The sequence below is a fragment of the Coregonus lavaretus genome (genome assembly GCF_964263955.1).
Source record: "Coregonus lavaretus genome assembly, chromosome: 15".
Lineage (NCBI taxonomy): Eukaryota > Metazoa > Chordata > Actinopteri > Salmoniformes > Salmonidae > Coregonus > Coregonus lavaretus.
Window position 1 is genome coordinate 14,794,605 of NC_140002.1, and position 72,089 is coordinate 14,866,693.

A 72,089-nucleotide genomic window follows, 5' to 3' on the forward strand; every position below is an offset into this window, starting at 1 on the left:
TCATTACTTTTTTACAAATTATATAATTTTTCATCCACTTTGACATTACAGAGTATTTTGTGTAGATCATTGACCAAAAAATGACAATTATATCAATTTTAATACCCAAAATGTGGAAAAAGTAAAGGGGTGTGAATACTTTCTGAAAGAACTGTATGGGGAAAACATGGCTGAAAAGGTAACTTTGACTTTTTTCATTAAATGAATGATTGTAATTAAACATGTGACTTGAAGGGCTTATACCATGAAACATAATAGCTGCCTGTAGTGCCAATTTGTACGTGCCATTATTCATGGTTATACTGTATACATTTAATTTACAATCTGATTACATCTGCATTTAAAAAGTATGGCCTTCTGTGCATTTTCATCGCTCTGCCCTACCTGGTTATGCAGTGTAACTGTACATGTCATGAACATTATGAAGACGTTATATTAATTTTGCTGTCTCAGAACAATACACAGCTGTAATGGTTGATTCCGGCTGTCGCTCAAACTATCGTCCAATCACGACCAGCCGTACATGATAAGGATATTTTCACTCTGCATGTACGGTACTGTATGTAGCAAAAACTGTTCTGATCAGTGAAGCACACTAAGAGAGGGTGAATGAGGTGGACAACGGCTCAGTTGTAGCACCACCATTTACTTACTTACCTTTCTTTACATTCTGGGTGGCCTGTTGCGGGTGAGTGCTGGCATACTTTTACTGTTCCACTTTATTTTCCAAACACTCCGATCCCTCACAGTAACGCAACATCCAGGAAGCTAATATTAAGTAGTCACACACGACTGAGACACAGGCATGGCTTTCTGCTTAAACAGTCATCAGTTTTTCTCTCTAGTCACATTTTCAGTGACCTGTTTCAAAAACGTCGCAAGAACAAAGTGTGTTTAAAATATGCGCTGTAATGCCAAAATCTGAATGGTTGATGATGACATGGCTAGGCCAGTCAGTGCTGGCTATGAATGTCATAGCCCACTGCACAAAGCTTCGCAAGACATAGCCCTAGAACACTTTGCGAACGTGGGAGGGTAGATTAGACAAGATGATACATTTGTTCGAGGAAAACGAAAGTACTGCGACCTAATGTAAATGATCATTTATCTTATTTCGATAGAATTCCAGAATTGTCATTATTAGTTTGGTGATTTCGGATCGTAGTGTTGCGCCTCGCGCTGACTGTAGCGTTCATCCGGTGAAGTGTGTTCCTAGTTGTGTTATTGTACAGCCAGTGCCGAACTGTTATGCTGTGTCAATAAGTTTTAAGAAGGACGCTGCTGGGGATGAGAGGGCCCTTGCATTCGAGCTGGGTATCAGAGGTATGTTTTAATATGTATATGCCGTCATGACAGAGAACTTGTTTGTATTTTATCCCTTATAAAAATCCCGGTGTCGTTTCCCCCAAAATCACTCAGTCATCCAGTGTGAGATCTGTGCCGTTTATCACTGCTCTGGAAGTGGTCAGCGTGGTGCTTTTTAGTTTTTCGTGAATTATTGTATGACTACAAGGGGCTTTCATTTATAAACGTGTTGTTATAATCGTGAATTCCATCCATCAAAGGCGTTTGGTGTACATTTTAAGTCACTGCTCTGTAAAAAAACGACTACGCAAAAGCCTGAGACAACATGTACGACATGGCTAAGCGGGAGCACTTCCCCCATGAAATGCACGGCTACATTGTTACTAAGCGAAGGATGGCAGCGTTCGAATGCGTGAAAACCATCAAATGAGTGAAGTTTGCTTACAATGCCATGGCTCGTGGGCTTTTGGACGCATTGCATGTTTTGCATAATGACATGTTCAGCGGGCGGACTGGAGCAATTCGCGTTTGAGAGCTAGCAAGCTAAAGCTACTTTTATTCTTAGTAACTGGTAGGAAATGGAGACCATGCACATCAAACGGGTTGGCGCAAATTTCTGGACTGAAAATCCTTAGTTTAAGTAATGGATGGTGCCAATTTGTCCATGTGGAATATCTTTTTCAATGAATGCATACGAGTTTGGCAGGAGTGATATTTTCATTTTCACCAAAGCAAGATGGACTCTCATTCGCTTGTCTATCATGTCAGACCCTAGAACGACATTTTGCACGAATATGCACATTGGAGCTTAATATTAAAAACGTTGGGCAAGCTCAACAAAATATTATTAATAAATTAGTATAAACTGATGTTGTTCCTCATGGAATGTTTACCGTGAATACACTTTATTGATTCCGTGACAGCCTAATCGGGTTTGCAGGCAGCACCGGTTTTACCTGAAAACAATCGCTGCAATACTGTAGGATATCATCTTGACTGAACTGTATCTACCTGATATTGCGTATTTTATTGTGTACTGAATGTTCATTGCTCCGTAGTTGTCTACGTTCCTGGGTTGCTGCAAGTGCCTATATGTCCGATGGGCTGCACGAATTTAGAATCGACACTGGTTCATCAACAACAAATAATGTTCCACAATAGTTTGAAGCTTTATCACATATCGAAGACTTGACTATACACACGTTTTAAGTTATTTTCACAGTGATGATTAATAAGCATGTTTACTATGCCTGCTGAAGAATACAACCAGAACAATAGCCTCTGGTTGTTTGGTGCATTAACCAAGCATTGCAAATGAATCGATTGACTGAGAGCAATGTCTTGTATTTTATAGGTCATCATCATCGCATGACAAAGCCTGACAGACAGATTCATCTTCATCTTTCAGATACAGCATTTCCATAGTCTGTGCCTAAGTAAGTATGCCTGCAATCCATCCCATATTTTCCAAGTCAAGGATTATTCTCCTTTGTTGACCTGTTTTTGTTAATGGCCCATTGTATCCACTCATTGATATGCCATGAAGCCTCATGTTATTATATCCTCAAATTAACAAGCTTAGCTCTCATGATACATACATTACATAATTGATTGCCATACCCGATTTGATAGCAACTAGCAAAAGCACAATAACCATTTCTATGGTTGTATGTAGATATTTGTATCAGTGACAGTGAGATATAGCCTTTTAATTAAGATGATTAGGCTACGTTTCAAAATGAGTTAATGACTTTATTTGAGTGATAACTACAATCTTGTAGTTGCATAACCTGTGCACACTAGCTAGCTGCTTCACCAACGGTGAAACTGTGACTCGGTGTCAGGTGTGTATGCACGCTATGCATGCCTTCCCCATAGCACAACCCTCATAGAGATGTCACATTTACACCTGCAAGTAGAGACAAATGTCAATTACAGTAGTAATGAGGGATAATATTGCACATGAAGACAATTTTGGCTGTCTGACTTAATAGTGCTCTATAAATCATTGTTGTTAAAGGCAAATATGATTTGTTTGTTTATTTTATCACCTCGTTACACCATTCGCATCACAGTTCATGATATCTGAGAAATTAATCAAGGAAATGAATCAAGGTGCTATCAAAGTCCTGAGGGGTATACTACGATGCTAGCTAGATCTATTCAGGATTTTCTAAAGCTAGCCAGCTTTAGTTAGCTTCACATTCCAACTCAGGCTTCATCCATTTTAGGGAGGTGAATATTGATCCTGTACCTGGCGCTAACTCAAGCCAGGTTTGTAACTGTGTGCATGTCACACGTGGATAGCCCAAAGAGTCGAACACCGAACGATTCATTGAGTCAATGCTGAAACAGCAATCCTTTTAATTTTTTGTCAAAATCAATGTGAAAGAAAAGTTATATTGCAATTTCAGACTATGGTGGGAAATAGGTTATTAGAAGTGCTGTCTTTTTCATTACTAGTATTGTTAGACGTTTTTGGTGTGATTGTCAATAAACAAACACCCTTTTTTTTCCACTCCTATCGATAAAATAATTTGATTAAGTCATACGAAAGTTTTACTGCACGTGAAGTTTCAAATGTATCCTGTCATTACTAAATGTATAGTGTGATAGGTATTTGAACATTACTATGTTTAACACAATAACATTTTATTAATAAAATATAAAGGCAGTGAGAAAATACAGTATTAAAAAAAAGGAGTTGCCTGGTAACTCCAGTGCATTTGGAAAGTATTCAGACCACTTCACCTTTTCCACATTTTGTTACGTTACAGCCTTATTCTAAAATTGATAAGTATTTTTTTCTTCATCAGTCTACACACAATACCCCATAACGGCAAAGCGAAAACAGGTTTTTAGAAATTTGTGCAAATGTATTAAAAACATTAATACCTTATTTACAGAAGTATTCAGACCCTTTGCAAAGATTCGAAATTGAGCTCAGGTGCATCCTGTTTCCATTGATCATCCTTGAGATGTTTCTACAACTTGATTGGAGTCCACCTGTGGTAAATTCAATTGATTGGACATGATTTGGAAAGGCACACACCTGTCTATATAAGGTCCCACAGTTGACAGTGCATGTCAGAGCAGAAACCAAGCGATGAGGTTGAAGGAATTGTCCGTAGAGCTCCGAGACAGGATTGTGTCGAGGCACAGATCTGGGGAAGGGTACCAAAAAATTTCTGCAGCATTGAAGGTCCCCAAGAACACAGTGGCCTCCATCATTCTTAAATTGAAGAAGTTTGGAACCACCAAGACTTTTACTAGAGCTGGCCGCCCGGCCAAACAGCAATCGGGGGAGAAGGGCTTTGGTCAGGGAGGTGACCAAGAATCCGATGGTCACTCTGACAGAGCTCCAGATTTCCTCTGTGGAGATGGGAGAACCTTCCAGAAGGACAACCATCTCTGCAGCACTCCACCAATCAGGCCTTTATGGTAGAGTGGCCAGACGGAAGCCACTCCTCAGTAAAAGGCACATGACAGCGCGCTTGGAGTTTGCAAAAGGCACCTAAAGGACTCTCAGACCATGAGAAACAAGATTCTCTGGTCTGATGAAACCAATATTGAACTCTTTGGCCTGAATGCCAAGCATCACATCTGGAGGAAACCGGGCACCATCCCTACGGTGAAGCATGGTGATGGCAGCATCATGCTGTGGGGATGTTTTTCAGCGGCAGGGACTGGGAGACTAGTCAGGATTTGAAGGAAAGATTAACTGAGAAATGTACTGAGAGATCCTTGATTAAAGACCTGCTCCAGAGCGCTCAGGACTTCAGACTGGGGCGAAGGTTCACCTTCCAACAGGGCAACGACCCTAAGCACACAGCTAAGACAACGCAGGAGTGGCTTCGGGAAAAGTCTCTGAATGTCCTTGAGTGGCCCAGCCAGAGCCCGGACTTGAACCCGATCGAACATCTCTGGAGAGACCTGAAAATAGCTGTGCAGCGACGCTCCCCATCCAACCTGACAGAGCTTGAGAGGATCTGCAGAGAAGAATGGGAGAAACTCCCCAAATACAGGTGTGCCAAGTTTGTAGCGTCATACTCAAGAAGACTCGAGGCTGTAATCGCTGCCAAAGGTGCTTCGACAAGGTACAGAGTAAAGGGTCTGAATACTTATGTAAATATAATATTTCTGTGGGTTTTTTTCCAATACATTTGCAAAATTGTTAAAAAAAAAACAGTTTTTGCTTTGTCGTTATGGGGTATTGTTTGTAGATTTAATCCATTTTAGAATAAGGCTTTAACATCAAATGTGGAAAAAGTCAAGGTGTCTGAATACATTCCGAATGCAATGTATCTTTCAAATCTTGGAATTTTCTCAAACATTATTGTCCATGATATTGTCAATGGTACGGATTCCACATTTGGACAATTGGGGGGATGCAAAGGCATTATTGTGAAATATTGGGAGTATTGACATGCCATTTTGATTCCCAGTTACATTGTTTTTCAATTCTGTGCCAAATAGAAATTGTGTGAGCAATAATAGGACCAAAGCGTAGTTTACATTGTTTAAGGAATATAGTGAAGACCTAGTCTTGCTAACACCAGCCTCTCTACGTCCTTGACTTGAGAGTCTGGAATGGCTGCTTTGATGTGTTGCACGAAGTGACGATAATAACGGGGCTGTGCCCTCAGACTTCAAGGCGGCACCCTACGTGGGTTGAATATCCCCATTTCGAATTGAACAAGTCATGATCTATTGTTATGATCAAAAATATAAACACAACATGCAACAATTTCAAAGATTTCACAGAGTGACAGTTCATATAAGGAAATCAGTCAATTGAAATAAATAAATTAGGCCCTAATCTATGGATTTCACATGACTGGGAATACAGATATGCATCTGTTGGTCACAGATACCTTAGGAAAAAAGGTAGGGGCGGGATCAGAAAACCAGTCAGTATTTAGTGTGACCACGATTTGCCTCATGCAGCGCGACACATCTCCTTTGCATAGAATTGATCAAGCTGTTGATTGTGGCCTGTGGAATGTTGTCCCACTCCTTTTCAATGGCTGTGCGAAGTTTTGGGAACTGGAACACGCTGTTGTATACGTCAATCCAGAGCAACCCAAACATGCTCAATGGGTGACATGTCTAGTGAGTATGCAGGCCATGGAAGAACTGGGACATTTTCAGCTTCCAGGAATTATGTCCAGATCCTTACGACAAGGGGCATGCATTATCATGCTGAAACATGAGGTGATGGCGTCGGATGAATGGCACGACAATGGGCCTCAGCATCTCGTCACAGTATCTCTGTGCATTCAAATTGCCATTGATAAAATGCAATTGTGTTCGTTGTCCGTAGCTTATGCCTGCCCATACAATAACCTTGCCGCCACCATGGCGCACTCTGTTCACAACATTGATATCAGCAAACCGCTTGCCCACACGAAGCCATACACACTGTCTGCCATCTGCCCGGGACAGTTGAAACCGGGATTCATCCGTGACGAGCACACTTCTCCAGTGTGCCAGTGGCCATCGAAAGTGAGCATTTGCCCACTGAAGTTGGTTACGACGCCAAACTGCAGTCAGGTCAAGACCCTGGTGAGGATGACGAGCACGCAGATGAGCTTCCCTGAGACTGTGTCTGACAGTTTGTGCAGAAATTGGTAACAGCTCTGGTGGACATTCCTGCAGTCAGCATGCCAATTGCATACTCCCTCAAAACTTGAGACATCTGTGGCATTGTGTTGTGTGACAAAACTGCACATTTGAGTGGCCTTTTATTGTCCCCAGCACAAGGTGCGCCTGTGTAATGATCATGCGGTTAATAAAGAACATTCAAAACAAAAATGAAAATACTTTAGACAACAATATAACAAAATGACATTAACCTTACAAGACAACAGACAAATTAAAATGAAATAAAAAAATATATGGTCACCTGCAGTAGGCTACATATTATACATTTTAAGTGTGAAACATTACATGAAGATTATACAGAGATGCAATCAATATGATGTGAGGGGAGATTCTCCATATAATCAATAAAGGGTTGCGAAATTCTGTAAAATGTCTTCCTAAGCAGTAAGTAATTTTCTCCAGTGGGATACGACTATTAACTTCAGATACCTCCCTGCCAATTGATTTCCATTTCAAGGCAATACTTTTCTTGGCTATCGCTAGTAAGATTTATGTTAGCTTTATAGCGAGACTTTGCCTAAGATTGGAATTAGACAAGTTACTCAGTAGACAGACCTCCAGGTCTACAGGGAATGGAGCCCCATGAATTGAAGATATGGTATCGGATACCTCTTCCCAGAATGTGTAGCTTTGAACACTGCCAAGTGGAAAGGAGGAATGTTCCTTCATCTGAGCCACGTCTAAAACATAGGGAGGAGATACCAGGGTTGAACTTGTGTCAGGGCATGTTCTAATGGCCTCAGCCAACGGTTCGATGGCGAGGGCGAAGAGGTGGGGGCTAGCAGGGCAACCCTGTCTGTTCCCCCTGTAGCGAGGGAAAGAGGAGGAAGTAATCCCATTGGAAGCAATCCTAGTTTAAGGAGATTTGTAGAGTGATTTTATCATGTTTACAAACACTGTTCCTTAAACCGAACATTCAAAACACGAAAGAAATATGGCCAATCGACCCTATCAAAGGCCTTTTCGGCGTCGAGGGAGATGGCGACACTAGGTGTTTTTGTTAGCAAGATTAATTATATCAAAGAACCTTCTGAGATTATTTGAGGACAATCTATTAATTATGAAGCCAGTCTGATCTGGGTTGACCAGCAGGGGGAGGCATGACCCCAGTCTCTTAGATAGCATCTTGGTAACCAGTTTACAATCTGTATTAAGGAGAGAGACTGGTCTATAGGAGGCACACTTTACCTGGTTTTTCCCTTTCTTATGAATTACTGTAATCACAGCTTGAGAGAGACTCTGGAAAGCAGTTGTCCTCCCCGGCTTTTTGAAGTACCTCCGTAAGGTAGGGTATCAACAGCTCCTTAAATTCTTTATAGAACTCTGGAGGGAATCCAGATTATTAAAAGATTGAATGGCCTCCAACAGTTCAGGGACTGAGAACTGTTCACTCAGGCGCTCTCTGTCCTCCTCTGACAGGCATGGGAGGTTGAGAGAGGAGAGAAAAGAGTTGATCTCTGATAGATCATCGCTTGATTGGGAAGTATAGAGGTCCTCATAGTATTTCTTAAAAGTATCATTAATTTCAGTACGGTCTAAAGATATCTCTAAAGATATCTCATTAGTAAGGGTTTTTATAGCATTAATTGTCCTTTTACTTATCTCTGCTTTCAGTTGCCATGCCAATACTTTGTGTGCTTTCTCTCCAAGTTCGTAGTAACGCTGTTTTGATTTAGTAATTGCCCTCTCAGCTTGATACGTGTTCAGAGTATTATATTTCCAAAAAAACTTACCAAGAGCCTGTATAAAAAATTAAAATGTAAGATTCAAGGACATTTTAGTTTGGCTCCATGTTTTATCTTCAACCCTTTAGTATAGGCAATGATTTATCCCCTCAGATTGGCTTTCAATGCATCACAAAGAATGAAACTGTCAGGAGCAGAGGGTTTGTTTGTCAAAGTACAAATATTGATCTGCTCTTTGATGAATATACAAAATTCAGGTTGCTTAAGGAGAGTAGAATGTAGTCTCCATCTATACGCTCCATTTACCTTGGTAGGGATGGAGATTACCAGAGGAGAATGGTTACTAAGCAGTTTATTTAATTTTTATTTCACCTTTATTTAACCAGGTAAGCCAGTTGAGAACAAGTTCTCATTTACAACGGCGACCTGGCCAAGATAAAGCAAAGCGGTGCAATTAAAAACAACAACAGAGTTACATATGGGGTAAACAAAACAAAGTCAAAAATAGAACAGAAAATATATATACAGTCTGTGCGAATGTAGTAAGTTATGGAGGTAAGGCAATAAATAGGCCATAGTGCAAAATAGTTACAATTTCGTATTAACACTGGAAATTAGCAAAATAAATAACAATATGGGGATGAGGTAGTTGGGTGGGCTAATTTCAGAATGGCTGTGTACAGGTGCAGTGATCGGTAAGCTGCTCTGACAACTGATGCTTAAAGATAGTGAGGGAGATAAGAGTCTCCAGCTTCAGAGATTTTTGCAGTTTGTTCCAGTCATTGGCAGCAGAGAACTGGAAGGAATGGTGGCCAAAGGAGGTGTTGGCTTTGGGGATGACCAGTGAGATATACCTGCTGGAGCGCAGACTACGGGTGGGTGTTGCTATGGTGACCAGTGAGCTAAGATAAGACTGGGATTTGCCTAGCAGTGATTTATAGATGACCTGGAGCCAGTGGGTTTGGTGACGAATATGTAGTGAGGGCCAGCCAACAAGAGCGTACAGGTCACAATGGTGGGTAGTATATGGGGCTTTGGTGACAAAACGGATGGCACTGTGATAGACTACATCCAATTTGCTGAGTAGAGTGTTGGAAGCTATTTTGTAAATGACATCGCCGAAGTCAAGGATCGGTAGGATAGTCAGTTTTACGAGGGCATGTTTGGCAGCATGAGTGAAGGAGGCTTTGTTGCGAAATAGGAAGCCGATTCTAGATCTAACTTTTGATTGGAGATGCTTAATGTGAGTCTGGAAGGAGAGTTTACAGTCTAACCAGACACCTAGGTATTTGTAGTTGTCCACATACTCTAGGTCAGACCCGCCGAGAGTAGTGATTCTAGTCGGGTGAGCGGGTGCAAGCAGCGTTCGGTTGAAGAGCATGCATTTAGTTTTACTAGTGCTTAAGAACAGTTGGAGGCTACGGGAGGAGTGTTGTATGGCGTTGAAGCTCGTTTGGAGGTTTGTTAACACAGTGTCCAATGTAGGGCCAGATGTATACAAAATGCTGTCATCCGCATAGAGGTGGATCCGAGCGTCACCAGCAGCAAGAGCGACATCATTGATATACACAGAGAATAGAGTCGGCCCGAGAATTGAACCCTGTTGCACCCCCATAGAGACTGCCAGAGGTCCAGACAACAGACCCTCCGATTTGACACATTGAACTCTACCTGAGAAGTAGTTGGTGAACCAGGCGAGGCAGTCATTTGAGAAACCAAGGCTATTTAGTCTGCCAATAAGAATGCGGTGGTTGACAGAGTCGAAAACCGTGGCCAGGTCGATGCAGACGGCTGCGCAGTACTGTCTTTTATCGATCGCGGTTATAATATCGTTTAGGACCTTGAGCGTGGCTGAGGTGCACCCATGACCAGCTCGGAAACCGGATTGCATAGCGGAGAAGGTACGGTGGGATTCGAAATGGTCGGTGATCTGTTTTGTTAACTTGGCTTTCAAATACTTTCGAAAGGCAGGGCAGGATGGATATACAGTGGGGGAGAAAAGTATTTAGTCAGCCACCAATTGTGCAAGTTCTCCCACTTAAAAAGATGAGAGGGGCCTGTAATTTTCATCATAGGTACACGTCAACTATGACAGACAAATTGATGAAAAAAAATCCAGAAAATTACATTGTAGGATTTTTTATGAATTTATTTGCAAATTATGGTGGAAAATAAGTATTTGGTCACCTACAAACAAGCAAGATTTCTGGCTCTCACAGACCTGTAACTTCTTATTTAAGAGGCTCCTCTGTCCTCCACTCGTTACCTGTATTAATGGCACCTGTTTGAACTTGTTATCAGTATAAAAGACACCTGTCCACAACCTCAAACAGTCACACTCCAAACTCCACTATGGCCAAGACCAAAGAGCTGTCAAAGGACACCAGAAACACAATTGTAGACCTGCACCAGGCTGGGAAGACTGAATGTGCAATAGGTAAGCAGCTTGGTTTGAAGAAATTATTATTAGGAAATGGAAGACATACAAGACCACTGATAATCTCCCTTGATCTGGGGCTCCACGCAAGATCTCACCCTGTGGGGTCAAAATGATCACAAGAACGGTGAGCAAAAATCCCAGAACCACACGGGGGGACCTAGTGAATGACCTGCAGAGAGCTGGGACCAAAGTAACAAAGCCTACCATCAGTAACACACTACGCCGCCAGGGACTCAAATCCTGCAGTGCAAGACGTGTCCCCCTGCTGAAGCCAGTACATGTCCAGGCCCGTCTGAAGTTTGCTAGAGTGCATTTGGATGATCCAGAAGAGGATTGGGAGAATGTCATATGGTCAGATAAAACCAAACTATAACTTTTTGGTAAAAACTCAACTCGTCGTGTTTGGAGGACAAAGAATGCTGAGTTGCATCCAAAGAACACCATACCTACTGTGAAGCATGGGGGTGGAAACATCATGCTTTGGGGCTGTTTTTCTGCAAAGGGACCAGGACGACTGATCCGTGTAAAATAAATAATGAATGGGGCCATGTATCGTGAGATTTTGAGTGAAAACCTCCTTCCATCAGCAAGGGCGTTGAAGATGAAACGTGGCTGGGTCTTTCAGCATGACAATGATCCCAAACACACCGCCCGGGCAACGAAGGAGTGGCTTCGTAAGAAACATTTCAAGGTCCTGGAGTGGCCTAGCCAGTCTCCATATCTCAACCCCATAGAAAATCTTTGGAGGGAGTTGAAAGTCCGTGTTGCCCAGCAACAGCCCCAAAACATCACTGCTCTAGAGGAGATCTGCATGGAGGAATGGGCCAAAATACCAGCAACAGTGTGTGAAAACCTTGTGAAGACTTACAGAAAACGTTTGACCTGTGTCATTGCCAACAAAGGGTATATAACAAAGTATTGAGAAACTTTTGTTATTGACCAAATACTTATTTTCCACCATAATTTGCAAATAAAATCATTAAAAATCCTACAATGTGATTTTCTGGAAAAAAAAATCTCATTTTGTCTGTCATAGTTGACGTGTACCTATGATGAAAATTACAGGCCTCTCTCATCTTTTTAAGTGGGAGAACTTGCACAATTGGTGGCTGACTAAATACTTTTTTCCCCACTGTAAGTCTGTAACAGTTTGGATCTAGAGTGTCACCCCCTTTGAAGAGGGGGATGACCGCGGCAGCTTTCCAATCTCTGGGGATCTCAGACGTTATGAAAGAGAGGTTGAACAGGCTAGTAATAGGGGTTGTGACAATTTCGGCGGCTACTTTTAGAAATAAAGGGTCCAGATTGTCTAGCCCAGCTGATTTGTAGGGGTCCAGATTTTTCAGCTCTTTCAGAACATCAGCTGTCTGAATTTGTGTAAAGGAGAAGCGGGGAGGGCATGGGCAAGTTGCAGCGGAGGGTGCAGAGCTGGTGGCCGGGGTAGTGGTAGCCAGGTGGAAAACATGGCCAGCCGAAGCAAAATGCTTGTTGAAATTCTCGATTATTGTAGATTTATCGGTGGTGACAGTGTTTCCTAGCCTCAGTGCAGTGGGCAGTTGGGAGGAGGTGCTCTTATTCTCCATGGACTTTACAGTGTCCCAAAACTTTTTGGAGTTAGTGCTACAGGATGCACATTTCTGTTTGAAAAAGCTAGCCTTTGCTTTCCTAACTGATTGTGTATATTGGTTCCTGACTTCCCTGAAAAGTTGCATATCGCGGGGGCTGTTCAATGCTAATGCAGTACGCCACAGGATGTTTTTGTGCTGGTCAAGGGCAGTCAAGTCTGAGGAAAACCAGGGGCTATATCTGTTCTTAGTTCTGCATTTTTTGAATGGGGCATGCTTATTTAAGATTGAGAGGAAAGCACTTTTAAAGAACAACCAGGCATCCTCTACTGACTACTAGGTCAATATCCATCCAGGATACCCGGGCCAGGTCAATTAGAAAGGCCTGCTCGCTAAAGTGTTTTAGGGAGCGTTTGACAGTGATGAGGGGTGGTTGTTTGACCACGGACGCAGGCAATAAGGCAGTGATCGCTGAGATCCTGGTTGAAGACAGCGGAGGTGTATTTAGAGGGTACATTTGTCAGGATGATATCTATGAGGGTGCCCATGTTTACAGATTTAGGGTTGTACCTGGTAGGTTTGTTGATCATTTGTGTGAGATTGAGGGCATCTAGTTTAGATTGTAGGTTGGCCGGGTTGTTACGCATATCCCAGTTTAGGTCACCAAGCAGTACGAACTCTGAGGATAGATGGGGGGGCAATCAGTTCACATATGGTGTCCAGGGCACAGCTCGGGGCTGAGGGGGGTCTGTAGCAAGCGACAACAGTGAGAGACTTATTTCTGGAAAGGTGGATTTTTAGAAGTAGAAGCTCAAACTGTTTGGGCACAGACCTGGATAGTATGATAGAGCTCTGCAGGCTATCTCTTAAGTAGATTGCAACCCAACCCCCTTTGGCAGTTCTATCGAGACGGAACATTTTGTAGTTGGGGATGGACATTTCTGAATTTTAGGTGGCCTTCCTAAGCCAGGATTCAGACACTGCTAGAACATCAGGGTTGGCGGAGTGTGCTAACGCAGTGAATAACTCAAACTTAGGGAGGAGGCTTCGGATGTTAACTTGCAAGAAACCAAGGCTTTTACAGTTACAGAAGTCAACAAATGATAACGCCTGGGGAGTAGGAGCGATACTGGGGGCTACAGGGGTTAACCTCTACATCACCAGAGGAACAGAGGAGGAGTAGAATAAGGATACGACTAAAGGCTTTAAGAACTGGTCTTCTAGTGCGTTGGGTACAGAGAAAAAAGGGGCAGATTTCCGGGCATTGTAGAATAGATTCGGGGCATTATGTACAGACAAGGATATGGAAAGATATGAGTACAGTGGAGGTAAACCTAAGCGTTGGGTAACGATGAAAGAGATTGCATCACTGGAGGCACCGATTTGAGTCAGTCTCCGCATGTATGGGGGGTGGGACAAAGGAGCTATCTAAATAATAATAATATTAATAATATGCCATTTAGCAGACACTTTTATCCAAAGCGACTTACAGTCATGTGCGCATACATCTTTACGTATGGGTGGTCCCCGGGATCGAACCCACTACCCTGGCATTACAAGCGCCATGCTCTACCAATTGAACTACAGAGGACCAGCTCAACCTAAGGCAGGTTGAGCTGGGCTGGGGGATCTACAGTGAAATTGTACAATAATAAATAAACAAAACAGCAATAAGCAAGGCATATTGACATGGGAGAGAGGCATAAAGCAATCACAGGTGTTATTCGAGAGAGCTAAGACAACAGCTGGTAATGGCGACAAAATTTGGGCTGAGGCTTAACATAAACAGGATGAGGTACCCTATAAAGGAACAGTCCAGCAGGCATCAGCTGTATAGCTGAGTTATCATAAGGTCCGGTGAACAGCAATAGGAGAGTTCGGAGGTAGTTCGGGGGCTGCTACAGCACTGGCGAGCAAGAGGCCATGGCTTGCGTGTGCTAGCGGGCCGGGGCTAGCAGATGGATCTTTGTGGTCGACGTCGTAACGGGAAGCCTGTTGAAACCACATCAGACGATTTCGTCGGCAGACCAGTCGTGTTGGATCGGCGGGGCTCCGTGTCAACACTAGGAGGTCCCGTCCGGTTGACAGAGAGGTAGATAGCCGGGAGATGGGCCTGGCTCGAGGCTAGCTCAAGGCTAACTGGTGCTTGCTAAGGGGCAATGGTAATTAGCCAACGACAACAGCCATTCGGTTGCAGCTAGCTAGTTGCGATGATCCGGCGCTAGGGTCCAGTGATTCCGGCAGAAAATCCGATATGCTCTGGGTCGATAGCATGCTGTGCAGACTGGCCGACAAATTGTCCAGGCTAGAGCTAGAGCTGGCTGGTGGGTAGTGCATTCCACGGACAATGTTTTAGACCGCTAACGGTGGCTAATAGCAAGTAGCTAGCTAGCTGGCTACAACAGCCATTCGGTTGCAGCTAGCTAGTTGCGATGATCTGGCGCTAGGGTCTAGTGATTCCAGCAGAAAATCCGATATGCTCTGGGTCGATAGCACGCTGTGCAGACTGGCCGACAAATTGTCCAGGCTAGAGCTAGTGCTGGCTGGTGGGTAGTGCATTCCACGGACAATGTTTTAGACCCGTGGCTAATAGCAAGTAGCTAGCTAGCTGGCTACCACAGCCATTCGGTTGCAGCTAGACTCGTTTCAGCTTAAGGTTCTTGATAAAAGTTATAAAGAAATAATAGAATCCTTTCCACGATGAGTGAGGCGGGTTGCTGGAAAGTATATTTAGTTAAAGAGTGAAAAGTAAAATTGAGAAATACATTTTAAAAAATAGACCCCCCCTCCAAAAAAACGGCCTATTTACACAAGGACACTACAGAAAACACGACCGCACTGCTACGCCATCTTGGATTGAATCTGGGGAGATAATCAGTATCTAACACTCTGAAACAGTTGGGTTGATAGCAAAAAGTTATCTATGCGTGTGTGTGTTGTGTGGGTTATGAATAAAAAGAATAGTCCCTATTCTGTGCGTGCATCTGTCTCCATACATCTAGTAAATTGAGATCCTTCTTGAATGACATGGTGAACTTTGGCGGCTTTGGTAAGAGGAGAGGATTTATCAAAGGACCTATAAAGAACCATATCTAAACAGAAATGTAAATCTCCTCCAGCCAGTAGCCATCCTGGTGGTGCTTGAGCAATCTGAAGGAATACATTCTGAATAAACATATGGTCATCGAAGTTAGGAGCATAAATATTCAATAGGGTCCACGACTCCGAATACATATGCCCCTGCACCAAAACAAACCTGCCTGAGGGATCAGATATGGTGTTGCTGATACAAAAGGGATGTCTATTTATCAACATTGCAGTTTCTCTTGCTTTGGAGTTAGAAACCCTAGACCCACTCCAATTTGCATACCGCCCCAACAGATCCACAGATGATGCAATCTCTATTGCACTCCACACTGCCCTTTCCCACCTGGACAAGAGGAACACCTATGTGAGAATGCTATTCATTGACTGCAGCTCAGCGTTCAACACCATAGTGCCCTCAAAGCTAATCACTAAGCTAAGGACCCTGGGACTAAACACCTCCCTCTGCAACTGGATCCTGGACTTCCTGACGGGCCACTCCCAGGTGGTAAGGGTAGGTAACAACACATCTGCCACGCTGATCCTCAACACGGGGGCCCCTCAGGGGTGCGTGCTCTGTCCCCTCCTGTACTCCCTGTTCACCCATGACTGCATGGCCAGGCACGACTCCAACACCATCATTAAGTTTGCAGACATTTACATTTTACATTTTAGTCATTTATCAGACGCTCTTATCCAGAGCGACTTACAGTTAGTGAGTGCATACATTTTCAACGAACCCACAACCCTGGCGTTGCAAGCGCCATGCTCTACCAACTGAGCTACAGGGGACTACACAACAGACGACACAACAGTGGTAGTCCTGATCACCGACAACAATAAGACAGGATAACAACCTCTCCCTCAACGTGATCAAGACAAAGGAGATGATTGTGGACTACAGCCCCCATTCTTATCGACGGGGCTGTAGTGGAACAGTTTGAGAGCTTCAAGTTCCTTGGTGTCCATATCACCAACAAACTATCATGGTCCAAACACACCAAGACAGTCGTGAAGAGGGCACGACAAAGCCTATTCCCCCTCAGGAGACTGAAACGATTTGGCATGGGTCCTCAGATCCTCAAAAGTTCTACAGCTGCACCATCGAGAGCATCCATCCACCGCCTGGTATGGCAACTGCTCGGCCTCCGACTGCAAGGCACTACAGAGGGTAGTGCGTACAGACCAGTACATCACTGGGGCCAAGCTTCCTGCCATCCAGGACCTCCATACCAGGCGGTGTCAGAGGAAGGCCCTAAAAATTGTCAAAGACTCCAGCCACCCTAGTCATAGACTGTTCTCTCTGCTACCGCATGGCAAGCGGTACCGGAGCGCCAAGTCTAGGTCCAAAAGGCTTCTCAACAGCTTCTACCCCTAAGCCATAAGACTCCTGAACAGCTAATCATGGCTACCCTGACTATTTGCACTGCTCCCCCACCCCACCCCATCCTCCTCTTTTACGCTGCTGCTACTCTGTTTATTATCTATGCATAGTCACTTTAACTCTACCCACATGACATATTACCTCAATTACCTCGACTAGCTGGTGCCCCCGCAAATTGACTCTGTACCGGTACCCCCCTGTATAAAGCCTCCCTACTGTTATTTTATTTTACTGCTGCTCTTTAGCTTTAAATTTTTTTACTTAACACTTGTTTTATTTTACTTTTTCTTAAACTGCATTGTTGGTTAAGGGCTTGTAAGTAAGTATTTCACTGTAATGTCTACACCTGTTATATTCGGCACATGTGGCAAATTAAATTTGATTTGAAAAGAGGATGCAAAAAGTAGTCCCACCCATTCCCTCTTTAATTTCTTATTTTAACTGGCTGTAAGATGTGTTTCTTGTAAGAACACAATGTCAGCCTTTAATTTCTTAAGGTATGTAATAGACTATTTTCCTCTTAACCGGGCTGTTAAGACCTTTTACGTTGAATGGGTTAAGCATGGGTTGGGTTTCAAATACAGTGGCTTGCGAAAGTATTCATACCCCCTTGGCATTTTTCCTATTTTGTTGCCTTACAACTAGGAATTAAAATTGATTTTGGGGGGGTTTGTATCATTTGATTTACACAACATGCCTACCACTTTGAAGATGCAAAATATATTTTCTTGTGAAACAAACAAGAAATAAGACAAAAAAAACAGAACTTGAGTGTGCATAACTATTCACCTCCCCAAAGTCAATACTTTGTAGAGCCACATTTTGCAGGAATTACAGCTGCAAGTCTCTTGGTGTGTCTCTATAAGCTTGGCACATCTAGCCACTGGGATTTTTACCCATTCTTCAAGGCAAAACTGCTCCAGCTCCTTCAAGTTGGATGGGTTCCGCTGGTGTACAGCAATCTTTAAGTCATACCACAGATTCTCAATTGGATTGAGGTCTGGGCTTTGACTAGGCCATTCCCCTTAAAGCACTCGAGTGTTGCTTTAGCAGTATGCTTAGGGTCATTGTCCTGCTGGAAGGTGAACCTCCGTCCCAGTCTCAAATCTCTGGAAGACTGACACAGGTTTCCCTCAAGAATTTCCCTGTATTTAGCGCCATCCATCATTCCTTCAATTCTGAACAGTTTCCCAGTCCCTGCCGATGGAAAAACATCCCCACTGCATGATGCTGCCACCACCATGCTTCACTGTAGGGATGGGGTTCTCGAGGGTGATGAGAGGTGTTGGGTTTGCGCCAGACATAGCGTTTTCCTTGATGGCCGAAAAGCTCAATTTTAGTCTCATCTGACCAGAGTACCTTCTTCCATATGTTTGGGGAGTTTCCCACATGGCTTTTGGCGAACACCAAACGTGTTTGCTTATTCTTTTCTTTAAGCAATGGCTTTTTTCTGGCCACTCTTCCGTAAAGCCCAGCTCTGTGGAGTGTACGGCTTAAAGTGGTCCTATGGACAGATACTCCAATCTCTGCTGTGGCGCTTTGCAGCTCCTTCAGGGTTATCTTTGGTCTCTTTGTTGCCTCTCTGATTAATGCCCTCCTTGCCTTGTCTGTGAGTTTTGGTGGGCGGCCCTCTCGTGGCAGGTTTGTTGTGGTGCCATATTCTTTCCATTTTTTAATAATGGATTTAATGGTGCTCCATGGGATGTTCAAAGTTTCTGATATTTTTTTATAACCCAACCTTGATCTGTACTTTTCCACAACTTTGTCCCTGACCTGTTTGGAGAGCTCCTTGGTCTTCATGGTGCCGCTTGCTTGGTGGTGCCCCTTGCTTAGTGGTGTTGCAGACTCTGGGGCCTTTCAGAACAGGTGTGTGTATATATACTGAGATCATGTGACAGATCATGTGACACTTAGATTGCACACACGTGGACTTTATTTAACTAATTATGTGACTTCTGAAGGTAATTGGTTGCACCAGATCTTATTTAGGGGCTTCATAGCAAAGGGGGTGAATACATATGCACGCACCTCTTTTCCGTTACTTTTCTGAAATAAGTAATTTTTTTTCACTTCACCAATTTTGACTATTTTATGTATGTCCATTACATGAAATCTTAATAAAAATCAATTTAAATTACAGGTTGTAATGCAACAAAATAGAAAAAACGCCAAGGGGGATGAATACTTTTGCAAGGCACTGTATATAACCGAATGGTAACCACTCATTTGTAAATAATCAGGTAATGTTTCAACTTTAGCTTGAACACTGAAGTGACCTATGTGTCTCTTTAGGAAGGAAACGACATATAACATTGAAAAAATAACATAAACCCCTTCCACCCCGATTGTCGGACTAAAACAACAATCCCAACAATCAAACATGAAAACAATTGTAGAGCTACGTTGATGCTAGCTTTCCATCTTGCTCTTACTAGCTAAACTTTGGATTCAACTAAAACCAAAACCTACGAGCTCTCTATGTTGAAATCAAACGTTGTGAATAGACATTTATGGCTGGAATTTGGGTACATTAAAATCACCTTTGGCAGTGATGATTATAGCCTCCCGAGTGGCGCAGTGGTCTAAGGCACTGCATCGCAGTGCTAGCTGTGCCACTAGAGATCCTGGTTTGAATCCAGGCTCTGTCGTAGCCGGCCGCGACCGGGAGACCCATGGGGCGGCGCACAATTGGCCCAGCGTCGTCCAGGGTAGGGGAGGGAATGGCTGGGAGGGATGTAGCTGAGTTGGTAGAGCATGGCGTTTGCAACGCCAGGGTTGTGGGTTCGTTTCCCACGGGGGGTATGAAAAAATAATAAATAAAATAATGTATGCACTAACTGTAAGTCGCTCTGGATAAGAGCGTCTGCTAAATGCCTAAAATGTAAATGTAAGTCTTTCTGGGTAAGTCTCTAAGAGCTTTGCACAACTGGATTGTACAATATTTGCACATTATTCTTTAAAAAAATATTCAAGCTCTGTCAAGTTGGTTGTTGATCATTGCTAGACAGCCATTTTCAAGTCTTGCCATCGATTTTCATGCAGATTTAAGTCAAAACTGTAACTAGGCCACTCAGGAACATTCAATGTCATCTTGGTAAGCAACAGTGTATATTTGGCCTTACATTTTAGGTTATTGTCCTGCTGAAAGGTGAATTTGTCTCCCAGTGTCTGTTGGAAAGCAGACTGAACCAGGTTTTCCTCTAGGATTTTGCCTGTGCTTAGCTCTATTCCATTTATTTGTATCCTAAATAAACTCCCAAGTCTTTGCCGATGACAAGCATACCCATCATTGCATGATGTGTTGGATTTGCCCCAAACATAACGCTTTGTACGCTTTTTGGAATATTTGTGATTCTGTATAGGCTTCCTTCTTTTCACTCTGTCATTTAGGTTAGTATTGTGGAGTAACTACAATGTTGTTGATCCATCCTCAGTTATCTCCTATCACAGCCATTCAACTCTGTAACTGTTTTAAAGACACCATTGGCCTCATGGTGAAATCCATGAGCGGTTTCCTTCCTCTCCAGCAACTGAGTTAGGAAGGAGGCCAGTATTTTTGTAGTGAATGGGTGTAAAATGTCCTAATAACTTCACCATGCTCAAAAGGATATTCAACGTCTGCTTCTTTATTTTAAAATTTTTTCATCTACCAATAGGTGCCTTTCTTTGCGAGGCATTGGAAAACCTCCCTGATTGTCACGCCCTGGCTCTGGGGACTCTTAAATGTTGAGCCAGGGTGTGGACTTGTTATGTTTAGTTTTCTATGGGTTTTGTTCTAGATCGTTTATTTCTATGTTGGCCAGGGTGGTTCCCAATCAGAGACAGCTGTAGCTCGTTGTCTCTGATTGGGGACCATACTTAGACAGCCTGTTTTCACCAGTTTATTGTGGGATCTTGTTCCGTTTGGTGTGTATAACCTAGGACTTCACGTATCGTTTGGTTTGTTGTTTTGTTTCGTGTGCAGTACGGTTAATAAAATGTACGCTTATCACGCTGCGCCTTGGTCCGCTTCATCTGTCAACGATCGTGACACTGATCTTTGTGGTTGGATCTGTGTTTGAAATTCACTGCTCAACTGCGGGACCTGACAGATAATTGAATGTGTGGGGTACAGAGATTAATGAGGTAGTCATTCAAAAATCATGTTAAACACTATTGTTGCACACAGAGTGAGACCATGCAACTTATGTCACTTGTTAAGCACATTCTTACTCCTGAACTTATTTAGGCTTGTCATAACAAAGGGGTTGAATACTTATTGACATTTCGGCTTTTCATTTTTAATTAATAAAAAAAATAATCTAAAAACATAATTCCACTTTGACATAAGGGGTATTGTGTGTAGGCCAGTGACAACAAAATCTCAACTTAATCAAGTTTAAGTTCAGGCTGTAACACAACAAAATGTGGAAAAAGTCAAGGGGTGTGAATACTTTCTGAAGTCACTGCACATGTAACAATTTAATCAACATTTTGATTTCCTCTTGGTTTTTTAAGATTACGACCTGAAATAGTTTAGTAAGCTACTTTATCTTACTGTATCATAATCCCCCCCCCCCCCAAAAAAAAAATCATTGCAGGAACATGAAGTAGCATTATATAATTATGTTTTCAACCTCTGAGAATGTAAACCAATCATTCAAAAACTATACTTTTTTACTCATGAAAATACAGATCTGCAGGAGGAATTGTTAAATCTAGCACCTTTAAGTGAATACATTTTCATGCTTAGGTGAAGTATTTTTGTCACAGAATGTGAACCAAAATTAGATTCCCATGAGTTTACATATGGTAGCATTCTTTCATATTTGTTGTCATTGGATTGTTGTCTGAAATGGGTGTTTTCAGGTAATTGGTTGCCTTCAACCAAGCAGATATACTAACTGGTGTCTTAGTTCTCACAGTGCCACTTGGCAATAAAGTGTGTGTGTGTTAGTGGTGCGCGGGTCAGCTGTTTGTTCACCCGGTACACAATTGCTATTAACCCATCCGCAACCACCTGACTAGAAGTGAAAATCTGAGGCCCGCACCTGCCCTAACCTGCTATAGACAATGCACTGTAGGCTACAGTCAGAGATTGGGGAACGATATTTTGACAGGGGTGCAGGATACTTTTTGCCTAATTTAGATATGTTTCTGCTTATAATTTCAGACATTTTGGTAGGCTATTTGTTAGTCAATTTCTCTCTAGTTTGATACATGCAGATTCTCTTCTGTCATGTTGCCCTAGAAGAAGTCCTGTGTAGCTCAGTTGGTAGAGCATGGCGCTTGCAGCGCCAGGGTTGTGGGTTCGATTCCCACGGGGGACCAGTATGAAAAAAGTAATAAAATGTATGCACTCTCTACTGTAAGTCGCTCTGGATAAGAGCGTCTGCTAAATGACTAAAATGTCAATGTAAAGACTAAATAAACCCTTGCTCACCAGAATAATGTCGTAAATGATAGATAGAATGCTTCAGTCTAGTTGACATTGGTAAAGTTTTCTCTGTCATCTCTGCTTCTTTCGCAGAGAAAATACATTTGGGAACTGGGGAGAAAATGCAATAACTCAACCCAAAAACAATTGCAAAGATTTTCTGTCAAATTTCCAAATGACATCAGTTTGACCGGTTGTAAGGAAATAGAAATCTGTGAAAACGACCCAACATGTTTCTGATAAGATTTCAGTTCAGCTTGGATGCATTGATGATGTGGTTGAAATAGGCTACTATCAGCTTTTATGATGCTGATAAAGATCGCTCCTCTCCTCGAGTCAAAATGTACATTTGGTGTATAATTTTACTGCAAGAAATGCTTAATTCTGCAGGAGTTAATATTAAGGCTATGTGAGAGGTTATTGACCTACAATCTGTCCAGATTTCAGTTTCTATTTAACCCATATGAACAGTAGGCTACAGTTCCCTTGACGTGCCATAGGCCTATTTGAAGTCCTCGTCTGGTGACTGTCAAATTTGTATAGGCACTACCATTATCCTCTTTTACCACTTCACCAAATATTTCCCAAACATTTAAAAGAAAGCTTTCGCACTAATGCCAGATAGGCTACATTTTAGGTTTTTCTTTCATTACTTTTAGGCTATCAATATAAATTGCATAAGAATGATACATTTATGGACTTTTATTTATTTAACCTGCCCAACCCGCGTATATAACCAAGGGGTCTGCGGGTTATGGGTGTGCATCACTAGTGTGTGTGTAACAACTAGTAATTCATAAGTTATTGCTGAAAAAATATTTTCTTAGTCATTTAAAATAGTGCTACTGAGTTTTCAGTGCTACTAGGTATGCAACACTTCAGTAAGTCATCTGCTTCTGTAGAAGTACTTGAGGTCAGCTTCTATCTTATATACTCTAATCACTTTTTCATGACCTTTAACCTTTACTCTGCTACCACTATCCCTACCACCAGCAGTTGCTCAATAGACTAAATAATTCAGTCAGTAATCAATCCAATGTATTTGTATAGGGCTACTTACAAAGTCGTTGATCATAGCGCTCAACAAAACCCGAGAAGTTTCCCTTAAGTAAAGATCAGCATTTATAGACAACTTCACCCTACACCACCCTAAATTCTGAGTGAACTCTTTCTCCCCCCTCTAGGCTCAGCAGCGCCATGAAAGGTGGAGGAAGGGGTAAGGAGCCTGTGGTGGAGGTGAGCTGCAAGCGGCCCAAGCGCAAGTGTCTACAATGGCACCCGCTACTCTCCAAGAAGGCCCTGGACTTCTCAGAGGAGGAAGAGGAGGAGGAGGAAGAAGAACTAGAGAAGGTGACAGTCCTCTTTTGCAGACCGGGGTCGCGTTCAGTGTGCACGTTTTGAAAGGAATGAGCATTTCTTATTGGGCAAGTTCAGATTGATCGTTTCGGACCTACTGAACATGACCCTGGACTTTGTCTTTCATCTCTTGCCGAATTCCCACTTGACTATTGCTCCATGATACATTTATAACAGTCTATTGTTAGTTCACTGTATATGATGAAGTGACCTCTCACTCCAGTTTAGAGTGAAGTGTCGCTCCCTGGCTGGCTGTGGGGGTAGAAATACCATGTCTAAAATATGATTGAAACATTTAATTTCTAAAACCCATATCATTTTGATAACCTAGTATGTAATCTAGAAGTATTCACTTTCATTTTCTATGATATAAAAAAAAATACAAAATATAAACGCAACATGTAAAGTGTTGGTCCCATGTTTCATGAGCTGAAATTAAAAATCAAAGAAATGTTACATACGCACAAAAAGCTTATTTCTCTCAAATGTTGTGCACAAATGTGTTTACAATCCCTGTTAGTGAGCATTTCTCCTTTGCCAAGATAATCCATCCACTTTACGGGTGTGGCATATCAAGAAGCTGATTAAACAGCTTTACACAGGTGCACCTTGTGCTGGGGACAATGCACTTTGTGGCATTGTGTTGTGTGACAAAACTGCACATTTTAGATGTCAAGTTTTGAGGGATCGCGCAATTGGCATGCTGACTGCAGGAACGTCCACCAGAGCTGTTGCCAGAGAATTTAATGTTAATTTATCTACCATAAACTGGCTCCAATGTCGTTTTAGAGTATTTGGCAGTACACCCAACTGGCCTCACAACCGCAGACCATGTGTAACCATGCCAGCCTAGGACCTCCACATCCGGCTTGTTCACCTGCGGGATCGTCTGAGGGGGGGTTGGGGGGGTGATGAGTATTTCTGTCTGTAATAATGCCCTTTTGTGGGGAAAAAACTCATTCTGTTTGGCTGGGCCTGGCACCCCAGTGGGTGATGCCCACCCATGGCTGCACCCCTGCCCAATCATGTGAAATCCATAGATTAAGTCCTAATTAATTTATTTAAATTGACTGATTTCCTTTATATGAATTGTAACTCAGTCAAATGAAAATTGTTGCGTTTTAATTTTTATTCAGTATAAAAACAATTTCTGAATTATTTTCAAAGATATATATATATATATATCAACTGAATCAGCACTATAAAATAGAGCCTTACCATTGTTATGATGATAATAGTGGTACTGGGGTTAGTGATGATGAAGATTAAAACATCTATCACTGATGCGTCTGTCCACAGGAACCATTGCTGGTCAGGGAGACCCAGGGGCCGAAGGTGCCATGCGGGGGGCCCATGGAGGGGGAGGAGGACTCTTCAGAGCAGCGGGCCCGCCGGCCCATGAATGCCTTCCTGCTTTTCTGCAAGCGCCACCGTTCGCTGGTGAGGCAGCAACACCCTCGGCTGGACAACCGCGGTGCCACCAAGATCCTGGCTGACTGGTGGGCCGTGCTGGAGCCCAAAGAGAAACAGAAGTATACAGACATGGCCAAGGAGGTGAGCGCGACCAAAACCCTGTTCTGGAATTGTCAAACGTCTCTTATTCTCTTAGGGGTATAATTCTAACATCCAATGAAGCAGACAAGTTCATTTGATTTAGTCATTTGAGGAGATTAATTGAAATTCAGATCCATTTTTCCTCATGGATTGTCAGAATTCAGATAGAATGAACCCTGATTTGTGCAGAGTGACAGGCAAAGAAGCTGATCAAGAGTTCCAACACAGGATCACAAGCAAACTCATTTGAAAGACACAAAATTACATCAAACTGAAGTGTCTTAGCCATACTAAGACTTGTAAGACATGCATTATCTATCTTCCTAGTCCCTTTTATAATCCATGAAACTATCTAAAGTGACAATATATGCACACTACTGTAGCTTGTTTTGGATAGTCTCTATGCAAATGATGTCCAGAAAAATATGAAAGTTCTCTTATGTAACACCTCTTCAGCAGTGGCAGTCGGTGCCGTTTAAGATTAGGGAGGACGATTGTTTTTTCATATTCCATTCACCCAGCTCAATGTAACATCGATAGGTTTAGGCTACTACATGATATTCAAATTTGCCCTACCCATCATGAGGTTGCTACAACCTAGCCTACAAATTAAAGTTTATAACATAGGTATAACACAGGTCGAGAGACAAATTGGAGTAATTAAGGTGACAGACTGACACATTTAATACCGCCTTTCGCACTCTTGCCTGCATCTGGCTGGTGTAATCATTAGTCCAACCAGTTCCGTTTTTGAACTAAAACGAGAGTTTCTATTGGACAATTTCAGGTAGGTCCCTCCCAGTTTCATTGCATTTGCTTCCGTATAAAAAATATTTTGCAACAGAATCGTTGGAATGAATACACCCATGATCACCTGCACACACAGTTAACTTTCATAGCAGCCACATACAGCATCATCACTTAGCTCATTGTATAATTCCTTCTCACATCTATGCGCTCTCCTCCTCTCACCTTTTCCCGTTTGCTTATGGACTTCAGTGCACAACACAACCGCTGTCTGTGACCAGTCGCAAAAACCTCTCCAAGCCAAACCCTCATAACATAACCGCTACACAGCCTACATCTTTGTCACCATAACTTTATAGTCAACAAACTTGAACTATCGTGTTAGTAAACCCACAATCCAGTACAGTGAGTACAGCAAGCAGTTTAGCAGTTACACCGGTGAGCCAAGGTGGCAATAGATTAATAAAACCAAAGCTTACCTTGACATGGAAGAGTTGCTGTGTTGGATAGCCTTAGCCAGCTAGCTAACATAAATAGCATTCCTCTCTGTGTGAGTCAGGATGTTGAGTAACATTACGCTAAATTAGCTAAGTAAATGAAAGGTAAACGATTTTACTGAGTTACAGTTCATATAAGGAAATCAGTCAATTGTAATACATTCCTTTTCACAAGACTGGGAATACAGATATGCATCTGTTGGTCACAGATACTGTACTGTAAAAAAAAGGTAGGGGCTTGGATCAGAAAACCAGTCATTTTCAGGTGTAACCATCATTTGCCTCATGCAGCGCGACACATCGCCTTTGCATAGAGTTGATCAGGCCGTTGATGGTGGCCTGTGGAATGTTTTCCCACTCCTCTTCAATTGCTGTGCGAAGTTGCTGGATATTGGCGGGAACTGGTTTCAGAGCATCCCAAACATGCTCAATGGGTGACATGTCTGAGTATGCAGGCCTTGGAAGAACTGGGACATTTTCAGCTTCCAGGAATTGTGTACAGACCCTTACGACACCCTTACAACATGAGGTGATGGCGGCGGATGAATGGCATGACAATGGGCCTCAGGATATCGTCAAATTCTCTAAAATGACGTTGGAGGCGGCTTACGGTAGAGATATGAACATTCAATTCTCTGGCAACAGCTCTGGTGGACAATCCTGCAGTCAGCATGCTAATTGCACGCTCCCTCAAAACTTCAGACATCTGTGAAATTGTGTTGTGTGACAAAACTGCACATTTTAGTGGCCTTTTATTGTCCCCAGCACAAGGTGCACCTGTGTAATCATCATGCTGTTTAATCCGCTTCTTGATATGCCACACTTGTCAGGTGGATGGATTATCTTGGCAAAGGAAAAATGCTCACTAACAGGGATGTAAACACATTTGTGCACACAATTTGAAAGAAATAAGCTTTTCATGCATATGGAACATTTCAGGGATCTTTTACTTCAGCTCATGAAACCACTACATGTTGCATTTATATTTTTGTTCAGTATAAATGACTATCGCCCGTAGTACTCACTTCTGTCATCATGAAGTTCTTTGAGAGGCTAGTTAAGAACCATATCACCACCACCTTACCCAACACACTAGACCCAGAACAATGTACATACCGCCCCAACAGATCCACGGACAACGCAATCGCCATTTCACTGCACACTGCCCTATCCCACCTGCATAAGAGAATTACCTATGTAAGAATGCTGTTCATCGACTACAGCTCAGCCTTTAACACCATAGTGCCCTGCAAGCTGATCATTAAGCTCAGGGACCTGGGTCTGAATCCCACCCTGTGCAATTGGGTCTTAGACTTCCTGATGGGCCGACCCAGGTGGTAAAGTTAGGCAACAACTCCTCAGCCACGCTGATCCTCAACACCGGGGCCCCACAGGGGTGCGTGCTCAGCCCCCTCCTGTACTCCCTGTTCACCCATGACTGCGTGGCCATGCACGTCTCCAACTCAATCATCAAGTTTTGCTGATGACACAACAGTGGTAGGTCTGATAACCAACAACGACGAGACAGGGAGGAGGTGAGAGCCCTGGCTGAGTGGTGCCAGGAAAATAACCTCTCCCTCAATGTCAACAAAACAAAGGAGCTGATCGTGGACTACATGAGGCAGCAGAGAGCATGCCCCCATCCACATGGACAGGGCCACAGTGGAGAGGATAAAAAGCTTCAAGTTCCTCAGTGTGCACACTGAGGACCTGAAATGGTCCTTACACACCAACAGCGTGGTGAAGAAGGCGCAACAGCGCCTCTTCAACCTCAGGAGGCTGAAAAATTCAGCTTGGCCCCTAAAACCCTCGTGAACTTCTACAGATGCACCATCGAGAGCATCCTGTCGGGCTTTATCACTGCCCTGCAACCGTAAGTCTCTCCAGAGGGTGGTGTAGTCATCCCAACCCATCACCGGGGGTACACTTCCTGCCCTCCAGGACATCTACTGCACCGGGTGTCACAGGATGGCCATGAAGATCATCAAGAACCTCAGCCACCTGAGCCATGGCATGTTCACCCCACTACCATCTAGAAGGCGGCGGCAGTACAGGTGTAACAAAGCTGGGGCCAAGAGACTGAAAAACAGCTTTTATCTCCAGGCCATCAGACTCCAGGCCTCTGCCCAGTACCCTGCCCTGAACCTTAGTCACTGTTACTAGTGTTGTGGAAAATTATCACTATACTTATTAAAAATCAAAGTTCTTCCAGAGTTTTTGTAGAATTAAGATAGACTTTATTACATACGCAATAGAGCCGAGGTGGTTTGCAAAACATCTGAACTCCCAACACTCGGCCCTCAGTTTATATACAATTTCCATTCCTGCTCGTTTTACAGACCTTTTTAGCCTAAACCCTCCCAGTTCAGTTTCTCCACTATTGTTTCCAAGCCTTCATCTTTTGACCGCTCCGCCCACTCTCTTTATTTATGATAGTGGCTAAATCTGACCCTATTCAGTCTCCTCCTTCTATTTATCTAGCTTGGAAACAATAGTGGCCAAACCAAGCTTTCTCATGTAAAAAATAACAGAGCCATATCCTGGCTCTGCTCTGTGTATTCCAAAACATATCAATCAATACTTAAATATGGTTTAAACATGGCAGATCCATAACCCATTCTCATCCATATACATTTAAGACATTCCTAATGCATTGTCTCATACATAACAGTATAATCAATCAAGAGCCATCTCCTGACTCTGGCTCAGACTCCCTCCTTGTGTACCACTCGGTACCACACTCCACATCACTTAGTCTTATTACCTCATCCTCTGTACCACACTCTGTATCACTGCTTGTCTTTATAATTAGCTATATTTTTTAATCTTTATAGTCTTGAAAGATTTACTATTTTTAACCTATGGTCTGACCTTGGGTACCACTCGGTACCATGTCTCTGTATGGTCTACTGAAAAAATACCCCACACATCCCCCCCTTTGGGACTAAATAGATCCCACACTTCAAATATATATAGTGACTAAGATATGAATACTGAGATAAATAGAGACTAACATAAAAATACTCATTCATGAAAATATATTTTTTAAACATTACTTATTCAAACAATAACAATATAAATGTTTCTACTCTAAAATAAACAATGTATCCTAACACCTAAAATAATGCAGCTTTGTTTTAACCATAATATCTATTTAAGGCAGTTATCTTGCGGTTTGTATAAGCAATACATGAAATACTAAATCCTTTGTAATATTATTCTTCATAATATCATCCCTTATGTTTTACAAGGCCTAGTAATGCTTGCTCTCCCTTTCGGACACCTCCCTAACAACCATTTTCTGAATCTAAGCAGAACCTGTTTAGGGGATTAAGAGACATGTACATGGACTCTTGTAACCGGAAACCCTATGTTACATGCGTATATTACATAGAGAAAACATGAGAGAGGCCTAATCTAATTTTTTAGGATTCCAGGTTTCCCCAGGCGTCCTATATGGGACACCTAGTTCCAACACCAAAATACATTTAAAAATGTCACCTTCTTTCCTTAATTAATGCTTAGACTCATTATCACCACTAAAGTAATATGGAACAGGATATACATTTGGGAAATTAATCCAGTGTGCTTCAGCTGTTGCTTGTCCTTGTAGTCATGACAAATCAAATCAAAATGTATTTGCCAAATGTGCCGAATACAGCAGGTGTAGACATTACAGTGAAATGCTTACTTACAAGCCCTTAACCAACAATGCAGTTTTTTTTTCAAGAAAAAACGTTTTTAAAAAAAGAAAAAAAAGTGTTAATTAAAGAAAAATAGAAAATAAAAGCAAATAGCTAAAGAGCAACAGTAAAATAAAATAACAGTAGGGAGGCTATATACAGGGGGGTACCGGTACAGAGTCAATGTGCAGGGGCACCGGCTAGTCGAGGTAATTGAGGTAATATGTGGGTAGAGTTAAAGTGACTATGCATAAATAGGCTTTTGGACCTAGACTTGGTGCTCCGGTACTGCTTGCCGTGCGGTAGCAGAGAGAACAGTCTATGACTAGGGTGGCTTGAGTCTTTGACAATTTTTAGGGCCTTCCTCTGACACCGCCTGGTATAGAGGTCCTGTATGGCAGGAAGCTTGGCCCCAGTGATGTACTGGGCCGTACGCACTACCCTCTGTAGTGCCTTGCGGTCGGAGGCCGAGCAGTTGCCATACCAGGCGGTGATGCAACCAGTCACAGGATGCTCTCGATGGTGCAGCTGTATAACTTTTTGAGGATCTGAGGACCCATGCCAAATCTTTTCAGTCTCCTGAGGGGGAATAGGTTTTGTCGTGCCCTCTTCACGACTGTCTTGGTGTGTTTGGACCATGATAGTTCGTTGGTGATGTGGACACCAAGGAACTTGAAGCTCTCAACCTGTTCCGCTACAGCCCTGTCGATGAGAATGGGGGCGTGCTCAGTCCTCTTTTTTTTCCTGTAGTCCACAATCATCTCTTTTGTCTTGATCACGTTGAGGGAGAGGTTGTTACCCTGGCACCACACAACCAGGTCTCTGACCTCCTCCCTATAGGCTGTCTCATCGTTGTCGGTGATCAGGCCTACCACTGTTGTGTCATCGGCAAACTTAATGATTGTGTTGGAGTCGTGCCTGGCCATGCAGTCATGGGTGAACAGGGAGTACAGGAGGGGACTGAGCACGCACCCCTGAGGGGCCCCCGTGTTGAGGATCAGCGTGGCAGACGTGTTGTTACCTACCCTTACCACCTGGGGGGCGGCCCATCAGGAAGTCCAGGATCCAGTTGCAGAGGGAGGTGTTTAGTCCCAGGATCCTTATCTTTGTGATGAGCTTTGAGGGCACTATGGTGTTGAACGCTGAGCTGTAGTCAATGAAAAGCATTCTCACGTAGGTGTTCCTCTTGTCCAGATGGGAAAGGGCAGTGTGGAGTGCAATAGAGATTGCATCATCTGTGGATCTGTTGGGGCGGTATGCAAATTGAGTGGGTCTAGGGTTTCTGGGATAATGGGATAATGGTGTTGATGTGAGCCATGACCAGCCTTTCAAAGCACTTCATGGCTACAGCCGTGAGTGCTACGGGTCGGTAGTCATTTAGGCAGATAATCTTAGTGTCCTTAGGTACAGGGACTATGGCGGTCTGCTTGAAACATGTTGGTATTACAGACTCAGTCAGGGACATGTTGAAAATGTCAGTGAAGACACTTGCCAGTTGGTCAGCACATGCTCGGAGTACACGTCCTGTTAATCCGAGCTGGTGCTCTCATGCATGCTTCAGCGTTGCTTGCCTCGAAGCGAGCAAAGAAGTGATTTAGCTCGTCTGGTAGGCTTGTGTCACTGGGCAGTTCGTGGCTGTGCTTCCCTTGGTAGTCTGTAATAGTTTTCAAGCCCTACCACATCCGACGAGCGTCAGAGCCGGTGTAGTACGATTCAATCTTAGTCCTGTATTGACTCTTTGCCTGTTTGATGGTTCGTCAGCGGGCATAGCGGGATTTCTTATAAGGTCCTTGAAAGCGGCAGCTCTACCCTTTTAGCTCAGTGCGGATGTTGCCTGTAATCATGGCTTCTGGTTGGTGTATGTACGTACAGTCACTGTGGGGGCGACGTCATCAATGCACTTATTGATGAAGCCAGTGACTGATGTGGTGTACTCCTCAATGCTATCTGAAGAGTCCCGAAACATATTCCAGTCTGTGCTAGCAAAACAGTCCTGTAGCTTAGCATCTGCGTCATCTGACCACTTCCTTATTAACCGACTCACTGGTGCTTCCTGCTTTAGTTTTTGCTTATAAGCAGGAATCAGGAGGATGGATTTATGGTCAGATTTGCCACATGGAGGGCAAGGGAGAGCTTTGTATGCGTCTCTCTGTGTGGTGTAAAGGTGGTCTAGAGTTTTTTTTCCTCTGGTTGCACATTTAACATGCTGATAGAAATTAGGTAGAATGGATGTAAGTTTCCCTGCATTAAAGTCCATGGCCACTAGGAGCGCTGCCTCTGGATGAGCGTTTTCCTGTTTGCTTATGGCCTTATACAGCTCGTTGAGTGCAATCTTAGTGCCAGAATCGGTTTGTGGTGGTATATAGACAGCTACAAAAAACATAGATGAAATCTCTCTTGGTAAATAGTGTGGTCTACAGCTTATCATGAGATACTCTACCTCAGGCGAGTAAACCTTGAGACTTCCTTAGTATTAGATTTTGTGCACCAGCTTTTGATTACAAATATACACAGACCGCCACCCCTTGTCTTACCGGAGTCAGCCGTTCTATCCTGCCGATGTAGTGTATAGCCCGCTAGCTGTATGTTATCCATGTCGTCGTTCAGCCACGACTCTGTGAAACATAAGATATTACAGTTTTGAATGTCCCGTTGGTAGGATAACCTTAGTCTTAGGTCATCCAATTTGTTTTCAAATGATTGAACATTGGCTAATAGGATTGATGGAAGAGGCAGTTTACTCGCTCGCCGTTGGATCCTTACAAGGCACCCCTGACCTACGTCCACGATATATCCGTCTCTTTCTCATGCGAATGACGGGGATTTGGGCCTTGTCGGTTGCGTCCGACTCGTTGAAGAAAAAGTATTCGTCCAATACGAGGTGAGTAATCGCTGTCCTGATATCCAGAAGCTCTTTTTGGTCATAAGAGATGGTGGCAGAAACATTATGTACAGAATAAATTACAAATAACGTGAAAAAACACACATAATAGTACAATTGGTTAGAGGGCTGTAAAACGTTAGCCATCTTCTCCGGCGCCATTCTCCGGCCCATCTTCCTCCTGCCACTACCCCATACAGACATTCTAGGTTGCCATAAGCAAGGCTCTCTTCCGATAATGACCATCTGCTTCTGGGCCTCTACTCCGGGCCGGCGTTGGGTCCCTTTGGCTCGGGACCTTCTTCCGTCACTAGGGTCTCGGCATCCTCAGCTTCCTCATCTCTCGGTCGTCGGTTTCCATGCGGTACTCTGGTGCAGTGGTTTAGATGATACCAGGTCGAGCTCCCCTCGACCCTTACGGCAGTTGGTGTAGCCTGGATGAAGGTGTAGGGCCCCTCACGTCTCTGTTCGTTCCACTTCCTTCTGAAGACCCTGACGTAGACCTTCTCCCCCGGGACCACTGGTCGTGGTGGATTCGCCTCTGCTTTTAGAACTCTGCTTCTCTCCTGTTGGTATATAACTTCATGTGTGACAGTTAGTTGCTTGATATACCCTTCCAATTCCCTTTGCTCTAGAGGCGGACCCTCATGGTCCCCTAAGCACCGGCACTGGCATGGGTCAACACGTAAGTATTTCATGCGGTGTTAGATGCGTTATTCTGTTAGCTTACATGTGATAACTCATTAGTGCCAGAGTTGAGGCCACCCAAAAAACACTGTCTGTTAAATCAAAATAAGAAATCAAATTAGAATGATAACCCTTGATAACACCTTAACTTAATTGTATCCCATAAGGTAATTCAAGGAATAGTAAAATTGACTAGCGACAGGTGTCCCTCATTCAGGGCTAGTTCTCTCTCTCTCTCTCTGTCATTGTATGAATCACACATAGGCCTATTGCTAAATTATAAACGTATTATTAGTGTTTACATACTACATATACATTTCACACAATGTCTCTAGCTTTCTAGTGAGGGTGATCAGGCCTCACCAAAAAGTCAGAACAGAGGTCAGAGGTCATTCAACCCCATTTAAGAGTGTCACTTTCTCTTTTCTTCCCCTTTACCTTTAGATATTATTTAACGATATTTCAAACATTTGGTGTACCAGGTTTACTTACATTGTGTTTTTTCACGACAATTTCTTATCAGGAGAATTTACATATGTGTAATCAAAACTCTGGCAATAGAAACTTCCAAAAATGTAATTTATGTGCCCTTTAAGGTGTATTATTTCTAACCTGTGAAACCAAAAATAAAAACCCTACACAACTACCAAATATTCATAATAGGTGGGTTGTGTGTGCTGGTGTGTGTGGTGAAACGTAGGACAAAAACAAACAAATGGCTAGGCCTTATTTAATTTGGTAGCTCCCTCTTACAGCCTAATTATAAGATTGCTGAGTTTTACTAACTGCTCTCCTCAGCTGACAGACTCGGAAAACATTCCAAAGAGAGATAATGAAACTCACATTCTCCTGGAAAAGATAGTGTACATTTCGTTAACATTCACTATAGTACATCTTAATTAGCCCCCCAAACGTTTTAACTACAACCAAAACATGAAGATAATTCTACTGTACTCCATCAAATTAGTAATCGTTTGTTTCAATCTAATTCCTTGTTTATATAAATTGCTGTCCTTTGTAAGTAAACATAAACACGTGTCTACTCTCTTACGCTAAGGGTACACTGAAAAATGCACCACATAAGTCTATTACTGAGAACCATTTTGTATCTGGTGGTGTGTTTGTTAACAGCGTGTTTGGATTGGGTACCTCTGCTTAGTAGTCTTGGTAGGCTCTCAGGTCATGAACCAGTCTCCACTTCTGTTTGTCTGCCTTTAGTTCTGGTAACAGTGGCGTGTTACAGTCACTCTGGGTTTTAACCAGTACTCCTGCTTTTATCAGTCCCTTTATTGTAGCTTGAATTCCTGCCTCTGCTTTCGGTGTCATTGGGTATTGCTTTCCATGGGGGTCTTTTGTCTGCCTTTACTTTAATGGAAATTGGATTGGCTGAATTTACTAAACCCACATCTGTATCATGTTTTGCCCATAAGTCTTCTATGATCATACTTTCCATTTGTTTCCTTAGCTTTTCTTGTTTTGTCACTTCTTTAACTACTGGCATCTGTCTTTCCTCAGTTATTTCCACTTCCTGTGGTTCCCCCATCAGTTCTACAAAGCATAGGACTTTAATTAGGTTTTTGTCAACAGACAGGAAAATTAATGGATTCTCTGTTTCTACCCACTGTGTATTTTTAGCCTTTTTCATCATTGGTCCTAGATCTTTTGCCTGATATCCCTTAGCCACTAAAAGTGTTATGTGAGGTTCTGTTCCTGGTACATCAAACCAGGTCTGTATGATATCAGATCCTGGAGCATCTTGTGCTTCCATTGCTGACCCTTGTTTCCCTATTACGAAATATTGCGATTTCATGGAAGCCGGTTTACCCCATGCCTTCCTTAACCATAGTTGTTCTAGCAAATGATTATGATATGGATCATATTGCAGTGTACAATGATAGCCTAATTTTGGTACTTTCATTTCTGTAATTTGAGCCCTGATACATTTTTCCCAGTTCTTTAATACCTCTTGTATTGGTGATTCTATGTTCCCTATCCAGTATACATTTGCTGTTTTGTCTGTAGCCATCATCTGTGGACGTACCCCTTCCTGAACTATTATTAGTCCCTCTGATGTGCATTTAATTTGGATGCCCATTCTACACAGTGCATCTCTCCCTAATAGATTAACTGGAGTCTGTTCTGATACTAATATAGGTATGCAAGTAGCTTTTTCTCCTGCTTCAAGTTTTACTGGAACAATCATAGGTGTTAGCTGCGTTTGTCCCAAAAATCCTACTGTCTTTGCATATTTGCCTGACATGGGGAGGTGAGAGGCATAATTTGGACTTACACATGAGTAAGTTGCTCCAGTATCTATCATCATTGGTGTGCCTCTATTATTCACCTGAACCTGCAGCATAGGTTCTTCATCAGCCTGCATAGTTACTGCCACTAGCTGACCATCCCCTCTAGGATTCTCTGGGCATCCCTAGTATCCCTGATTTGGTCCTCCCCACGGGTTCACTGGGCCCTGTGGAGCCTGTGTCTGAGACTGCTGCCATGCATCTGAGCTGGTGTCATTTATTTGTCAATTACCCTGCTGTGGTTGCTTAGGCAACCATGGCTTGGTAGGACAATTCCTTCTTAGATGTCCTGATTGTTGACACCTCCAGCAGGCACCTGGCGATCCTCCTGGTCCACAATTTTGGTATGTCTGCTGTTGTGATCGGTGCCCTGGATTCTTTGGTCTGTTTCTATTTCCTTTGTTTTGCCACTGTCCAGGGGATTGTGTGTACACATTCACTACTGGTAAGGCAGGAGGTCTTTGGCCTTGTGGTTGAGGCTGTAGTTGTGGACCTCCTTGGAGAACAGGTGCCATTGCGCCCTCCTCTTGCAGTGCTGGAGTAATCACTGGGGATTGTTTTCTTTTTGTCAGCTCTTCAAGCTGCATCTGTCCCAGTTTTCTCAGAATCTCTCTCCACTGCTTTGCCAATTTTCGTTCATCCCTCCTGTATTTCTCCATTGCGTGGATAATATGGTCGCAGAATTCCTTGCGTGACTTTGACGTTGGTCCCACCACATCTTCCAGTATGCTTCTGACAGATGTTGGCATTGCCTCCATCCGTGATGTCCTGAATAGTGTTGTCATCAGTGGATCCCCCTCTGGGTCTTTTTCTGTTTCTTGTCGCCACCTCTTGAGCTGATCCTATATGTTGCTTGCAGGGTTTTCTTTATCCCCCAATGGTTCCCCTCTCAGTGCTTTAGGGTCTATTTTGGCTTGAAACTCCATTCTCAGAGTGTGCCATAGTCCTGGCCTATAATTGTCAAAGGCCACTCCATCCAGTGACATCCTCCGCCTGTATGAGGCCACCCGCCTGCAAAAGGTCCTCCATTTTGGCCACTCCCACCACCCTGGCCAGCAATGCCTTCAAATCTCCCACCGCCAGTAGCTTCCCCATTGTTTGTTCTTCAAATGTTCTAATCTATTTTCCTGCTCCTTCATGTATGTTTGACAGTCTAGTCACCAGGCCTTCCAGGTCCTGTGATCCCCAAGGCACATAGTGAACCTGTGTCCCCTTTACCAAAATGGGAAACTGGGCTCAACATTTTCTGTCTTTTTTATTGTTCTTCTGTTTTTTAATTCTCTCTTTGATTTTTCCAGGTGGGCTTGCAATGCTTCACCTAGTTCTGTTACTATAGATTTGCCTCCTGTAGTCCCTTGCTGTGATAATTGTCCCTCTGTCTCACTCTGTTCTTGCTCATAGTCAGCACACTGTTTTTAGTTCCTCATCTTCCTCATTTTCCTCATTACTTGCATCATCCCACTTTCTCTGTCCATCACCATCTTGTTCATCTATCCCATAATTTTCCAGCTTGTTTAACATACCCCTCAGTCCATCATAACAGTCTATATTTAAATGTGATCCTCGTTCCCCTGTTTTATAGTTCTTTATTAGGGTATCCATGTCCTCACACACTGTCACATCAAACATCCCTTCCTTTGGCCATTTTGTTGCTATTTTTCTGGTAATGTTATCATTGTAACCTATTGCATTAATTTAGTGAAATATAAATGTGTTGTTTAATAAATCTAGAACCTACAACAAGTTGGTGCTATCCCATCAGCGTAATAGTAAAAACTACCTGCAATCCACTGTTCCATGTAATGGAAACCGATTTATAGTTTTAGAATTTATTAACTATTTGCATACATCACGGGTGTTACGCAAACTATAGAATTGGGTAATAACAATTAGAATTTGTCAAATAATGTTTCCCAATTCAACTATTCAGACCTCTGCTTCAAATGTCCCTTACAACCCGATACAGTCCAGCAAGTACGACTCTCTTTCACCCGCGAACTAAAACATGGCATTAGTAAAGTCTATTCACAAACCACCAATAACTAATAGTATATTTGCATTCATATTATTAGAAGACATTATTTTCATTCCAGTCTACTCTACCCAAACAATTCACATTTGAAATTCTCACTTCCCTATTAACTTACTTTCCTTTGTTATCAATAAAAATCATGGCCACAGCTCTAAAGTAATTGCCAATCCGCTATTAAATTTAAGTAACTGTCCTTTCTGATTAGGCTATAGTTAATAAAACAAACACTTGCTATAGTTGACAAACATATATTCAATGAATATCCATATTCAATATTCCAAATTACAACCCTATTCACAGTAGTTTAAGCTATCAAATAATTAGGCAACGCAACAAATGACTACCTCAATCGTCCCACTATTCATGTTGAATAAGTGAGTCTTTCAATTTGAAACAAGCAAGCTGCTAAATCGTCCAGTCTTACATCACAAAATAAACACTGACTGTTCTATCAATCTAAGCAACCCATAGCCATAGTCGAATTATAATCAGAAAACCTAGATTTTAGTCAGTAATGCAGAACCTATGCCTTATTAAAATGACAAGTAAATCCCCCTTTATTCCAATTTATAATGGTCTGTAATCCTAACATCTGGCACATAGCACAATTATCAGAAAAAGCTTTACAGGACAAAGATCTCACAAGCTCGAAGGGAATGAATTAGCAGTCAAAGAGTCAAATCTACATTCATTGATTTGGAAACATATCTAACGAGTTTAATCAAATGGATTATGTTTTTCCCCTACAATATACAAAAATTCCTTTACTATATCACCTCTGCTCCGAAATGATAGATAGTTATTATAATGCTTAATCTTATTTCTATCAAATGATCCATGCACTGTCTCCCATCCTTCACGTAGGTCTACGTTTTGGGTGCGCAAGTCAGTACCTATACATTATTCCACTTATTGCTTTATCCAATCTCTAGTAGTTAATTACATGCACATAAAATTCATCCTATTTTCATATATTCATATCAACCAAACCATTCGTATTTCTAATGATTCTTTATTGCCACAAATCAGTTTATCATAATCTGCTCCCAGCGGAACAACACATTTAACTACCAGATCCTGCCCCTCAGTCATAAAATCCTCCCAAAATCTTATATACTAGTCACTATTCACTGAACTAACATCTCACAATATTCTATGACAGGCAGTGTTGTACGGAACCCCAAGATATCATTATATCAAAAGCTTATTATCCAAACTTATATCAAATTATCATACACACTAACATATCTTATCATTCAAACTTCAGAGTGCGACTTTTCCACATTTATACCATTCTCATATCACATTCACACAATGTTGTTCTCAAACACGCTTAATCACTATTTGTATAACCTACAGGAATATTTTCTTCTATAAAAGGGCCCAAATTTGGAATGTTAACCCTATCACATTTATCATTTTACTCTTATCAATTTGACCATAATCCTAAATCACTTTTAAATGTCCAAATATAATGTCAGAAACAAACCCTAAAAAATTGGCCGAAAAACAATGTGTAGACATTATACAACCACACCAGTACACATGTCCTGTTCCTCTAACAGGATTTATTCTACCCCTCCTGGTAACGTGAATTTTCCACACTCAGTTGGTCAATGAATATCCACATACCATTTATACTTATCTTCCTAATGTGAGATTGGGCACGCCCTTTCTCCACCAGACATAGAAGCTTCCAGCAACCTCAAATATAGTCCCTTTCCTGACACTTCCTCAACACAGAAAAGGCTATTATTTGCAGGGTTTCTTATTATTGTCCGATCACTCACACAGTTGAGCAGCCACTCGTGCTTAAATGAATCAGACAGAATGACCAGCAGGACGAACAAATCAATCAGACAAATTGAACAAATACATCAGATGAACATCTGAGTGAATTCGACAGATTGAATGCACGAATTGAGTCAGACCAGTGGACCAAGATGAAAGAGCTGCTTTCGCAAACCCAAGCAAGTCCAACAAACCAGTCTTGTACAAAACGAGTCAGACAAAACAATCGAATCAAACAAATTGATCAAGCTGACCAAATGAGCAACCTGAATGAGACAGATGAAACATAAAAACGTAATCACAATTGAATGAATCACAGCCGCTCAAGCAAACCATTCACCCACACAAGATGAGCAGACCTACTCTATTTAAAACTTTCTCTATATTTTGAAGCCCTAGTGGCTATTTCACAACCGTTCACCTACTCTGGATGACCAGCGCTACTTTCAATTTATGGTGTCACCTACTCAGGATGACCTACTTTTTTACCCGATTGGCCCTGTCTAATTATTGCATCACCACCACATGATGATGTACCACCTACCCGAGCAGCCTCTAACAATGAACTCCACGTTAGAGCGGTAACCGAAGGCACCTATTCACGTACTGGCTAGCCACCTACCCGTTCAGCCTGAGCGAATCACACAATTTCTATGTTTAAAAGTAAGAACGTCGCTTACCTCTTAACAGCGGCCACTGTATTTTAGTGTGCGATTCGTCCAACTTCCTCCAGATGGTGCAGCACCCCTGTGGTCTCTTTTCCCAGTCCCATCTGTGGTGCCAATTATGTTGTGGAAAATTATCACTATACTTATTAAAAATCAAAGTTCTTCCAGAGTTTTGGAGAATTAAGATGGACTTTATTACATACGCAATAGAGCCGAGGTGGTTTGCAAAACATCTGAACTCCCAATACTCGGCCTTCATCTTTTGACCGCTCCCCCCACTCTCTTTATTTATGATAGTGGCGAAATTTGACCCTATTCAATCTCCTCCTTCTATTTATCTAGCTTGGAAACAATAGTGGCCAAACCAAGCTTTCTCATGTAAAAAATAACACAGAGCCATCTCCTGGCTCTGCTCTGTTTATTCCAAAACATATCAATCGATACTTAAATATGGTTTAAACATGGCAGATCCATAACCCATTCTCAACCATATACATTTAAGACATTCCTAATGCATTGTCTCATACATAACAGTATAATCAATCAAGAGCCATCTCCTGACTCTGGCTCAGACTCCCTCCTTGTGTACCACTCGGTACCACACTCCACATCACTTAGTTTTATTACCTCATCCTCTGTACCACACTCTGTATCACTGCTTGTCTTTAAAGATTAAAATATAGCTAATGATATAGTCTAGAAAGATTTACTATTTTTAACCTATGGTCTGACCTTGGGTACCACTCGGTACCATGTCTCTGTATGGTCTACTGAAAAAATACCCCACACTATCCGGCTACCACCCGGTACTCAAACCTGCACCTTAGAGACTGCTGCCCAATGTACATACTCATGGAACAGTGGTCACTTGAATAATGTTTACATACTGTTTACCCACTTTATATGTACAGTATATACTGTATTCTAGTCATGGCTCATCCTATATAACTACTGTTGTACACACCTTTTCTATTCATATACTGTCCAAACTGGCTATACACACCATTATACACTGAGTCTACAAAACAGGAATCCAGGTGAAAGCTATGATCCCTTATTGATGTCACTTGTTAAATCCACTTCAATCAGTGTAGATGAAGGGGAGGAGACAGGTTAAAGAAGGATTTTTAAGCCGTGAGACAATTGAGACATGGATTGTGTATGTGTGCCATTCTGTGGGTGAATGGGCAAGACAAAATATTTAAGTGCCTTTGAACAGGGTATGGTAGTAGGTGTCAGGCACACCGGTTTGTGTCAAGAACTGCAACGCTGCTGTGTTTTTCACACTCAACAGTTTCCTGTGTGTATCAAAAATGGTCCACCACCCAAAGGACATTCAGCCAACTTGACACAACTGTAGGAAGCATTGGAGTCAACATGGGCCAGCATCCCTGTGGAATGCTTTCGACCCCTTATAGAGTCCATGCCCTGACAAATTGATGCTCTTCTGAGGCCAAAAGGGCGTGCAACTCAATATTAGGAAGGTGGTCCTAATGTTCTTTACAGTCAGTGAGGGAAAAAAAGTATTTGACCCCCTCTCAATCAGAAAGATTTCTGGCTCCCAGGTGTCTTTTATACAGGTAACGAGCTGAGATTAGGAGCACACTCTTAAAGGGAGTGCTCCTAATCTCAATTTGTTACCTGTATAAAAGACACCTGTCCACAGAAGCAATCAATCAATCAGATTCCAAACTCTCCACCATGGCCAAGACCAAAGAGCTCTCCAAGGATGTCAGGGACAAGATTGTAGACCTACACAAGGCTGGAATGGGCTACAAGACCATCGCCAAGCAGCTTGGTGAGAAGGTGACAACAGTTGGTGCGATTATTCGCAAATGGAAGAAACACAAAAGAACTGTCAATTTCCCTCGGCCTGGGGCTCCATGCAAGATCTCACCTCGTGGAGTTGCAATGATCATGAGAACGCAAGCATTTCTCTCCCTGCAATTACATCTGCAAATCTGTGTACGCTACCAACTTTTATTTTATTTTATTTGAACTACTCACCACACTATGCACTCCAATGGTAGCTAGCGGAAGCTTATGCTTTCAGTACTAGATTCATTCTCTGATCCTTTGATTGGATGGACAACATTCAGTTCATACTGCAAGAGCTCTGATAGGTTGGAGGACGTCCTCCAGGAGTCGTTATAATTACTTTGTAAGTCTATGGAAGGGGGTGAGAACTTGAGCCTCCTAGGTTTTGTATTGGACTCAATGTACCCAGATCAGGACGGAAAATTGCTGTCCTCCGGCTACCCTAGAAGGTGCTGTTAAGGCTACTGTAGACCTACATTGCAAAACAGTGTGTTTTAATCGGTTATTTGGTGATGTGAATACATTTAGTATAGTTTACTCTGTTTCACTATTTATATTCAATTCACTGAGTAGGAAGGTCCTCCCCTTCCTCCTCGGAGTCTCCACTGTGCTTTTCATTATATGCTGCATTTTGCTATAGTAGGTATTATTTTCTGTGTGCTTTTGCTGATAACCTTTCTGGCATTGTGTCGTCTTCCAGTACAAGGATGCCTTCATGAAGGCTAACCCGGGCTACAAGTGGTGCCCCGCCACCAACAAGCCAGTCAAGAGCCCCTGCCACACTGTCAGCAACACCCGCAATAAAGTGTGGTCCTTGCCTTCCAACTCTCCTAAGGGCTGTGCCACTGCCAAGAAAGTGCCCAAGACTGACAGTATACCACAGCTTAATTTCGCCATGGCAGGTGCGTCAAGTTTCTATTGCTGGGAAAAAGGCTAATAAAATAAGTCTGTCATGTCTCGGCATAGCTGCCACTGAATGAATGTCAAATTTGTAAAAATGTATCCCAACTAGTTTTTATTTTGTGCCTTCCCAGATCCCACGAAGATGGGTGGCCTAAGCATGCTACTGTTGGCTGGGGAGCATGCCCTTACTGCCAGAGAGGTATGTCACATCATCCACAAGGTCCTGGGCTGTAGTGCAGAAATTAACCACCGGAGGACCTCAGAGAGTTATCTAAGGGTCTTTGAGACAATTTATGAAAGGGCCCAGTCTAGTGTTTTTTTTCAACTCGTCGAGCTGAGTTTATCCTTGTTCTACCACAATTTTAATCTAGAAATCATTGTTTTAGTGGAAATATATCTGTGGCACTTAAGTAATTCTCACATTTGTTGGAAAAGCACTGAGATGCAAATTTGAAGATCACATTATTCAAATGTTTATGCTGAATGTTTGAATTGAACCTCCACAGAGTTCCTCCAGCTCCTCACAGTCTGGAGTCACAGATGTCACTAAGTACCCTGATAAATCCTCCCTATTCCAACTTGCTGAGGTAAAACCACCTGAAATGGGAAGGTTTTCTCTTTAACGTCTTGTATCTATTATGTAGGGCTGTCGCGGCAAATGCGCTCCGACACAAGAGTTTATGGATTTTATGCCAATATGCGCACGTGTATAGAAAATAGCCTACATTACATGTGTTGTCTATTTGCATATCAATTGTTTGGTTTGCTCTTACAGTACCCAACAAACCCAACACACCACATAAAATCATACAATTCTCTAAAATGGTGGCACTACTATGCTTTTGCTCTGACCTATCCTGCACTGACTGACTGACTGACTGCCTAATATATCAGGCTGCAATAGGGAAAAGGAAGTGAGGCTCATTCCTGTTTTAAATGGGTCAGCCATCCCTCAATTGTGTCCCTTTCCAGATCTCCTCCAGCACGCTTCAGCCCAGTTTAACGGACACAGCTGGCAAGGGGAAGCCCTTGAGTCGGGGAGACCAGGCAGAAGTGGGTATTCTCAGGAAAAGGCTTGTGTAGATTTAGCTCAATGTTATTGGCCTGTAACATTTATAGGCGATGTGCCAACTGCTAAGCATACCTGCATACTGCATGAGTATGGACTTTAATAATTCCACATGCTATTGTAATGTGCTCTTAAGTAGTTTGTTTTAAAACTGAGTGGGATATCTTCCTGCTTACTGAAATCCACAACAACAAAATTCAAATACTGCCACTATTGGCTCTTCCCAATGTGGGTATGCCTTAAGGGAGGGCACAAATGAAAGCATTTACTCTCTATTAACCATACTATACTGTTTAGTACAAATATACACAAGTCACAAATATGACCATACATAAGCCCAGGATCTTATCCATTTTCTCATTCACCTTTTTCCTCAGACCTGGTCTGGAACCTCACATCAGGGAAAGCCTGATGTACCCAATGCCAACGTCAAGTCACCTCTTTTTCAACTGGCAGAGGTACAGCCATTACACTGTCTCAAGTCTGCCACTCTGCACAACTACAGACCCTATAGTACTGTTGTATTGTCTTTATAATGTAAAGTGATTTATTGTCTAATTCTCCTCTGTTGTGTATTAAAGCAGATCTCCTCTGATTCGAGCCAGTCGACTGCACCAGAGGGAAAGCAGTGTGGCCAGTCCACTCTCTTCCAGCTTGCCGAGGTACTGCAGGCCCTCCCTCATAACAAAACCTTTAAGGGTCCATTTAAGTCAATTTGATATTATTTAACTCTTCAAAACCCCTACAGTGGAAATTATTAATAGTTAGCTCTAGCACTTTCACATCGATATGATTACTGAAATGTTAATTTATGTGCACTGTTGTGTTTTGTGTAGATGTGCTTGGCCTCCGAGGCAGGGAAGATGGAGGCACAGGATGATACCTGCACCCCACACATCAAAACTGAGACGGTGGTCAAGGAGGAGGCTGGGTGCGACACCTCCGATCTTCCTCTCTCCTCTCTCCCGTCTTCCTCCTCCATGCCCACTGACGCCAGTCTCCTGCTGCTCAGCGGCCAAGCGGCCAGCATCAAAAAGAAGAAGAAGAAGAAAGACGCCAGCACCAGAGAGCCGGCCAAAGTGGTGGACAAAGACAAGAGCCCTGGTCCCGGCTCGCCCACAAATACCCTCAAGAAGCGACCGTCATCCGAGTCGGAGTTGGAGAGCCTCTTCTACACTATCGAAGCCGTGGCTAAAGGGGCCTGGGGCGACGCAGAGGAGGATATGCCCAAGAAGAAGGCTCGCACCGCCGCCGTTACCATTCTGGTCGAGTCCAGCTCACCCAAAAAGAGGGCCAAGCCCAAAGCCAAGAGGCCCCTGAAGGCTAAAGAAGATGAGGGAAAGGTGGAGAAGGACAAAGATGACGACGGACGCACAGAGCTTCCATTGACAGTGGAGACTGCGGTGAATACAGCAAGCCCCAAGACGGAGGCTAAGGAGGCCATTATTAGCAGCAGCACGGAGGAGCCCACCTCCCCTCCCAGCCCCCCGCACATCAAGCACAAAGTCGAGGAGAGGGAACCGGAGGCCAACACAGAGGGGTGTGGCTCCAGAAAGTCTGAGAGAAGCTGCAAGGGGGCGCTGTACAAGACCCTGGTGTCGGAAGGGATGCTGACCTCACTGAGGGCCAACGTGGACAGAGGTATGCATTAGTAACCCCCCTACCTTACCCTGGCCTGCCTCCAGAATTACTATCTTAATATGCTGTCGTATTATGCCCATTCTGAGCAAGACCTATGGTTTTAACTTAATTTTACTGGTGTCTACTCTAAACTGTGTGTATGTGTTTTTTTGTGTGTGTGTTAATCAGGCAAAAGAGGCTCTTTTCGAAGTGCATCTGATGAAGGGGGCTGGACTGACGAGACCTGGGCTTTCTCACAGATGGGACCCAGTAATTTCAAGAAGCTAAAGAAGTCCAAATCCAAAGACGAGACCGCGACAGGGTGAGTTGCCTGTCCAAGACCATTTTACCCAAAATGTGCTAGGTTTTATCACTGAAAGATCACTAGTGGGAGCAGAATATAATGAACAGACAATAAGCCCGTTTCCCAATGGGCACGTTCGTCAAGCAAGGATTCACGTTTGATGTTATTGAAGTGAGTAACTGAAGTGCGCTCGTGGCTTGTTGCTCATTGAATTTATGCTGCAAGTCTGTTCTATTAGTGAATTGTTGGATGACGAAAATACATTATTATTTCAGTGTCTATTTCGTCACTAGCTCCACTTTCTTTGTGGTGTAATGGGGTCCTCTGTGTGCTAGTTAACATCCGCCTGTGAGGAACCCCTGAAGAGAGAGCAAATAGCCGCCTAGGCCAGGTTAGGTTATGGGCCCATAAGTGTTTGATATTTTTCATTTTCGCACCACAATAAGCATTAAGAATATTAAGATTGATTCAGCCCATTAATAGTTTTAGGGGTTTCCAAAAATCAATGTTTAACTCAAGCCCTTCTTAGATAATGAGCCACTTCTTAGGCTGACGAACCAATCTTAGCTTTTCGTTTCCTCTTCGGTTTAAGAAAAGTAGACAAAAAATAATAATTGCCACCACTCAGTAATTGAGAAACATAGCAACAGTGGGGCTTACTTATCCGATCAAAGCACTCTTGAAACATGCAAGAGGGAACTTGAAAAAAGCTATTATTGTGTTGGCATTTCTATAGAAATATAAAAAACAACAGGGACAAACAAATGGCAATGCGTTTCCGCATGATGAAGGCCTGGAAAGTGGATGTGTGCATGTTCCACCTGTATCTAATCAACAACATGTATCACCTTTGCAGTTTGGGGAAACTAGAGGAGGAGTTTGAGAAGAAGTTCAACAGCCTGCCGCAGTACAGCCCTCTGACATTCGACAAAAAGAGCACCGTCGTCAGCAAGAAGAAAAAAACAGACGTTAGCACCGCACCGGAGGAACAACCTCCGAAACCTGCCAAGGGTGAGCAGAGAATGTCACCGGAATTTACACCAAACCTTTCAATATGTTTTGACAGAAGCCGTCACTCCCCATTCCCATCCACACCCCATTCACATCCACACCCCATACCCATCCACACCGATCCACACCCCATACCGATCCACACCCCATACCGCTCATGTTGCTCCTCGCTTTCAGGAACTTTACCAGTCTCTCATGACAAAAACAAATACATTGTTACCATTTAACATACAGTTGAAGTCGGAAGTTTACATACACCTTAGCCAAATACATTTAAACTCCCAATTCCTGACATTTTGATCCTAGTAAAAATTCCCTGTCTTAGGTCAGTTAGGTTCACCACTTCATTTTAAGAATTTGAAATGTCAGAATAATAGTAGAGAATGATTTATTTCAGCTTTTATTTCTTTCATCACATTCCCAGTGGGTCAGAAGTTTACATACACTCAATTTGTATTTGGTAGCATTGCCTTTAAATTGTTTAACTTGGGTCAAACGTTTCGGGTAGCCTTCCACAAGCTTCCCACAATAAGTTGGGTGAATTTTGGCCCATTCCTCCTGACAGAGCTGGTGTAACTGAGTCAGGTTTGTAGGCCTCCTTGCTCGCACACGCTTTTTCAGTTCTGCCCACACATTTTCTATAGGATTGAGGTCAGGGCTTTGTGATGGCCACTCCAATACCTTGACTTTGTTGTCCTTTGGAAGGACTTTGGAAGTATGCTTGGGGTCATTGTCCATTTGGAAGACCCATTTGCGACCAAGCTTTAACTTCCTGACTGATGTCTTGAGATGTTGCTTCAATATATCCACATCATTTTCCTTCCTCATGATTCCATCTATTTTGTGAAGTGCACCAGTCCCTCCTGCAGCAAAGCACCCCCACAACATGATGCTGCCACCCCCATGCTTCACGGTTGGGATGGTGTTCTTCGGCTTGCAAGCCTTCCCCTTTTTCCTCCAAACATAACAATGGTCATTATGGCCGAACAGTTCTATTTTTGTTTCATCAGACCAGAGGACATTTCTCCAAAAAGTACGATCTTTGTCCCCATGTGCAGTTGCAAACCGTAGTCTGGCTTTTTTATGGCGGTTTTGGAGCAGTGGCTTCTTCCTTGCTGAGCGGCCTTTCAGGTTATGTCGATATAGGACTCGTTTTACTGTGGATATAGATACTTTTGTACCTGTTTCCTCCAGCATCTTCACAAGGTCCTTTGCTGTTGTTCTGGGATTGATTTGCACTTTTCGCGCCAAAGTACGTTCATCTCCTTCCTGAGCGGTATGACTGCTGCGTGGTCCCATGGTGTTTATACTTGCGTACTATTGTTTGTACAGATGAACGCGGTACCTTCATGCGTTTGGAAATTGCTCCCAAGGATGAACCAGACTTGTGGAGGTCTACCATTTTTTTCTGAGCTCTTGGCTGATTTCTTTTGATTTTCCCATGATGTCAAGCAAAGAGGCACTGAGTTTGAAGGTAGGCCTTGAAATACATCCACAGGTACACCTCCAATTGACTCAAATGATGTCAATTAGCCTATCAGAAGCTTCTAAAGCCATGACATCATTTTCTGGAATTTTTCAAGCTGTTTAAAGGCACAGTCAACTTAGTGTATGTAAACTTCTGACCCACTGGAATTGTGATACAGTGAATTATAAGTGAAATAATCTGTCTGTAAACAATTGTTGGAAAAATTACTTGTGTCATGCACAAAGTAGATGTCCTAACCGACTTGCCAAAACTATAGTTTGTTAACAAGAAATTTGTGGAGTAGTTGAAAAATGAGTTTTAATGACTCCAACCTAAGTGTATGTAAACTTCCGACTTCAACTGTAGCATGCCATTCTCTTGTTTCTTTTTTTTGTTTCTTTGTTTTTTGTTATATCAGGTCCATCTCCATCTCAGAAAAAGACTTTATTCCACAAGATTGTTAGCAAGTACAAGCAGAAAAAGGAGAAGCCCAATACTTTGGACAAAGGTGAATTCGAGCATCATGTAATGTGTGTGTGTGTGCATTATTTAATCCAGTTGTGAATGTTCTTGGCATGATATTTACACATAGTTGGAGACAATGGATACACTACTCAATGTAAAAATGGACCATGTAAGTACCATATGCTTATATTGCATTATGACCCCTGCTACCATATGCTCACCTGATACCAAAAGCCATCTTTTGAAAAAGATCACTTGACACAGTAAATCTACACACTTTGATTTTAGACACATTTAAAACATTCTCTCTTTAGTTGTTGAACAAGTTTTAAACCACAAAGTGTGGCGTAAATGAAAAAGTGATATCCTCTGCACGCCATCTAGCAGAACAGGGTTTCGGACAATACATTTTTTCAGTCAATTCATGATTTACACATGAATTACGTTGAAGTTTGGTGCCCAGATCTCAAGTTAGAATTTGAGTCCAAGAATTCTAAAATCCTTATTGAAAATGAATGGCTCTTTAAAAAAAAAAATGTGCCCCTTGTTTCCCCTCTCTCCTCAGACATAGCGATGCGTAGTGACTCCCCCATGTTCGACTCGGCTGCCAAGGCCACCAAGGCAAAGCCGAGCCCAGCCCCCTGTGCCACCACCAGGCTGAACCCAGAATCCATGGGAACTAGCCCTAGCGTGCCAGTGGGCAGCCAGAAAAGGAAGGCCAGGAAGAGCAAGATCACCCACCTGGTGCGCTCGGCCGACGGCAGGGTGTCCCCAGCCGAGGGTGAGTGGTCTTTCCTAATAGCTAATAGTTTATTCTGCACATGATCAAATACATACGATTTAAGTAAGTATATGTGAGCTGGAAAATGCCAAATGTTTTTTTTTAACCATTACAAATTACAGAAACGAGGTAGCAACGAGGGTTGTTCTGTCCATACAATTTTGAGAGGCCATTTTGAATGACAGGCAATAGCCTCATGGCATCTTCTTTGGTCCGTTTTAACACAGAGGACAAAGCCAGGGACCTGACCCCGGAGCAGGATGACAAGCCATTATCCCAAGATACTTTATGCAATGAAACAGGGTGTTATAGCGCATCCAAGCAAGAGGAGGCAGACAGGAGCAGTGCACCCGAAGACCTGCCTGCCTTCTTTAGCCTGGCTGCCCTTGCAGAGGTGGCAGCCATGGAGAACATTCACAGGTAGGCAGACAGAAATATATGAAATGGGATGCACCTTTGCTTCAAGGGAGCTTTTCAATTTTTTGAAACCCTGTGTTTAACATTTTCTCTGTGCGCTTTGAACGTGAATGTGCCATGCTTTATTACCTTTCAATTTGTGTCCAATTATAACCTAGATAATCAGGTGCAGGGAGTTCCTAACTAATCAATTACCTTAAAGTACAAGGGAGGAGCCAAAGCCTGCAGACACACGGGCCTCCAGGAATTGAGTTTGACACTCCTTCACTAACCAGACAACAAACCATTGGCCGAACACAAACAAATGCCACACCACAAATCTTTGCCAAGAACAGAAAGTACATACCTTGATTTGTTGACCTTTACCTTCTTCTCTTCCTCCTATCTCAGAGGCCAGCTTGTGATTGGTGACAGCCAGAAGAAGGACATGGCCAAGACCCCTGTGCTCATCTCCTGCGCTGACCAATGAAGTGGAGCAGCCTCCTGCTTCCGGCAAAACAAAATGGATGCTCGCGTGTTCGTTTTAACTTTTTAACCTCATCCTGTCCTGGAAGGAGACGGAACGTGACTCGTGGATGGACCCCTCTGTGGTGAATTAGCTCAAGAGCTCTGGTCTGAGGTGGAAAGAGGGGGTGAACTCACCTCAGTGTTCTCCTGAACCCTTCCCTTGGCAGTAAGAGGTCACATCCCTCTTCCCGGACACTACTGCCTAGAGGACCCTGTGGAAGAGGAAGACCAGTCCCTGAGAGCATGGCTTCCATTAGAGGTAGTTGTGTTAACGTGTAACCTTTGTCTGATATTACGCCATTTTAAAGGTCAAATTTTGCTAACAAAAATTGCATAAAAAAAAAAAGGAAACCTACACATGTAAAATAACATCTTCCCCATTTCAACCACACTGTTTCGCAAAGACTCCACCTAGCATACCTCGACATAGGATGAGTCAGATCTTGTGGCTTCCTGCACGCCTTCATGCTTGAACTTAAACTGACACAGCCTGGGTAGATAGTCCTCGTGACTGAAAGGGTCCAAGATACAGACATTACTCGTTATTTGATGTGTACCTTAATTTTAATTTGCCTATTTAGTGTGGTCTAGAGATACAGCAGACCTCTTAACCTTCCAGACCATTACATTTAAAGTAATTTAGCAGACGCTCTTATCCAGAGCGACTTACAGGAGCAATTGGGATTAAGTGCCTTGCTCAAGGGCACATCGACAGATTTTTCACCTAGTCGGTTTGGGATTCGAACCAGCAACCTTTCGGTTACTGGCCCAATGCTCTTAACCGCTAGGCTACATGCCGCCCATGCACGTTCTAACCACTGTCAACCATGAAGACGCCATGGTCAAGTATTCAATACTGCCCTATCCCTAGCCTTCCCACCAGCTTAGCAACTGCTACTACGGTGGTCAGTTTGAACTGAATGCATTGAGGCTCTTGCATTTGAACTTAAGCTTGTGTTTAAGTTTAGCTGGGATGCCTTTGGTTAGCATATTGTCAGTCTTAACCTGCCTGTTTTACCTGGCATTCTGCCCTCTACAGTGGGGCTCAATGTGATGAGAAGCATAGTTACTAACAGAATGGATGGTTCTCCATGGCCTTAACTCTCTCATCACGACCCTAACCGTACCACAACCACATCCTCTGCTCTTTATTTTTGACTGCCATCTCATCCACCACGCAACCATTCACACAATTCTTACATCCGTTTGAATATACTTGAATGATGAAAATGCATTTTGTGTCAATACTTGATCTTATCGCAGTCTGCGTAGCATCTACAAGGCTAATCCAATGTGTGCTAATAGTTTCCTAAAATCGTTTTTTACAGACGCTGCACACATTTTTAGCTTAGCGTAGTAGACGCTTTTAAGATGTTACTTTTTCTTAGTAGGGCAATGTGTTTTCCCTCGTCGTATTGTTTTTCCAATTGGCCTTTTGAGATTTCTTATGCCAAGTAACGGTCCACTCTTAGGCAATCAGAATAATCAAGGTTTTGCTTTTGAATGTATTTGTATTTCAATAAGACAATTGTAGTTGCTTTTAACGCATTGTTTTTGTTTCCTTTTTTTTTTTTCATTGCATGTTGTAACCGAGGTAGAACAGACTTGCATCCATTCCATATCCAGATAGCAGATCCTTGTGTCTGTTCTTCTGTTTACAGTGTGTGAGCTGTAGTGGGGGACTCTGCTCTGGGTGTAAGCTAATCAGATGGAAAAAGCTGTGTCAAGCTTATACAAGTAGTGTATGACGAACTCACATTGCAAGTCCCCACCGATATGTCCTCCATGAAGTGACCATCATACAATATTATTATTACTCTTTTGTTTCCAAGTTGACCAATGCTCTTTTTCTTAGGTGGTGCAGTAAATCACTTCTCTCCTTGTTGCTTTCTCTTTGAGTTTATTGCTCTTCTTACATTCAAGCCTTCTCCTTCATTTAAGAGTTGTGTGCATTATGATGCTGTTGAAATAATATATTTTTTTATTTCTCCTTTATCTTGTGTTCCCAACCTCCGCGGTCTTTCCTGAGGCCTTGTTAACTGGATTGACTGTTGTGAAAAATCTCATACACAAAGTGATGCGTCTATGCTTACTGTACCTGTTAAACAAATGAGCACTGAGATGAGGTGCACTACTTCTAGAAAGATCGTTTTCACCTTTTTGAGTTGGTATTCTTAAAGAAACTGCATTGCCATTTCTGGGCTATGTCTGAATGATGTGTGCTGTCGGGCATAACATGAACTATTGGCTCTACCCTCTTATTGTCAATGGAGGTATTTAGTCTTAGCTAAGGGATTATAATGCCACAAAGTAGAATAAATTGAAAATATATTGAATATATCCTTCCAGGATTGGGCTGATTTGTAGAGGGATATGAGCAATGCTGACTCTCCTCCCTGTATTTGTTAATTGATCCCTAAAAACTGACAGACTGTGAACGAGCAGACCTAAAACATGACTTTCGAAGTCCCAGCTCAAAGGAAACTTCAACAAAGCTTTGAAACAAAAATGTAAGACTTTCCACTTTTGAGAGAAAATAAATTCAAGGGTTACTAAAATCGTCAAAGCAGTAAACTACACATAGTTCTTCCAATGATGGACATCAGTGTTGTTCTTTCACAGAAATTATGAAATTGTCTTCCCCAAAAAGAGCAGAGATGTACATGCTTGTAACAAGTGGTTTTCACAGACATTTGCCAAAGAAAGGGGAAAGTTGTCTTTAAATGAAGATTCTATTGAAAAGGAAGGTTAGCATTGCAGTTGCACTGCATTTTCATGGTGTATAGATTTTCAGGTAACAAATGTATTATATCAGCACAACTAATCCTATATATCTGATGGGTTTCCTAAAACTTAAACCCCAAGTGGGAATGGTGTACATTGTACTGATACCTTTCAATGCCTCTTTTAATAGACAATATTTGCACCTTATAACCCAAACCAAAATATCATGATCTTAAGAATTTAATTCATCCCCCATTTCGCATAACTCTCCTTTCAAGAGTTTTTTGCCTTCCTCCATATCATGAGGTAAATGTAAACGATTATACAGGTATTTATGTCTATCTTATGAAATTATGCATTGAAGTATTTAACTAATTTGAGCATTTTAGAATCAAGTTGAAAACAAACCCCTTCAGAAACAGCCATAATGTATCACCCTCAACCTTTTCTAACTAGTATTTTATTAGGATCCCCATTTAGCTACTGCTAAAGCAGCAGCTACTCTTCCTGGGGTCCACATCTAGAAGATGCCTCTATAAAGTTCCTATATGATTAGTTATCGAAATGACTATAGACGATACCCCTTTGTGCTAGTATTGTCTCCTGAATGTAATCGATTTTGTACCTGTATTTTTATAATTCCAATTAAAGTCTTGACTCTACTGTGTATGTATCCGATGGTGGACTGTTTTCACAGGTGAATAGTTTGTTACAACCTATGGGCCTCATGACGAGTCAGCTGCTGTGCTGGGAACTCTGTGGAGGTATAAGCAATGATGTATATAAACCCTGGATTGCTGATGCTATGTATTGGCCAATTAGAGGTTTTGAAGCCACAGGTCGGCCATATTGGCACTCCTCAGAAAAGCAGTCCTCCATAGGAATTAATGGAATTCTACAGTATTTCATTTTAATGTTTCAAGGACAAAATTACATGGCCTTTTGTTGTAGTGGGGACAGTAACATTAATACTTTTTAAAAAATACTTTAAGGAAAATGTTTATATATTTTTCATTTTTTAATGTTTAGCTCACATATAATTTAAAAGTATGCATTCATGTGTCTGTAATAGAATAAACGTGTCAAAAACAAATGTAGACATTAATAAACACATTTCTATAGCTTCCAAAATATTTGTTACAATGGTGAGTGAGTGCCAAGATGGAGGCACGGTGGCTTCAAAATAGTTCCCCCTGTCAGTCATCTAGCGTATATATATATATATATATATATATATATATATATATATATATATATATATATATATATATATATATATATATATATATATATATATATATATATAAATCATTAGTTGTAAGTAATTGACTTGCCTGCAAATGTCTGTTTAAGTGATATGAGAGAGAGTTTTTTTTATTTATTTTCTTATTGTGAGGGACAATGTCACCCCAGACGGTTTTATTTGTTTAGTCTCTGCAGTTCAATTAGGCTCTCACTTCAGGAAAGGGTGAAACCAGGGACACTCACGCAATTACAAAGAACAATTGCCAAATCCTCTGTATTCAAGCTTATTTATTACCATTTCCTTTTTATAGTTGTTCCTTTAGTTACAAAAATAGAAAAACTGAATATGCACCCAGATAAAAAAATGACTATATAAATGTTCTCCCTTTTACAGGAATGTAGATCACAGCTTCCCTTTTGTTCTTGTGAATAGGTGACGCCAGATCTTAAGTATGTTTCCTCTGATAGTTGTACAATGTGTGCTCGATCTTATTTATGTCAATAGTACTGTATCATGACATGTATGGACTTGATTGTTACAGCCCAGTTGTTCAATGCAGCCTTGCCTTACTGGAGCCCCTGCTTAGTGAGGGATCCCTTAGCCATCACCCGCAGCCCCTTTCACTAAGTCGTATGTCATAACACTGTCTTCTGACGAAATATTATTCCTTGAACACCTATTAAAGCAACCTATATTAAACCTTTGTACCTCAGCAAAGTCTATTCTTCAACATCAAAATGTGATTTCTGAATTCTGATGAACAATTCCTAATGTAACCATCTGACAGCAAATGTTAACATAGAGCGCCGTGCTGCAACAGAATGCTATCAACTGTTTAAAACAGCTATGGACCACAATCCGGCCAAATTTGGAGAACCCTATAGCACAGGGGTAGGCAACCCTGGTCCTGGAGTGCTGCAGGCACTTAACCGACCTGGAAGACCAGGTGTGTTGAATTTAGGCAATCACTGAACTGATCAATTAGCTAAGTAGCTCAGTGTGTTACCTAGTTGGGACAAAATCCTGCAGTAGTTGCGACACTCCAGGAAAAGTGGTGCGTGCATATGTATTCACCCACCTTTGCTATGAAGCCCCTAAATAAGATCTGGTGCAACCAATTACCTTCAAAGTCACATAATTAGTTAGATTGCACACAGGTGGACTTTATTTAAGTGTCACATGATCTGTCACATGATCTCAGTGTATATACAGTGGGGAGAACAAGTATTTGATAAACTGCCGATTTTGCAGGTTTTCCTACTTACAAAGCATGTAGAGGTCTGTAATTTCTATTATAGGTACACTTCAACTGTGAGAGACGGAATCTAAAACAAAAATCCAGAAAATCACATTGTATGATTTTTAAGTAATTAATTTGCATTTTATTGCTGACATAAGTATTTGATCACCTACCAACCAGTAAGAATTCCGGCTCTCACAGACCTGTTAGTTTTTCTTGAAGAAGCCCTCCTGTTCTCCACTCATTACCTGTATTAACTGCACCTGTTTGAACTCGTTACCTGTATAAAAGACACCTGTCCACACACTCAATCAAACAGACTCCAACCTCTCCACAATGGCCAAGACCATAGAGCTGTGTAAGGACATCAGGGATAAAATTGTAGACCTGCACAAGGCTGGGATGGGCTACAGGACAATAGGCAAGCAGCTTGGTGAGAAGGCAACAACTGTTGGCACAATTATTAGAAAATGGAAGAAGTTCAAGATGACGGTCAATCACCCTCGGTCTGGGGCTCCATGGAAGATCTCACCTCGTGGGGCATCAATGATCATGAGGAAGGTGAGGGATCAGCCCAGAACTACACGGCAGGACCTGGTCAATGACCTGAAGAGAGCTAGGATCACAGTCTCAAAGAAAACGATTAGTAACACACTACGCCGTCATGGATTAAAATCCTGCAGCGCACGCAAGGTCCCCCTGTTCAAGCCAGCGCATGTCCAGGCCCATCTGAAGTTTGCCAATGACCATCTGGATGATCCAGAGGAGGAATGGGAGAAGGTCATCTGGTCTGATGAGACAAAAATATAGCTTTTTGGTCTAAACTCCACTCGCCGTGTTTGGAGGAAGAAGAAGGATGAGTACAACCCCAAGAACACCATCCCAACCGTGAAGCATGGAGGTGGAAACATCATTCTTTGGGGATGCTTTTCTGCAAAGGGGATAGGACGACTGCACCATATTGAGGGGAGGATGGATGGGGCCATGTATCGCGAGATCTTGGCCAACAACCTCCTTCCCTCAGTAAGAGCATTGAAGATGGGTCATGGCTAGGTCTTCCAGCATGACAACGACCCGAAACACACAGCCAGGGCAACTAAGGAGTGGCTCCGTAAGAAGCATCTCAAGGTCCTGGAGTGGCCTAGCCAGTCTCCAGACCTGAACCCAATAGAAAATCTTTGGAGGGAGCTGAAAGTCTGTATTGCCCAGCGACAGCCCCGAAACCTGAAGGATCTGGAGAAGGTCTGTATGGAGGAGTGGGCCAAAATCCCTGCTGCAGAGTGTGCAAACCTGGTCAAGACCTACAGGAAACGTATGATCTCTGTAATTGCAAACAAAGGTTTCTGTACCAAATATTAAGTTCTGCTTTTCTGATGTATCAAATACTTATGTCATGCAATAAAATGCAAATTAATTACTTAAAAATCATACAATGTGATTTTCTGGATTTTTTGTTTTAGATTCCGTCTCTCACAGTTGAAGTGTACCTATGATACAAATTACAGACCGCTACATGCTTTGTAAGTAGGAAAACCTGCAAAATCGGCAGTGTATCAAATACTTGTTCTCCCCACTGTATACACCTGTTCTGAAAGGCCCCAGAGTCTGCAACACCACTAAGCAAGGGGCACCACCAAGCAAGCGGCACCATGAAGACCAAGGAGCTCTCCAAACCGGTCAGGGACAAAGTTGTGGAGAAGTACAGATCCGGGTTGGGTTATAAAAAAATATCAGAAATGTTGAACATCCCACGGAGCACCATTTTAAATCCATTATTTGAAAAATGGAACGAATATGGCACCACAACAAACCTGCCAAGAGAGGGCTGCCCACCAAAACAGACCAGGCAAGGAGGGCATTAATCAGAGAGGCAACAAAGAGACCAAAGATAACCCTGAAGGAGCTGCAAAGCTCCACAGCGGAGATTGGAGTATCTGTCCATAGGACCACTTTAAGCCATACACTCCACAGAGCTGTGCTTTACGGAAGAGTGGCCAGAAAAAAGCCATTGCTTAAAGAAAAAAATAAGCAAACATGTTTGGTGTTCGCCAAAAGGCATGTGGGAGACTCCCCAAACATATGGAAGAAGGTACTCTGGTCAGATGAGACTAAAATTGAGCTTTTTGCCCATCAAGGAAAACGTTATGTCTGGTGCAAACCCAACACCTCTCATCACCCCAAGAACACCATCCCCACAGTGAAGCATGGTGGTGGAAGCATCATGCTGGGGGGGATGTTTTTCATCGGCAGGGACTGGGAAACTGGTCAGAATTGAAGGAATGATGGATGGCGCTAAATACAGGGAAATTCTTGAGGGGAAACCTGTTTCAGTCTTCCAGAGATTTGAGGCTGGGACGGAGGTTCACCTTCCAGCAGGACACCGGAATAGATCACTGTGACTCTGCTTAGGCTAGCTTGCCCGATGTACCCAAAGTCCTCTAGAGGAGCTGCTCGTTTTCTGTTTGGAAGGAAGTCTGTATAGACGTATGGCAATGGGATCACCTCCTCTTGTTCAAGCTGCTCCTAGAGGTGACACACACACGCAAGAATGCACTGAGCTAAGGCATTTTAACAATGGTCCACGCTGCTTCATTTAGTGACCAAGTAATAACCCTTTGTTACTGTCATTGTATTTTTTTACCTGTTCATCTCCAATCTCATCATACACATGATATTCGGTCACGGTGGTGTCTCTTCTCCTTCCTAAAAACAATTTATCGGTTTTAATCGAACATTAAGTCCTTCATTAATGCTGCATTTTTTATTTCAGCATTATATACAATAGTAGTATAATATAGTGGTGATATTTCATCATTCCTAAAACAGATGCTTTCTTTAAGTTATGCTCTGTTTGTACCTTTCCTGTTTCTGACAGGATGCTGCTCCTTGTTGCAAAGTCCTGTCCAAATACAATATGACAGGAAAATTAAATAACAGAAAGGATGGTATTTTATCCATAGATGTGTGCATAGAAGTACAAAAACAATGGATAACACTTTACAGGTATAAAATGCATGAACCTGACTAATAAACAGCCATTTTGAGACCGATACATAGACATCACATTATAAGCCTATTTGTATGTCATTATAGTGGCTCATATTACACACTATAAAGCATTATACGTGCAGGCTTTAGTAAAGTGTTACCAAACAATCTTGAGAAAGGGGCTAAAACCATACCTGCCAGATTCTTCTGTATTTCTACCTTGCCAAAAAACAGAAATATTGTTTTTAATTTAATGAAACCACCATAATAGCCATTACTAAACAGACTTTTAATTACTGCGGTAAATGACACCATTTACCTTGGTGATATCTCCTGGTGCAGGCAATGATGATGCACAGGCCGAATATGCAGATGCCCAATATTACCATGATGAGAAGTTCTCTCTGGCCTATCGGCAGCGTGGCTCTGACAATTTCATTCTTACACACAGAGGATAGGGTATCTGCCCAAAAAGACATATGGGCCAAATCATTTAGAACAAACTGGCATTTGGATACTGATCATCCACAATTAGCAATGGCAATATGAATGTTTTATTATGTGTCAGTATGTTCCTATGCTGGACAGAGGTTTGGTTTCAGTTTAGGGTTAGGTTACGTTCCAGACCGACTATATTGCAGTTGGGTTACCTACTAATATTCTACTGTATCTTAGTCCATGCCGCTCTGTCATTGCTTGTCCATATATGTATATATTCTTAAATTCCATTCCTTACTAGATTTGTGTGTATTGGGTATATGTTGTGAAATTGTTAGATATTACTTGTTAGATATTACTGCACTGTCGGAGCTAGAAGCACAAGCATTTCGCTACACCTGCAATAACATCTGCTAAACACGTGTATATGACAAATACAATTTTATTTGATTTCGACGTATCAACCAATGGCTGCTTGCACCGCCATCGACTTCGCAGTCAGGCGTCAGATTGCTATATCATATGATGTGGTTGGCTGACATGTGTAACACCTATCCAGGCATTGTAAGATCTGGCAGGCGACTGCAACGTGGTCAGCTTGGAACACTGCCAGTATTCTCCTATGATGGACATAGGCAAAGGTTCAGTTTAGGGGTTATTTTTATGTTGCTCTCACCTGTGAGTTGGAGGTGGCCCTCTGACTGGCCTGCCTTGTTGGCCACCAAGCAGGTGTATTTCCCACAGTCAACCTTGGTCAGGTTGTTCACCTGTAAGGTTTGGTTTCCCTCACCCAATAAACATCTGGAATCCCTGAGGAATGGCTGGTCATCCTTCAGCCACCAATAGGAAAAGTTTGACCCCTTGACCTCACAGGTCATTGTCAGCAGCGTGTGGGAGGAGTTTACGCTGATGTGCACGGTGGAGGGAGGAGCTAAAGAGACCAAAACCTTTATCAGTTGTGAATCTCTGCATTTGAATCCAATAGGTAATGTGTCTTGACTTTTTTTACTCTGGCAAACTTTTGTGACTTCCATTATATGGACATGTGCTCCCAATCAATAAAATCTGGATTTATCTATTAGTGATGTTCAGATATCTATAGTATGGATCACCACTGAATCTGAAGCACAGCAGGCAATACTGCTTAGAAAGAGAGACAGACAAAAATGGGTTAGGAAGGTAATATGCTGTACCAATTTGTAAGTCGCTCTGGATAAGAGCGTCTGCTAAATGATGTAAATGTAAATGTACTTACAAATGACTGACAGTGATATAATAAATGGGACCCTTGTGTTATTCTTATAAATCACAGTTTCTTCATAGACACCTTCATCCTCTACCCTCACTGAGTCTAGAACAAAGGTTTTATTGTGGGAATGGAAGTATCCATTGCCATTGCATGCAGGGAATATTTCGGTGAGGTTCAAATCCATTTCATGGCGAAGACAGAATGTCTGTGAGTCTCCACTTTTGTGACGCCATTCCACTATTTTGATTAGTTCCAAAGGTATACTGGAACCAGAAAACTCGATGGGTTTGTTTAGTATAGCCCAGACACTTTCTCCTGGGACTTTGGCCCTGATTGTAAGAGAGAGGAAGAGTGAGAGAACTACATCATGGCCAATATAGCACAACCTGGCTTTAGAGCAATACAAAATCTACTTTATGTATTTCTGAGCACCTCCAAGATGTATGATACCTACTAATGGTCTAGTTACTTGAGACAGAAACAACAGTAGGGTGATGTTGTTTTTAGTGTTTTTTTAAATACATTTTTATTCCAACCCCACCACCCTTTCCCTAATTGGAGTAAACTAGTGAACAACAATGCTTAGGCCTCTACTTCCATCTTATACATACTATATACATTTTATGGACAAAGTCAATTTTACAATAATTATATTTTGTTTGTTTTTTTCTCCTGAACTTCGTCTACTCTCTACCTCTCCATTCATTTTCATGATGTCCATCCGGTTTGCTTCTATATGCCATATCTTTCTAACTGTGCACTTTCACGAAAGCTCCTAACATACAACCTCTATACTTATTATGGACACAGTATGCTTACATTATTAGTTATCTTGTTATTAGTTGTTGTTAGTTGTTATTAGTCCCATCCTTCAACTCCATTCAACACCACCCATCTATCTCTTAACACCATCCATATAGGATTTCTATTTGCCATATATTTTTCAACTGTACTGTGATGTTTTACAAAAGTTCTGAACCTTTCTATTCTCATTGTTTCTACAGATTGTAAATTGAAAATAATTTTTTTGTTGCTAAAAGTATTATTATATTATTGATCGATTGACTATGACTTTTCAGATCACCCAGTAATGCTATCTGCAAGGTTAGCTCCAGGTAAATATTGCAATCCTTTAGCCATTCCTGGACCTGTGTCCAAAAACAAGCTACAATTGGACAGTACCAAAACAAGTGATCTAATGATTCTGTCTCTTCGCAGCAAAATCTGCAGAGCTGGGAAGATTGTATCCCCCATATAAATAACATTCTATTGGTAGCAAGAATTGTATATAATAATTTAAATTGAAAGATTCTAAGTTTTGAATCCGGTGTCGTTTTGCGTATCAGTTCATAAACACTATGCCATGGGATCGGTACTTCAAAAATCTCTTTCCAACTATTTTGCAATCTATATGGGATGGCTGTCAATCCTTTGGTCCTTAAATGAAACTGGTATACTTTTTTTATTTATCACAGTTTTCTTTAACCAATTATGTTCTTTAATGCAAGGCCGACAGACAAGTTCCTTACTTTCTCCCCCTTCCACTTTCCCCTTCCATTTTTGCGGTAAGGCTGCAATTATTTGGTTGTAATTTTGGGTAGAGCAGACATTTCCATATGTTTTTGTTAGCAGCATGTGCGACATAACTCCACCAGTCCTACCGATGATATCATTTACGAAGATTATACCTTTTTTAAACATTTTGTCAAAAAAAAAGTTTTTTTGTCAATTAGTATATTTGAGTTTAACCACAATATTTGTTGCATTATTTGTTCTGTCGTTTTTGGAGGATTAAATTGAAATTGCAACCAACTTTCTATGGCTTGTTTTAGAAATAGTGATATTTGGGAGATTATTTCCTTTTCAAATAACTGAAAGTGAGAGGTTGTAATCTGAATAAAGGGAAAAAGGCCATTCTTGAACATTGGGTGAGACAATCTTACTAATTTGCTAGAGAACCAGTTTGGATTTAAGTATAACTTTTGTATGACTGAAGCTTTTAGTGATAGGTCTAATGCTTTAATATTTAATAATTTATGTCCTCCGAATTCATATTAATTATATAAATAGGCCCATTTAATTTTGTCTGGCTTGCTGTTCCAAATAAAATGGAATATTTTTTTCTCATATAATTTAAAAAACTGTTCGCTAGGCGTAGGCAAGACCATAAGCAAATAGGTAAACTGGGATAATACTAAAGAGTTAATCAGGGTGATTTTTCCACAAATTGACAGGTATTTACCTTTCCAAGGTAGCAAGATCTTATCTATTTTTGCTAACTTTCTATTAAAATGTATGGAGTGAGATCATTTATTTCCTTTGGGATATGTATTCCGAGTATATCCACATCACCATCAGACCATTTTATTGGTAAACTACATGGTAATGTAAAAATTGTATTTTTTAGTGATCCAATACGTAATATAGTACATTTGTCATTTACATTTACATTTTACATTTTAGTCATTTAGCAGACGCTCTTATCCAGAGCGACTTACATATTTTTATTTATTTTTTATACTGGCCCCCTGTGGGAATCGAACCCACAACCCTGGCGTTGCAAACACCATGCTCTATCAACTGAGCTACATCCCTGCCGGCCATTCCCTCCCCTACCCTGGACGACGCTGGGCCAATTGTGCGCCGCCCATGAGTCTCCCGGTCGCGGCCGGCTGCGACAGAGCCTGGATTCGAACCAGGATCTAGTGGCACAGTTTTGCACTGCGATGCAGTGCCTTAGACCACTGCGCCACTCAGGAGTCATAATTTGGTTGTAATCCAGAGAGGTTAGAAAATGTATCTAGATCCTCTATGAGGCTGTGGAGGGATTCTAGTTGTGGATTTAAAAGAAAACATGAATCATCAGCGTACAATGACACCTTTGTTTTTAAGCCCTGGATTTCTAATCCCTTGATATTATTGTTGGATTTGATTTTAATAGCTAACATCTCGATGGCCATAATAAATAGATATGCCGATAGTGGACAACCTTGTTTCACTCCTCAAGACAGTTTAAAACTTTCTGAGAAATATCCATTATTTACTATTTTACACCTAGGGTTACTATACATGATTTTTAGCCATTTTATAAGAGATTCTCCAAAATTGAAATGCTCCAGGCATTTATATATAAACCCCCAGTCGTACTTTATCAAATGCCTTTTCGAAGTCTGCTATGAATAGCAGGCCTGGTTTCCCAGATTTTCCATAGTGTTCTATTGTTTCCAGTACTTGCCTTATATTATCTCCAATGTACAGTGAAGGAAAAAAGTATTTGATCCCCTGCTGATTTTGTACGTTTGCCCACTGACAAAGAAATGATCAGGCTATAATATTTATGGTAGGTTTATTTGAACAGTGAGAGACAGAATAACAACAAAAAAATCCAGAAAAACGCATGTCAAAATTTTTTATAAATTGATTTGCATTTTAATGAGGGAAATAAGTATTTGACCCCCTCTCAATCAGAAAGATTTCTGGCTCCCAGGTGTCTTTTATAAAGGTAACGAGCTGAGATTAGGAGCACACTCTTAAAGGGAGTGCTCCTAATCTCAGCGTGTTACCTGACACCTGTCCACAGAAGCAATCAATCAATCAGATTCCAAACTCTCCACCATGACCAAGACCAAAGAGCTCTCCAAGGATGTCAGGGACAAGATTGTAGACCTACACAAGGCTGGAATTGGCTACAAAATCATCGCCAAGCAGCTTGGTGAGAAGGTGACAACAGTTGGTGCGATTATTCGCAAATGGAAGAAACACAAATGAACTGTCAATCTCCCTCGGCCTGGGGCTCCATGCAAGATCTCACCTTGTGGAGTTGCAATGGTCATGAGAATGGTGAGGAATCAACACAGAACTACACGGGAGGATCTTGTCAATGATCTCAAGGCAGCTGGGAACATAGTCACCAAGAAAACAATTGGTAACACACTACGCCGTGAAGGACTGAAATCCTGCAGCGCCCGCAAGGTCCCCCTGCTCAAGAAAGCACATATACAGGCCCGTCTGAAGTTTGCCAATGAACATCTGAATGATTCAGAGGAGAACTGGGTGAAAGTGTTGCGGTCAGATGAGACCAAAATTGAGCTCTTTGGCATCAACTCAACATGCCGTGTTTGGAGGAGAAGGAATGCTGCCTATGACCCCAAGAACACCATCCCCACAGTCAAACATAGAGGTGGAAACATTATGCTTTGGGGGTGTTTTTCTGCTAAGGGGACAGGACAACTTCACCGCATCAAAGGGACGATGGACGGGGCCATGTACCGTCAAATCTTGGGTGAGAACCTCCTTCCCTCAGCCAGGGCATTGAAAATGGGTCGTGGATGGGTATTCCAGCATGACAATGACCCAAATCACACAGCCAAGGCAACAAAGGAGTGGCTCAAGAAGAAGCACATTAAGGTCCTGGAGTGGCCTAGCCAGTCTCCAGACTTTAATCCCATAGAACATCTGTGGAGGGAGCTGAAGTTTCGAGTTGCCAAACGTCAGCCATGAAACCTTAATGACTTGGAGAAGATCTGCAAAGTGGAGTGGGACAAAATCCCTCCTGAGATGTGTGCAAACCTGGTGGCCAACTACAAGAAACGTCTGACCTCTGTGATTGCCAACAAAGGTTTTGCCACCAAGTACTAAGTCATGTTTTGCAGAGGGGTCAAATACTTATTTCCCTCATTAAAATGCAAATCAATTCATAACATTTTTGACATGCGTTTTTCTGGATTTTTTTGTTGTTATTCTGTCTCTCACTGTTCAAATAAACCTACCATTAAAATTATAGACTGATCATGTCTTTGTCAGTGGGCAAACGTACAAAATCAGCAGGGGATCAAATACTTTTTTCCCTCACTGTATCTTCCATGTAAAAAACCTGTCTGATTAGAATGAATAATGTCCGACAATACCTTTTTAATTATATGCGCTATACATTTTGCTAGAATTTTTGCATCACAACACTGAAGTGTAAGGGGCCTCCAATTTTTTTAATGGACTGGATCTTTATATTTTCCACTTGTATCCTGTTTCAGTAATAATGAAATCAGACCTTCTTCTTGAGTGTCTGAATCTACCATTTACATAGGAGTGGTTAAAACATACTAATAACGGTCCTCTTAGTGTATCAAAAAAGGTTTGGTATACCTCGACTGGTATGCCATCCAACCCTGGAGTTTTCCCGGACTTAGTCTTTAATTGCATCCAGAAGTTCCTCCTCTGTAATTTCACCTTCACATGAGTATTTCTGTATGGCTGTTAATTTGACATTATCAATAGAAAAAAAATCTATACAATTAGCTTCAGTTAGAGGAGATGGAGGCGACTGAAACAAAAACATATGCTTAAAGTACTTTGTTTCCTCCTTCAAAATATAATTTGGTGAATCATGGGTGACTCCGTCAATTGTAACCAGTTTCATTAAATTATTTTTGGTAGCATTCCTATGTTGAAGATTAAAAAAGAATTTTGTGCATTTTTCCCCATATTCCATCCAGTTTGCTTTATTTTTTATAATATATTACACTTGCTCTTTCTTGAATAAGTTTCTCCATTTCTTTTTGTTTTTCCTGTAATTTATTCTGAGCCTCTGTTAGTTTTTATTGCCATCTATCTGTTCTGTTAGACCTTCTATTTCCTTTGTCCTAGTTAAAAATAAATTATCATCCAATAGGCTTTGATTACATTTCCAATATCCTCGCCCACGTGGAAATTCAGTAAGAGTAATGTATATGCCAATTATATGATGGTCCGACCGCATTCTGTCCCCTATCAACACTTTTTAAACTTTTGGTGCCAACGAGAATTACATAAAAAAGAAGACGACTAGCTTGATTGAGTCTCCGCCATGTATACAGTGGGGGAAAAAAAGTATTTAGTCAGCCACCAATTGTGCAAGTTCTCCCACTTAAAAAGATGAGAGAGGCCTGTAATTTTCATCATAGGTACACGTCAACTATGAGAGACAAAATGAGGGAAAAAAATCCAGAAAATCACATTGTAGGATTTTTAATGAATTTATTTGCAAATTATGGTGGAAAATAAGTATTTGGTCAATAACAAAAGTTTCTTTGTTGGCAATGACACAGGTCAAACGTTTTCTGTAAGTCTTCACAAGGTTTTCACACACTGTTGCTGGTATTTTGGCCCATTCCTCCATGCAGATCTCCTCTAGAGCAGTGATGTTTTGGGGCTGTCGCTGGGCAACACGGACTTTCAACTCCCTCCAAAGATTTTCTATGGGGTTGAGATCTGGAGACTGGCTAGGCCACTCCAGGACCTTGAAATGCTTCTTACGAAGCCACTCCTTCGTTGCCCGGGCGGTGTGTTTGGGATCATTGTCATGCTGAAAGACCCAGCCACGTTTCATCTTCAATGCCCTTGCTGATGGAAGGAGGTTTTCACTCAAAATCTCACGATACATGGCCCCATTCATTCTTTCCTTTACACGGATCAGTCGTCCTGGTCCCTTTGCAGAAAAACAGCCCCAAAGCATGATGTTTCCACCCCCATGCTTCACAGTAGGTATGGTGTTCTTTGGATGCAACTCAGCATTCTTTGTCCTCCAATCACGACGAGTTGAGTTTTTACCAAAAAGTTCTATTTTGGTTTCATCTGACCATATGACATTCTCCCAATCCTCTTCTGGATCATCCAAATGCACTCTAGCAAACTTCAGACGGGCCTGGACATGTACTGGCTTAAGCAGGGGGACACGTCTGGCACTGCAGGATTTGAGTCCCTGGCGGCGTAGTGTGTTACTGATGGTAGGCTTTGTTACTTTGGTCCCAGCTCTCTGCAGGTCATTCACTAGGTCCCCCCGTGTGGTTCTGGGATTTTTGCTCACCGTTCTTGTGATCATTTTGACCCCACGGAGTGAGATCTTGCGTGGAGCCCCAGATCGAGGGAGATTATCAGTGGTCTTGTATGTCTTCCATTTCCTAATAATTGCTCCCACAGTTGATTTCTTCAAACCAAGCTGCTTACCTATTGCAGATTCAGTCTTCCCAGCCTGGTGCAGGTCTACAATTTTGTTTCTGGTGTCCTTTGACAGCTCTTTGGTCTTGGCCATAGTGGAGTTTGGAGTGTGACTGTTTGAGGTTGTGGACAGGTGTCTTTTATACTGATAACAAGTTCAAACAGGTGTCATTAATACAGGTAACGAGTGGAGGACAGAGGAGCCTCTTAAAGAAGAAGTTACAGGTCTGTGAGAGCCAGAAATCTTGCTTGTTTGTAGGTGACCAAATACTTATTTTCCACCATAATTTGCAAATAAATTCATTAAAAATCCTACAATGTGATTTTCTGGATTTTTTTTTCTCAATTTGTCTGTCATAGTTGACGTGTACCTATGATGAAAATTACAGGCCTCTCTCATCTTTTTAAGTGGGAGAACTTGCACAATTGGTGGCTCACTAAATACTTTTTTCCCCCACTGTATCTCACTAGATCAGGATATTTAAGCCTCCATATATATCTACTAGTTCTAATGTATCCATGACATTCACGATTTCCTTAAGAGCATGAGGGTGATTGTATGTGGTGTGATTTCCTTTACGGTCCATTGAGCTATTTAAAACAGTACTATAATCCCCCCCATAATAATATTGTCTTGAATTGCTTGCAGGGTTGATCATTTATTATATATATTGTCAAAGAAGTGTGGGGTGATATGTTGAAAAGGATAGGTGCGCGTAATACGCAACAGTCTCGCAATCCAAAGGTTGCATGCTCGAGTCATGTCGGGGACAACTGTAGCATTTTTGCAAACTCTAACCCTTGTTCTAAACTTAACTCAATTTACCTAACTGTTGTCATTTTAGTTATTCTAACCTTCATCGTTAGTTCCCATAACCGCCAATGTAAATTCTCCCCATAATTTTCCTTCCTTGTTACTGCACAACAAGCAACCTGGTCTCAGATAAAGACGCGCAATGCTTTATGTCCTCCAAGATATATGTTAAATTACATCATCCAATTCGGCAAGGGTGGGCCTGGGTACTTAAACATGCAAACACCGTCAGATAGAATTCATAGCAAGCAGTGCACTGGGTTAGTCAGATTTGATTCAATATAACAGAATAGATTACCTGGAATGACATTAACTCTCACGGGATGGGGTAGTTCTACTAAGCTAACATATGGAATTGTTTTAAGATGGTCAAAGTTTGATAAAATATTGAATTTGGCCTTTACCACTATAGCCCATAGAAACACATTGAATAACACATAAATGGCCAAAAACACAGTAGAAAAAATTTATCATAATGAATAAGGTTATGAAATGAATAGGATAATAGTTGCAGAATATTTTAAACCAGCAAAAGGTGACCAAATGCTGATGATTGAGATTCACTCATTATAATGATTTACATAACAAATGTACATCCACAAAAATCACTGCCTTCCGTGTTTTTCAAATTAGACACAGCCCAACTTTTTAAAGCAAAGTCACTTACCTGAATTTGTTGTGGTGCACAGGGGCAATAGGAGAAGAACCAGTTGGAGGTGACATCTTGAGAATAACTGTTTTTCTGTGGAATTTATCTTCCAAATCAGCCCGTTTACCATCATGCCATAGCTTGCCAGACCGATCAAAAGTTTAACTGTCATACACACAGCTGCTAGCTCAAAAGAGGTATGATGTGCTTTTTCCACCCACACACCACAGAGAGATATGCGAGTTGGCTGTTTGTTGGCTTTTGAAGAAGACAAGACGCATCACACTTCTTAAAGCAGCAATACAGTGCCTTCAGAATGTATTCACACCCCTTGAATTACAAAGTGGGATTCAAATAGATTTTTGTCATTTTTGGTCAGCGATCTACACAAAATACTCTTATTCAAATAGATTTTTGTCATTTTTGGTCAGCGATCTACACAAAATACTCTTATTTGAAAGTGGAAGAAAAATTCTAACATTTATAACAAACTGAAAAATAAAACACTCATATATTGTAGCGGCGACAGCCTACTAAAGGTTCTGGAGGTGTGGCTTGTTGGAGGCGTGGCCTTGGGTTAGCTCTGTTTGGATCCCTGTGAAAGAAAGTGTCATCCAAGTTCATGTGTTTTGTCAACTCCATTTAAGCTGTAATATGTAACTTCTTGGGTGACCTGACCAAATTAAAATGGAAATGTGAGTTATAGATATGTCATTCTCATTGAAAGCAAGTCTAAGAAGCAGTAGATCTGTTATATGTGCGCTATTTCTATGCTTCCCGTTCTTAAATTCTGTTTTAGCATCTTTTGCTTTCGGTTATGTACACCAGCTTCAAAACAGCAGAAGGTACAATATTTTTGGTTATGGAAAATATATTTTAGATAGTACAATGATTCTCTACACTATACTTGCTATTTTCTTTATTATTTTTTTACAAATAAATAAATAAAATTTTAGCAACCAGGAAATGGCGGAGAGATTTCTGCGTAGTGCATATTAAATAAAGGTTAAGCTTGTACACTGCCAGTTCTTCAGTTTTAATGAGACTGGCATAAGTGCAAGTGATACCAAAGAGCCTACTAGAGTTCCAATGTTAAGACAGTCACCATTTCGTGACACTGGTGTCAGAAGTGTGATGGAGAAAGGGCGGCCATTGGAGTGGCGTGTAGAGAAGCGTAGGGACACGCACTCCCAAAGGAAGGGGGTAATGTAGTGACCTTAACCCAACACCTAGCAACCTTGTCAAGAGGTTTGGACCTCTTGGTGTAACAGTTAAGGTGTTGGCTTGACAGTCACTGGACCCAGGTTCGAGTCCCAGTCAGGGCTACCTCCTGAATTCTCTATAATATCTTGATTAGATAAGTATTCACCCAGAGACAATACATGTTAGAAACACTTTTGGCAGCGATTACAGCGGTGAGTCTTTTTGAGTAAGTGTCACGCCCTGGCTCGGGGGACTCTCTTATGTTGAGCCAGGATGTTAGTTTCTATGTTTTGTGTTGTAGGTTGTGGGTCTAGTTTGATTATTTCTATGTTGGCCTGAGTGACTCCCAATCAGAGGCAACGAGTGTCAGCTGTCAGCTGGTTGTCTCTGATTGGGAGCCATATTTAAACAGTCTGCTTTTCTTTCGTGTTTGTGGGATTTTGTTTCAAGTCTGGTTATGTTTGACCGTGTACTGTCACGTATCGTTTGTTGTTTTGGTCGTGTTTCCTTCAGTGTTAATAAATATGTTTGCATTCGACGCTGCGCATTGGTCCTCTCTTACCGGCGATCGTGACAGAAAATCCCACCACAACTGGACCAAGCAGCGAGTCGAGGAGCCATCGCCAGGGAAATCCCTAGCAGATCTCCGTGGCAGCCTCGACTGGGTCAAGCCGATTGAAGAGCGGAGAGAGTGGACTTGGGAACAATGGAGGAAGAGTTTCGACTGGGTCAAGCCAATTGAGGAGCTGAATAGCGGGAGTTGGAAGCAGAAGAGCGAGAGTTGGGCGAGAACTATAGAGGCCTGGCCCACGGGGAGGAGAGACCCCCAGAAATTTTTTAGGGGGGGGCTCACGACGTCGGGGCAGCAGGAGGCCGCGATAGAGCGGTCCAGCGGGTTGGCAGAGGAGGCCGCCAGGTTACGGGGGCCACTGGCCGAAGAGGGGGTGGAAGGTGTAGAGGCACGGCGAGAGGTACTGGGGTGTGTTACCAGTCCGGTCCGGCCCATTCCAGATCCCGGCGTAGGACCAGTGGTGTGTGTCCCCAGTACGGTCCGGCCTGTTCCTGCTCCCCGCACCAAGTCTGTGGTGCGTTTCGTCAGCCCTGTCCGGCCCGTTCCTGCTCCCCGCACCAAGTCTGTGGTGCGCGTCGCCAGCCCAGTCCGGCCCGTTCCTGCTCTCCGCACCAAGTCTGTGGTGCGTTTCGTCAGCCCTGTCCGGCCCGTTCCTGCTCCCCGCACCAAGTCTGTGGTGCGCGTCGCCAGCCCAGTCCGGCCCATTCCTGCTCCCCGCACCAAGTCTGTGGTGCGTTTCGTCAGCCCTATCCGGCCCGTTCCTGCTCACCACACCAAGCCAGTGGTGTGCGTCGTCAGCCCAGTCCGGCCCATTCCTGCTCCCCGCACCAAGTCTGTGGTGCGTTTCGTCAGCCCTGTCCGGCCCGCTCCTGCTCCCCACACCAAGCCAG

The 72,089-nt window shown here is 42.3% G+C and overlaps 1 protein-coding gene across 1 annotated transcript; it reads left to right on the forward strand.

The window, feature by feature from the left end:
• Positions 1-1,021: 1,021 nt before the first annotated feature.
• On the forward strand, positions 1,022-51,440 carry LOC311142950 (HMG box transcription factor BBX-like). The gene is made up of 17 exons (XM_084178716.1): positions 1,022-1,323; positions 2,660-2,741; positions 23,728-23,893; positions 25,199-25,453; positions 43,261-43,462; positions 43,595-43,662; positions 43,970-44,050; positions 44,436-44,516; positions 44,910-44,990; positions 45,114-45,194; positions 45,369-46,173; positions 46,342-46,474; positions 47,313-47,467; positions 49,354-49,443; positions 49,966-50,181; positions 50,409-50,601; positions 50,989-51,440. The coding sequence occupies exons 3-17, from the start codon at positions 23,741-23,743 to the stop codon at positions 51,065-51,067; spliced, it is 2,673 nt and encodes an 890-aa protein (XP_084034842.1). The 5' UTR covers positions 1,022-1,323; positions 2,660-2,741; positions 23,728-23,740; the 3' UTR covers positions 51,068-51,440.
• Positions 51,441-72,089: the final 20,649 nt, after the last annotated feature.

Coding starts and splice junctions, on each gene's coding strand:
- LOC311142950 (XM_084178716.1), top strand. CDS start 23,741: ATGAAAGGTGGAGGAAGGGGTAAGGAGCCTGTGGTGGAGGTGAGCTGC. Junction 25,454..43,260: donor ATACAGACATGGCCAAGGAG/GTGAGCGCGACC, acceptor GTCGTCTTCCAG/TACAAGGATGCCTTCATGAA. Junction 44,517..44,909: donor GTCGGGGAGACCAGGCAGAA/GTGGGTATTCTC, acceptor CTTTTTCCTCAG/ACCTGGTCTGGAACCTCACA.